Source organism: Miniopterus schreibersii (genome assembly GCF_964146895.1).
Source record: "Miniopterus schreibersii genome assembly, chromosome: 4".
Lineage (NCBI taxonomy): Eukaryota > Metazoa > Chordata > Mammalia > Chiroptera > Miniopteridae > Miniopterus > Miniopterus schreibersii.
The window spans coordinates 79,644,564-79,712,565 of NC_138105.1; the positions used below are offsets into that span (position 1 = coordinate 79,644,564).

Consider the following 68,002-nt stretch of genomic DNA (forward strand, 5'->3'; position numbering starts at 1 on the left):
CTCGGAGCTTGGGAGTGAGGAAGCTAATGCTAAGGCTAATGCTAACATACCTGGGAGGGTGGGGGGCAAAGGGGAAAGCCCCGGCGTGCTCCCAGGAGGGACAGTGCACTGGGTCCTCCATCCTAATGATTTTGAGCTTGGAGATCTTAGGGGAGGTTCCAGGGAAAGATCTTATTACAATATTCAGCAGCTTTCCAGGTGTGTCCTTTCAGAGTTGCGGTCTCTACTGATTTATTGGTTGGCTTTGGCATCGGGGTGGGGGGGGTCGTTATACAAGCAGCTGGTCCTGAGGTCAGCTGTGGCTGGTTTTGTTGCTTTTCTGGGCCTGGAGCTGAAATACAACTGAGGCCTAGAGACTATCTCTAAGGAGGAAAGGTTAGGGAGTCCAGACCACATGACCAGTGATATGCTAGGGGAGGAAAGGCCACCGTGGGGGCGAGGTCCCACCCTACAATTGTCCTTTGCTAGGCATCCAGGGTTTTCCATCCTGGTGACCTTCTGTACCTGTCCCATGGTCCTTGCTCTGCTCATGTCTGTCTAACTGCCTATCACATATGTCTACACTGTATTGCACAATGATCACCACTGTAGCATCAGCTAACACCTTCATCATCTCACATAATTACCTTTTTATTATTATTATTGATTTCAGAGATAGGAAGGGACAGGGAGAGAGAGAGAGAAATATCAATGATGAGAGAAAGTCATTGATCAGCTGCCTCCTGCACGCTCCCTACTGGGGATCAAGCCTGAAACCCAGGTACGTGCCCTGACCGGGAATCAAACCATGACTTCCTGGTTCATAGGTTGACACTCAACCACTGAGCCACGCAGGTCGGGCATCAGTTCTTTTTTGTGGTGAGAACATTTAAGATCTAGTCTCTTAGCAACTTTCAAGTACACAATACAGTATTATTAACTATAATCGCTCTGTTGTACATTAGGTCCCCAGAATTTACTCATCTCATAACTGTAAGTTTGTACCCTTTGACCAATATCTCTCTTATTGCCCCCTCCCCTAGCCCCTGGCAACCACCAATCTACTTAGATTCCACATATAAGTGAGATCACACAATATCTGTCTTTCTCTGACTTGCTGGTGGGGCAGAGTTTGAGTAAATATTCACTCAAGACACAGGAGGAATCCAAAAAAGAAACTGACCAAATGCCCTTCACTTTCCCACCTCCTGCGCTCTGCCTATGCTGTGCCCTCGGCATGAAATTTCCTTCCTCACCTCTTCAACTGCCCAACTCCTATTCATCCTTCAATGGCCTATTTAAATGTGACTTCCTCTAGGAAGCCTTTCCTGATGCCCAAACCGGGAGAGGTGAGGCTTTTTGTCAGTTTCACTTGGCCTTAGGCAGGTGTGATTCATCCCAACATTTAAAGAGGCACCAGTTCCACCGCTGGGAAAAGCATCCAACAGGTGGGCTAGAGATGGGGGCTCCAGCTTCTGGCAAAGCCCCCACTCCAGAGCCCCTAGAGGATTCCCTCCCATCCTGGGGGGGGTCTTCAGCCTCCAAGGCCACCTGCATTTCCCCTGGTAGTCAGATAACCTGTGACTTTAATCTAGGTTGTTCTTTTCTGATTCTGCCCCTCCTAGCTGAGCAACCTTGAGCAAGTGCCTCTGTTTTCTCATCTGAGAAATGGGTATGGTGCCTACTTCATAGGGCTGATGTAAATTTAAAACAGGACTCAGGCCCTGGCAGGTGTTGCTCAGTGGTTAGAGCGTTGGCCAGCACACTGAAGGGTTGCAGGTTCATTCCCTGGCCCCTGTCTGGGCACTTGCGGGCAGCAACCAATTGATATGTCTCACACTGATGCTTCTCTCTCTCTCTCTCCCTCTCCCCATCCCTCCCTTCTACTCCCTCTAAAAAAAACCAATGGAAAAAAATAGACTCGGGTGAGGATTAACCAAAGTAAATAAATAAACAAACAAACAAACAAACAAACAAACAGGACGCAAAGCAAGTGCTCCATCATCTTCATCATCATGGTTATATTCTCTTCCGTTTCTACAGTCCAAGGACAACAATGGGATTCCATTGCGCCCTCCTGTGGCAGTACCGGAGTACTGCATCCCTCTAGGCACAACTCATTACATCACTCAGGATAGAAAGGTTGCAAATTACCCAAAAAAATATATATATTTTTTAAATCAGTCCAAACTGGTTTAAGTCAAAAGAGAAACTACTGGCTACAGTAGCCTTTGAACTTGCTGTGCCCTCACCCCACCCCACCCCACCTCCTTCTTGACATTCAAATGTCAATGCCAAACAGGGAGCTTTTCCGGGTTCACTATTGATTCAATACTGTGCACAACTGTGTGCCAGACCCTGTCCTAGGCACTAGGGATAACGTTGTGGACCATACAGGTGAAGACCTCTCCCTCAGAACTGACATTCCTGTGAGGGAGACAGAGAATCTACAAACATAAGTAAGTTATTCCACAGAGAATGTCAGGTGGTGATTCATGCTAAGATTAAAGTAAACCAAGGAATGAAAGAGAAGGCTTGTGGGGTGTAATCTTGAAGTGTTGGATGGGTGGGAAGGCCTCATTGAGGGGGTGATGTTTGAGTTGAGGCTTGAAGTATGAGATGGAATAGGCCACCGGGATATCAGAGGGAAGAGCATTCCACACAGAGGGAACAGCAAGTGCAAAGGCCCTGAGGCAGAGCCAAGACCTTCAGAAGATGGGGGTGGGGGATGGAGAGTGGTGTTCTTGGTTGTGTCCCCAGTACCTAAACCAGCACCTGGCACCAAAGAGTGTTCAATAAAAATTACATGAATGAAAGCCCAGCTATGGGCTTCAAGAACAGTTTGCTCAGGGCTGAAATGATGCCCTTGGGACCATTAGCCTCCTCTACCTGGTGGCTTCATTCTTACAAGAGGTTGTCTAAGCTGAGGACTCAGCTTCAAATGCTACTCAAGATCTAAAAGTCTGTTTCCCAGGATTCCCTGCAAAAGTCCTGACATGCCCATCCCCCAATCAATGGTGAGCCCAAGACATGGAAGGTAGAAGTGGCTTATATGCCAAGTCTCATGCTCCACCCAGACCACACCCAGAGGGGAAACGGAGAGAGCCCAAGGGACCTCTGGGGCTGCGGCATGGGGCGAAGGCCCGTTTAGAAGAGGTTTACAACTAGTAAGTGACAGAGCCTGGAACTCCCAGCTCAAAAGCAGCCCTGAAATTCCCAGGGCTGCCAGTGGCTATGCCATCACCAGACTAAGGACTAGTAGCCAGAGCAGCCACTGGGCTGAAGGCGGGAGCTTCTAGCATTAGGGCAAACAACGCAAAGGCAGCCACCTCTTGGATGGAGAAAGAGGGCCATAGAAGGCAGCTCAGGGCAGGCTCCCAGTAGGCCTGCGGGTAAAGAAGGGCCCTGTGGCCCAGCCCAGAGCTGGCTTACTGAGCCTTTTCCTCTTGGGGGCTCAGGAGGCCCTGGGAATAGTGGGTAGAAAACACCCTGCCCCTCTAGCCTGGCCTGGGTTGAGGACAGGGAGGAGGTGGAGCTACAAACTAGCAGGAGCTCCAGGAGACTGGTATTTGTGTTGTGCCTGCTGCATGCAGGAGCCCTGACCTGTCATTCCAAGTTCAAGACAAACAAAACAAATGTTTGCTGTTGATTGAACCCCACCCCCAGCGGCCCTATAAAGGTCCCATCACCACCATGGACGAGGCAACAAAGACTCAGAGAAGGCCAAGGGCAAGGCCAGGCTCTGCCTAGCTTCCTGGGGGCCAGGCCTGGAAAATGCCTGGAATTGTTAAGTCTGGGAAGCACCCCCTTTCCCCCTCCAGGAGAACCAGCCCCTGGCCAGGCACCTGGAAGCCTGTGGGGCAGCTGGCCACGTGGGGTTCCCATCTCACCCCTTCTGCAGTCATCCCCACTCACGCATTAGCTCCACATCTTTTTAGCTATGACCCAGAGTTTCCCCCCACCTCGACCCTCCCCCTCAGCTTTCAACCAACAACCCCCCTCCCCAGCTTTCACTCTTCCCCACTGTCCTCAGTTTCCTCTTCTGCAAAATGGGACTACCCAGGCCCAGAGCAGATCCAACCCCCAGAGGAGAGCTCGGGAGAGCAGGGAAAATTGAGATGGATTCAGCGGCCCTGGGCACAGTGCCTGGCACACGGGAGGCGCCCAATAAGTGCTTGTTTGAGGGAGGACTAGCTCTCAATAAATAACAGCTGTTGTCGATGCTGTAGATGCTGGCCAGGCAGCGGACTCTCTCCTCCCCCAGCCCTCCTCCCATTTCTTTCGCACCCCATTCCTTACCCTGACCCTCGACCCTATCTGCCTCCTCCTCCAGGCCCCCACCTCCTCCTCCCTTTCCATTCAACCTTCCCCCTCCCCCACCCACCCGGTTCCTCTTTTCCCCCAGGTCCCCTTACCCCCACCCAATTCTCCCTCCCTCTCCATTCCTCTAATCTTTCTCCCCTCCCCCACCCTCCCACCTTCTTCTCCCTCCCACCCCCCGCCCATCATCCCCGCCCTTTTCACCCCTCCCGGCCCATCCTTTCCTCCCCCATCCCCGCCCGCCCGATTCTCCCCATCCCCGCGGCGGGGCGCCAGGCCGGGCGGGGGGCCGGAGCTCCCGGGTCCCTGGCTCGCGTCCAGCCCGCGGCCCAGGACGGGCGGCGGCGGCGGCGGCGGCGGCGGCGGCGGCGGCGGCGGCGGCGGCGGCGGCGGCGGCGGCGGCGGCGGCGGCGGCGGCGGCGGGCGGGGTTCTGGCGGCGCGCGGTTTGGGGGTTTTTTATAACCCTGGCTGGCGGCTCAGGAAGTGCCGTCCCCGCGCCCCCTCCCCCGGCCACGCCGCCGCGCTCGCTCCCTCCCTCCCTCCTCCCTGCGCCCGGCCGGCGAGACTGCGGCGGAGACGCGACTGAGGCCCCGGCGGCGGGCGGCCGGCCGCGGGTAACGGCGCAGGGGCTCGCGGGCCGGGCGGGGGGCCTGACTTCGGGGGACTTTGTGTGTCTGCGTCGGATGGGGACGGCCATGGCAATCGTCCCGCTGTGGGGGTTGTGTTGGTGCGCGGTGTCCCTAAGAGTGTGCGACACTGAGTTCTAGTGAGCGCCTGGTTGTGGTGTGTATGTGATGTGTGCGTGTGGACATCCACGTATGTGTGAGTGTGTTTCTGCATGTGTGAGTCTGCATGAAAATGTGTGTGTGATTGTGTGGGGGTGTTGTGTGTCTGCCTAAGTGTGTGTAAGCCAGCGTGTGTGCATAAATTGTATGCTGTGTGTGTCAATGTCTAGATGAGTGTGTGTTTGCAAACATCTGTGTTTTTCTCCGGGTGCATCTGAGTGTAACAGTGTGTAAATGCCTGTATGTAAGTGCCTCTGGGGTGTGTGTCAAGGTTTGTGGGACTTGGTTACTTTGTCCCTGGTCTGGTTGTGTGAATGAGTGTATACATGTCTGTGTGTGTAAGCCCAGGTGTGTGTTTGTGTGCCTGTGTTTGTCTCAAGGTTGTCTGTGTGTGTGTGTGCACGCACATAGGGCTGGGAGTGTGTAGTTGTGTCTCTGGGGTGTGTGTGTGTATTGAGTGTGGGGAGGTCCTTTGTGGGTCTGTGGCGTCCAGTTGTTGGTCCCCAGCTGCGCAGGTGGGGTCACCTACAGTGTCTGCCAGTGTGCATTTGTGTGTCTGGGTGTGAGAGTGGCGCCGCCCACTTCCCCCAAGTTGGTCAGGGAGGATACAGCCTTCTGTCTCAGGGTGTCGCCAGCCCATCCGGCTCCAGGCCTTTAATTAGTGGCTGGTTAGGGGGGACCCACTGGGCTGTGGGTAGGGTGGGGTGGGCAGCCAGCCTTTGTCTGCTGGCCTCACAGGGTCTGCCCGGCCAGATGTGCAGCGCCCGGAGGCAGCTGGCAGCCTGGGCTGGCGAGGCCTCTGCCTGGGCAGCTGAGGTCTTGGCCTCCACAGGGAGGCCCGGCAGCCCTGTCCTCCTAGCTGGCCCAGGAGGTCTGGGTGTGGAGCCACGGGTCCCTCCAGGATCCCGGGGAGGGGATGGAGCCTCTGTTTCCGGGCCTTTTCCGCCGGCATTTCCTCCTCCAGCTGCTGGCACCCTCCCCCAGGCTGGCTGCCTCCCTCCTGCCTTCTGGGAGGAGGGGCTGGGGGTTTGGCCTGGCCTGGGTATACATACACACACACACACACACACACACACAGGCACACAGGCACACACAGCCTCACATGGGCACATACACCCGCACACAGTCACATAACAGTTACACCCATACACAGTCACGCTCTTGCAGCCACACACACACACCACAGTAAATCCCCTGCTGACATCTGTTGTCCCAGGCAGGCTTGGGCCCTGGAATCCCCTACACCCCCCCCCCCCCCCCCCCCCGCACAGCTTCATATTCCCCCTTCATACCCAATGACCCTCTAGTGGCCCCACCAATGCCTAGGGCAGGTCACACTTCCCAGCCACCCCAAAGGCTGGGCCACTGCCCCAGGCCATCTCCCCTGCCTTGCCCTACAGACACCTATGTGCCCTCCCCCTCCAGACCCCTATCCGCCCATCGGCATTCCCCCCCTTCTTCCACCCACTTATGCTGGATCCTTCAGCACTGCACCCCACATCCCACCTGAACTGGAAGCACAAAGGGGGTGTGAGGTTGTTGGGAGGAGGGGCTCAGCCTCAGAACAGGGATGAGACTTGAGGTGGGAGCAGGAGAAGAGGCAAAAAGACGGGGCAGCCAAGATCAGAGCCACAGAACCACTTAGGGAGGAAGATTCTCCACCACTGGGGGAAGGAGAGGGATAGGAGTGGGGGAGGGGTTCCAGCCTCTTGCAATGAAAATGCTGCCAGCTTGGCTTGGGGGAAGGGCCTTTAAGGCAGGAGGGGGCCCAGGGGAGTCCACCCAGGAAGGGCTTTGATCCCTGAGCTAGTCAAGGTCTCTCAGGATGGTATAGGGGAGAGGAAGGAGGAAATGGGGGGGGGGCAAAAGGGGAGAGGAGGGAGCTTTGAGGGGTGGTGTGCTGGGAAAAAGGAAGGCTGAAATCCAAGAGGAAGTTCACTGGGTCCAGAGAGAAGGGCAGCATTTTCTCAGTGACCCCTGAACTCCACACCCAGCCCAGCTCCTTTTCACTTCCCTGCCCCTGTCCAGGCTCTGAAGAAGAAACAGAGGCCCAGAGAGGCTCACACACAGGGATCCCACACCGTGGCACTAACTGAAGCCCCCAGAGGTAAAAAACAAACAAAAAAACAAGGGGTAAACATCAGCCAGTTGAAGGGAGCAGCTGGGTCACAGAGTGCCAGAGAGTGAGCTCTCCATCACTGGAGGAGTCCAAGCAGAAGCGGGAAATGTTGGCTTCTAAGTCAGTATCTTACAGAAAACCTGGCTCTATCCCTCTGGAGTTGAACTGCACTGTTTGAGGATCAGCTCCCAGACTTGGCCAGGCTGCAAAGAAAACAAGACAGTGTGTGATTAAGGGGGAGGAGGGTGGAGACAGGAGGGACAGCAGGGTTTGGCACAGACTGGTGGCCCAAAGTGGTGTCTGTGTCAGGCTGGCCTGGGGCAGATACCAGAGGAATCCTGGAGCTCCCAGGAAGAATCTGAAGGGAGAGGAAGCAGGACTAGGCCTAGCTGGAAATGCAGGGTGGAACAGAGGTCACTGAGACCATGATGTAGGGGATTCCAGCTCTGCTGGCATGGTAAACAGTGTTACCTATGGCAAAGCATCCAAAGGCATAGCCCCCAAAATGGGGTGGGAAGGGAGGAGCCAAGCACTGGCCTCAGGGTTAATCTAGGCCGAAATCTTACACTGACCCGCCTTGAAGTGTATGCTGTGCCAGTTTCCCCTTGCTGGCCTCCTGCCCCCTGTATATGAGCCTTGTGGTCCAGGATCCACAGCAAGCTCCTCCCTGCCTCCAGGCCTTTGATCCTGCTGTTCTCTGCCTGGTACACCATCTCTTCTTCGTATGATTGGTGTCTTTTCATCCTTCACACCTCTGCTTCTGAGCTTCCCCATTATTTCTTTTAGAGAATGTGTCGCATCTGAACTCTTGTTTGTTCATCTCTTCATTTACTTGTCTGTCATCTCTCACTCCTAGGAGACTGAGCCCAAAAAGGGAAGGCAGGGATTGTGTCCCTATCATGTATAGTCATTACCCAGTGAATGGATCCTCCCAGGGTTATTGCAGAAATGAAGTGAAATGGTGTGAAATTGCTGAGGCCTATAGCAGGCACATAGTAGGTGCTGATGGAGCCAAGGTCCCTCTGTGTCCTAAGAGTGTAGGGAGGTTGCGGGGGATGGGATGGGGAGCTGCAGGGTAAGGAAATGTGTTTGGAATCTCCCAACCAGGGGAAATGCCTTGCGCATCCTCTAGACTAGGAGGAAGGAGCTACAGGTCACCCTGTCGGCCCGGTGAGGGACCTTGGCAGTGTGTGCTGGGCAGCAGGATCAGGCATCCCCTGACCCAGCTCCTCCCTCCTAGGAACCCAGTGATGCTGCCCAGGCTGTGAAAAGGGAAGGCGGCGCTGTGGGGGCTGCCGGCAGCCGGGGCTGGGGAGAGACATGTGGACACGTGGCCTCTATGGCTCCCGCCTGCCAGATCCTCCGCTGGGCCCTCGCCCTGGGGCTGGGCCTCACATTCGAGGTCACATACGCCTTCCGGTCTCAAGGTAGGGGTGGTCCAGGGGTAGTGGTGGGGAGGGAGCAAGGAGCTAAGGAGGGATCAGTGAGACTGGGACTGTAGTTGGGGGTGAGGAGTGCAAAGCCCTGGGGTCAGTCCAGAATCTTGGCAGCCCCATAACCTGGATTCAGGAGCCAGTGAAGCTAGCATCGTCTGCCCTGCAGCCAAGCAGCCAGGACACAGAAGTCCTTCCCAGGGCCCACCGCAGGCCTCTGATTCTCGCCTACAGATGAGTTCCTGTCCAGTCTGGAGAATTATGAGATCGCCTTCCCCACCCGAGTGGATGACAACGGGGCACTGTTGGCCTTCTCTCCCCCTGCCCCCCGGAGGCAGCGTCGGGGTACAGGGCCTGCAGCAGAGTCCCGCCTCTTCTACAAGGTGGCCGCACCCAGCACCCACTTCCTGCTGAACCTGACCCGCAGCTCACGCCTTCTGGCAGGGCACGTCTCTGTGGAGTACTGGACACGGGAGGGCCTGGCTTGGCAGAGGGCTGCCCGGCCCCACTGCCTCTATGCTGGCCACCTGCAGGGCCAGGCTGGCAGCTCTCATGTGGCCATCAGCACCTGTGGGGGCCTGGTGAGCAGAGGATTCTGGGAGGCAGGGAGGAAATGCCCATGAGTTTGGGAGTTAAGAAAAACACTTCCAAATATAAGTCAGAGAGGGAATCATAGGGGAAATATTTAAAGCATTCTGATCTAATCAAAAGGATTAGCTAATTTAGGGTGCAGCTAAAGCAGTACTTAAAGGAAAATGAATATCCTTTAGGTCAGGCTGAAATATAATCAGCTGAACGTCACTCTCAAGAGATTATAAAAGGAATAGGACCTAAACCCAGGAAGGTTGAAGGAACAAAATAAAGAAATAGGGCACCTGAGGGCCTGGAACTGATCCAAGCCCTCTGTCTCATTCCCTCCCTACCAACAGCATGGCCTGATTGTGGCAGATGAGGAAGAATACTTGATTGAGCCCCTGCAAAGTGGAACCAAGAGGGGCCGGGGCCCGGAGGAGAGTGGCCCCCATGTGGTGTACAAGCGTTCCTCCCTGCGACACCCCCATCTGGACACAGCCTGTGGAGTGAGAGGTACATCTGTCTCTCTGGGGATGGGCAAAGGGGCTACACAACATCTTTACCTTGAGGCAGAGGGGGCAGCAGTGTCTCTTATCCAGAAGGTCAGCAAGCAGCTATGTGAGGGGAGGATTGGCATCAGTCAGACAGTGGGGCAGGGAAACAGCCCATCCATCACTGGTGGTTCAGCAGTGAAACAGGCAGCTAGACAGCCATACAGGTGCTTGGGTATAAAACCATCTATCTCCAGGATTACTGTCTGATCAGACAGTTGAGCAGCAGGGTGATTGTAGCAGATATTTGAGCAGTTGCACAATTAAAATGCTAGGCAAAAGAAGGGCTCATCCACCATTCAGAAGGTCAGGTTCACAACCAGACTTGCAGGAGGACAGCTGTACGATTAGACATTTAGGAGATGGGAGAGTAAGAAAGCTAAACAATAACAAAATATTTACCAGGACAATCATACAACTAGAAAACTATAGCTGCCTGGTGGAAATGCAGAGCTCTGGGACATTCAATGAGTTGTGCAATTAGAGAGATTGGGAGTAGGATACTATGGCAGACAGACAGCCAGTCAGGTAGGTGGTCAGTGGACAGTCAGGCTAGAGTACAGTTGGGCAGTAAGACCATCAAAGGCAGTTGGTTTGTTGTACAGTCATATAGTTGTGCAGTGTGTTGATTATAAAGTTCCATATTTGGAAGGCCGAGAAGACATGCAATCGCACAGTTCCGGCAGTGAGTCCAGCTGCTACACAGACGTGCAGGTCGTGGGACTGTCAGGAAGTTGTATAGTCACACTAGTTGTCATGGTGTACTGGGCAGCTGTTCAGCTAGTTTGGCAGTAGGGTAGCCACATCGTTGTAGAACCAGATATCCAGTTAATGGGGCATTTCTAGAAACAGACATTGTACAACTGGAATGCCCAGTGGCAAAAGAACAAGATATTTGACAGCCCGTTGGGCAGGTGGACCAGCAGGCAGGGAATTGGACCAAAAGTGCAAGCAGTGTAGTGACCAGAAATTCTCCATCCAGATGAGAAACCATGGAAGGGGCGGCCGTGGTGGCTGCGCACCCTGAAGCCGCCGCCTGCCAGGCCCGTGGGCAATGAAACAGAACGCAGCCAACTGGGTCTGAAGCGCTCCGTCAGCCGAGAGCGCTATGTGGAGACCCTGGTAGTGGCGGACAAGATGATGGTGGCCTACCACGGGCGCCGAGATGTGGAACAGTACGTGCTGGCCATTATGAACATTGTAAGTGCCTCCCCCTCCCTGGGAATGAAGCCGTGAGAGTGTCACCATCCCACCCGCAATTCCTGACCTGAGGCTAGAGGAACAGAATAGAGCGGGGGCGGGGTGAGAGAGGAGGACTGCATAGCACAGTGCTTAGGAGCATCACTCTGAAGCCAGCCAGCCTGGGCTGGAATCTCAGCTCTGCCACTTTTTGGTTGTATGCCTTTGGACAAATGACCTCACCTCTGCCTTGGTTTACTCATATGTAAAGTGAGGATAATCATAGCACTCACTTCATAAGACTAAGGTGGATGCAGTGAATTGATAAAGTGCTTAGGACAGCACTTAGTGCACAGTAAGGGCTGCATAATTGTTTGCTATAGAAAAATCAGCATGGCCCGGGCCCGCTTTTCTCAGCGGTTAGAGTGTCAGCCCGTGCACCAAAGGGTCATGGGTTTGATTCCTGGTCAAGGGCACATACCTGGGTTGCAGGTTCCATCCCCAGCCTAATTGGGCACAAGAGGGAGGCAACCAATCAATGTGTCTCTCACGTTGATGTCCCCCATCTCCCCCTCCTCTCTTTCTCCCCCTCCCCCATCCCTTCCACTCTCTGAAAATCAATGGAAAAAATATCTTCAGGTGAGGATTAACAGAAAACAAAAACAAAACAAAAAAATCACACAGCCTGCAGGTACTTGTTGAGGTGACCAGTACACACATGGGCACACATCCATATGCATGCGGAGTTCTCGCTCATGCACCCACCTATGAATTCACACAGCTAACCTCACTGACCTACACTCAAGACATACTCAATACCTGTATTAGATCTCAAGACTCTGGACCTCTCTGAGCCTCAGTTTCCCCCTCTGTAAAATGGGGTTATAATAGTATCTGCTGCAGAGCATGAGAGTTGGTGGGAGGGAAACCAGATAGAGCACTTGGCACATTATAAGGGCTTGATGAGTGGTGTTCTTGTTGTACTAAAGCAAAAAAGGAAAGAAAAAGTTCAGACAGCCCAGCTGGACGTGCCTCAGTGGTTCAGCATTGACCTAGGATCCAGAAGATCGAGGTTTGATTCCCGGTCAGGGCAGGGCCGGCAGGAGGCGGCCAATCAGTGACAACTCTCTCATCATTGATGTTTCTAGCTCGCTCTCTCCCTCTCCCTTCCTCTCTCTGAAATCAATAAAGATATATTTAAAGAAAAAAAAAAAGTTCAGACAGATGCCCAATACGTGTTGACATGATATCTTGTCTGATTCCACTACTTTCTTCCCCAGCACCCCCTCCCTCCTTTGGGTTTTCAAAGTTTCCTAAAACCTGCCGGGGTTTCCGTGGGCTTCCACATTGGGGCAGTGATGTCCTAGGGCCCCAGGATCACTGCACGGTGGGGCTGCATCATTGATGCCCACTCACCCCCGGGCCGCACCCTCCTTCCCTCTGACCACTGTTTCTAGAGCTTCGTGCCCCCGTACTGTAGTGATGCTCAGATTGGTACCTTCAGATAGCTATGGAATGAGGCACATCCCTCAGGCCACCTCTGGGCAGAGACACTCGAGGCGGCCAGGGGTTGGCAGGGGAGGGTTGAAGGACAAAAATACTGACTAGCTGAGCAAGGGTGAGTCAGAAAGAAACGTACTGGCAAGCATCCAGTGCTTTGCAGGCAGGCTTACCAGACTTGAATCCCACTTTTGACACCTACCAGCTTTGTTTCCTAACCTCTCAGCATCAGTTTGCTCATCTACAAAATGGGAATGATCATAATCATTCAAAGATATATGCACAGACTTAGCCTGAGGCCAGGCATACAGTAGGTATTTGATTAAAGTGAGCTATTGTCATTATATTTCCATTTGCTACCCTGGACCCCTCTTAAGACTCCGTTTCTCTTGTTTCTTGGAGGTCAGGTTGCCAAACTTTTCCAAGACTCGAGTCTGGGAAACATCGTTAATATCCTGGTAACACGGCTCATCCTGCTCACGGAGGACCAGGTGCGGGGGCCCCACCCCTTCCCCTGCACTCCAGTGCTACCTGCCCTCTCCAGGGTGGTTGGCGCCCATGCACCTCACTCTGTCCATCCTCAGCCCACTTTGGAGATCACCCACCACGCCGGGAAGTCACTGGACAGCTTCTGTAAGTGGCAGAAATCCATCGTGAACCGCAGCGGCCATGGCAACGCCATTCCGGAGAACGGTGTGGCCAACCATGACACAGCGGTGCTCATCACGCGGTGAGGGGTGGGGAGGACTCCAAGATGTGGGCCAGGGGAAAAGTAATCCAGGGGACCATCCAGGTCCAAGCAGGGGATCAGCTGGTAGACAGAGAAGCTGGGACTGTTCAGCTGTCCCCTTGGGGACCAGAGATGGGAGGGGCAGCTGGGAGCCTAAGAATATGGGAAGGCGGGTATTGGGCCATCTGAGTGCTAATGCACTCCTTCACTCAGTCGGTCACTCACTCATGCCCCCCGTTATCCCCAAGGCCAGCTGGAGGCAGAGCGTGAGGTTTTGGGTGAGCACCTCCCAAGCAGACCTTGACCCCAGAAACAGGCATTGTGGCACCATCAGGGCTTAGGGAGGCACCCCAGCTTCCTCATTGCCCTTCTCTCCTTCCACAGCTATGACATCTGCATCTACAAGAACAAACCCTGCGGCACACTAGGTACCCATGCCCCCTAGGTTTCAGGCACCTTTGAAGGCAGTGGGCTGGGTGGCCCTGGCCCTGGTGGGGGTGGGGACTTCACAGGGTGGATGGGGCTGGCCAACATAGCCCTGAGCCCCCAGCCCCACCCCACGTGCCTATTTCCCAGGCCTGGCCCCTGTGGGAGGGATGTGTGAGCGAGAGAGAAGTTGCAGCATCAATGAGGACATTGGCCTGGCCACAGCGTTCACCATTGCCCATGAGATCGGACACACGTGAGGCCAGGGGACACAGGAAGGGGAGGACAGGAGGGTCCAGGCAGGTTCATCGGCATCCAGCAGAGTCAACACTCCTCTCCCCAGGTTTGGCATGAACCACGACGGCGTGGGGAACAGCTGTGGGGCCCGGGGCCAGGACCCAGCGAAGCTCATGGCTGCCCACATTACCATGAAGACCAACCCATTTGTGTGGTCATCCTGCAGCCGTGACTACATCACCAGCTTTCTGGAGTGAGGATGGATCCACCTATCCTGCCTAGAAGCTCACACTCATGTTGCGGGGCAGGGGTCCTCTGGATACCAGGGCTGCCTCTGAGAAGGGTTGTGTCACCTGCAGGGGCTGCTCCCCGGGACCCCCACCCAGCTGGACCCCCTGAGCTCTTGGCCTGCAGCCCCCATCATGACAGCTGCTTTCCTCTTGCCACAGCTCAGGCCTGGGGCTCTGCTTGAACAACCGGCCCCCCAGACAGGACTTCGTGTACCCAACAGTGGCGCCCGGCCAGGCCTACGATGCAGATGAGCAGTGCCGCTTCCAGCATGGAGTCAAATCGCGTCAGTGTAAATACGGGGTAGAGAGAGCCTTCCTGCTTTCCTTCCTGGGAGGGGAGGGGGCTGCAGGGGTGGGTGACTCTACATGGGCACCCCCACCCCAGACAGTGGGTTTGGGAGAGCCAGGAAGGGGAGTGAGCTCCATGTGGCCTGGGGGCACAGAGGGGCCTGGGGTTATACAAATGTCACAGTCAGACAAGATTGGAGACAAAAATGGGATCTCCTGGCTCTCCAGACCCCTGATTTGGAAACTGGGCTGGGGAGAGACTCAGGGGCCACCTTCGGTGCAGCATATCAGGCTGCAGCAGAACTAAGGTCCCAAGAGCCCTAAGTGGGCCATTTTTAACCAAACATTCAGACGTGGTGGAAATAGTTTCCCTGGGGAAGAACCATTTTCCCCACTTGGCAAAAAACTGGACAGAGTCTTCCAGGGACACCCTGTCTGCACTCCCCACATCCCCTACCAACTGGTACACAGATCTGCTGGCCCCAATCCTTAGCTGGACAAGCTCTGAACCTCATGACCACTCCCCACTCTTTCCTGAGATTTAGACTCAGCTCCCAAAGCTCTGGCTGTGCATAAAGAAGTGAGCCAGGGGTCCTGCTCCCAGCTTCCCCCAGGGGGCTGGAGGTCTGCTGGCTTCCTGCTTCAGCCACCAGGGCCACCAGTTCAGCTGGGGTCTGCCCCTCTACTACCCACCTCTTCTAATTCCCAAAACACACCCCCCACCGCCTCACAGCCTCAGCCCTAGTAGCCTGACCCAGCCCCAATACTTCACACCCTCCAGACTCAAAAAATCAGAGTTTGCAAGGCCATGTCCAAGCTAAGGCCATGTTAAAACGGGGAGTAGACAGTTGTTAAAATGCCCTCACTTCATTTCAGTGCAAGACAAGGCGATAAACCCTGGATCAATTTACATGTAATTGGCATTCCTCTCTCACCCTCACACCCTAACTCAACTGGTAACTACATCACCCTCTAATGGATTCTAAAAGAATTCTGAAACTACCTTGAGCATCTTCTGTGCCCCAGGTATCCTAACGATGATGACAATGGTTGGCATTTACTGAGCATTCACTATATGCTAAGTACATGATATGTATTGTCTCATTTAAGCTCTTGATGATCCTATTATACCCACATTACAGATGAAGAGACTGAGGCATAAGGAGGCTATCTTTCCCAGAGTTGGTATTTGAATCCAGGTCTCTCTATGACTCCAAATTTTATAAAGGGGTGGGGATGGGGAGGAAGTGCCAGAATATCAAGCATGGGCCAGTGCTAGCTGTAGGTTGAATTGATTCTCTCTTTTATTTTTCCAAGGAACATGTTCCTGGCCCTCCTGGCAAAGGGGGAATTGTTGACTACATGTAAATTGGTTAATATGTGTAAGGAGTTGGGCTTACCTAGTGTCTTGTCCAGAGTTAGCTATGGTCATTATTATTCAGTGACAGGGCATTTGTGCAAACTCTTTCATATCTACTCTGTCACATGCCTCTCACCCTTTTATGTAGGCAAGGCCCATCTTGTAGATGAGGAAACTGTGGCCCAGAGAGGGCAAATGTGTTACAAGTGAGTGGCAGGATTGAAGCATCCATACATTCCACAGTGTGTCCTTGTGGGGAGGAGGGAAAGCGGGACTGGAAGAGGCGTTCTCTTTAAGAGGTGTCAGAAGTGGGATTGGAACATGTTACATTTTTACAAATGGCCAAGAGGACAGAAGCCAAGTGAAGCCAGAACACTAGGCTGAGTTTTTAGCTGAGAAGTACACTCTGAAGGGGCAGAAGGCAGGGACTCTGGAGGATGTTTGAGGGAGCAGATCTCAGGACAACCCTCCAAACTCTTTATGTGTGTACAGGTATCTCTCAGAAGCTGACCCCGAAAAGGTCCTTTCCTATGGCCACTGAGTGGTCCAATCCCAAATCTTCAAAACTTGGAAGGATTACATTCAAAGAGGAGATTACATGTGATTATAAAAAGGAGACTGAAGGATCTCCACAGGGGGAAGACCCTGGGGGCTGGGCAGGATCTAAGCTAAAGAGTCTAAGATTTGGCCACACCTGAACCCAGTAGGGTTTGTCCAGGGACATTAACCTGGACCTAAAGGGTCAGAGTGACTTCCTGGGGCTGGTATAGGACTTGCTGCTAGGTCCTGGCCCAGCCCAAGCGGGATTCAGACAGTAAGAATGCGGACTGCTTTTTCACTGATGGAAACAGGAATGTCCCACACAGATCCAGCCTGGCCTTGTCCTCTCCTAACCCTCCATAGATTAAAACCTTTGGGAACTTCTCCAGTTCAAGTGAAGGGAACCACCCACTGGAAAGAAGTTAGAGATGGAGCCCTGACTTGAGCCTTCTTCCAGGCCTGATCTCTCAGAACCACTGCTCTTCCGTGGGCTGCTTTGCCCATCCCAAAAAGGAATCCAGAATCCTTCCTCTTCCTTCCTCAGCAATCCCATGTTTCCTTCTAGAAACTCAGGAGGTGCCAGGGGCTGAACTGAAAAGGGGCTCCATCATAGACCCTTCAAAGGCCTGGGTTTAGTAACCAGGCTGCCCTTTAGTAGCTGTGTAATCTTCAGCAAGTGACCCTACCTGTCTGAGCCTTGGTGTTCTCACAGTAAAATTGGGATAATGATGTCACGGGAATTTATGGCGCACGTAGGTGTTCAGTGAGTGCAGTGCACATGTAGGCAGAGAGGAGGTCCCAGGCCATGCCCTGCTAAGGTAGCCAAGAAGAGTCCCTGAGACCCAGGAGAGGAGCGTTGGGGCCCCGCTGCCCGGCTGGCAGTGAGCGGGTCGCCTGGGTCCCGTCCCCCCCGAGGGAGGACTGGGGGGGCGAGCTTGAGCGGGCATCTTGGCCCGCAGGAGGTCTGCAGCGAGCTGTGGTGTCTGAGCAAGAGCAACCGGTGCATCACCAACAGCATCCCGGCGGCGGAGGGCACGCTGTGCCAGACGCACACCATCGACAAGGGGGTGAGCGCGGGCCGGGCCCCCGGTCCTTGGGCCGGCCCCTCCCACCATGTCCCGCTGCTTGTTTCAAGTTGTCACTTGGGCTCTGGCCACGCCTGCTCCCTGCAGGCCCCGCCCCTAGCCTGGGTCCGACCCCGCACTGTCTCCAACCCCCGCGCGCCCTCGCCCCCCGAGTGGAGCTTCCTGCCCCTTCCTTGACAGCTGTCTGGTTCCCTGGCCACACCCCTGTGCCACCCGACTGCGCCCTGGTCCCCGGCTGAGACCTCCGGTGGGGGGAGGGGGGTGCAGGAATGGGCACCCGTCCCCCGAGGGCCTGCTGGGCTGGGCTCACCCTTCCCCGTCCCCCCCACAGTGGTGCTACAAGCGGGTGTGCGTCCCCTTCGGGTCGCGACCTGAGGGCGTGGATGGGGCGTGGGGCCCATGGGCCCCGTGGGGCGACTGCAGCCGGACTTGCGGCGGTGGCGTGTCTTCCTCCAGCCGGCACTGCGACAGCCCCAGGTCAGTCCTCAGCACCCCCTGCAAGGAGATGGAGGGGACGGCCCCCTCCTTCCCCTGCCCCATCCCCTGTTCCCTCACCCTTTCTAGGCCAACCATCGGGGGCAAGTACTGCCTGGGAGAGAGACGGCGACATCGCTCTTGCAACACTGACGTGAGTTCCCCAAGCCCCATCCCTCTGGAGCAAAAGGCATAAATGAATTTCCAACGAGCCCCCGCAGGCCGCAGGCCTTCTGTCTCTGCCCCTCTACACATGCCCCCCACCCCAGTCCCAGTTACCCCCTGGCACCTCCCCAGGGATCTGGCTCCTTCCAAATCTTCCAGTAGATGAGTCTTCCATGTAGAAATAATCGACCCCACCCCCATCCCCTCCCTTCAGAGCCCAATTTCCCCAAAGAGCCCTGCCCCAAAGCTGTTCCTGAGCTCCCTGTCACCAAACCCAGTAGCCACGTTTTTCGGTCTCTGCTTGTGCCCTCTTCTGACCAGGGACTACGCCTCCTGTCCAAAACTCCCGCCTCTCCTGCGTCACCAAAGTCCTGTGCTCCCAGCCCCTCCTAGGCTGCGCTTTCTTGTCTCCTTTTCTCAGCTTCCCTGCTGCCCCTTTTCTAATGCTGGGGTTCCCCATGGCTGCATCCGGGTATAAATGCATCATGTGTGCACACCCAGTAAGCACGAGGCTTACTGCATAGGGGGTGCAGAGCTATTGAGGGGTGGGCTCGTGTCTCTGAGGAGTCCACATGCCCCTCACACTCACAAAGAGCTGGGCACCTTCCCCAATTTGCCTCGCTCCTTCCTAGTTCCGCTCTCTCAAGAAAGGTCCCAGGGTCTGAAACGAGAAACTCAGGCATCATCCCCAGCTTGTATCTGACATCTAATGGGTCACCTAGTCCCATCTCAGCCCCACTGCCTGGACCTAGCCCAGGCTACCATCCAGTCCTTCAAGCCTCCTCCCTGGCCTCCCGGCCTCCGGCCTCCTCCAGCCCCTTTCCCCATCTCTGCTCTGAGCATTAGTTCCTCACCCAGGGCCTCTGCCCTAACTCCATCCCTGGACACCTGGCCTCCCTCCCTCTCCCATCTCATGCCCCCAGGACTGTCCCCCTGGCTCCCAGGACTTTAGGGAAATGCAGTGCTCCGAATTTGACAGTGTCCCCTTCCGTGGAAAGTTCTACACGTGGAAAACATACCGAGGAGGTGAGTTGGGCCTTGGGAAGCCATGGGAGCATCCAACAGCAGGTGGATACAGCACCATGGGGTCTGCCCTGAGCCCTCCTCTCGCCCAAGGAGCCAGAGTGCCAGACTGGACGCTGGGAACCCCCATTCCGTCTACCTAGCCTGCCCAGTCTTCATGGATCTGGGGTCTGTCCCTCTTGGCCTTACCTCCCCCAGGGAGCAAGCAGGGAGCCCCAGGGCCTCCTGGCCCTTGGTCTGATGGGACCATGCCCCCCAGGGGGCGTGAAGGCCTGCTCGCTCACCTGCCTAGCAGAAGGTTTCAACTTCTACACGGAGAGGGCAGCAGCCGTGGTGGATGGGACACCCTGCCGCCCAGACACGGTGGACATTTGTGTCAGCGGCGAGTGCAAGGTGGAGGGGACTCCCAGAGAGAGGGAGAGGGATGGGGGGATGGAGGGATAGCACCTCACTGAAACCCCCACCACTGCTGGTCTCCCCAGCACGTGGGCTGCGACCGGGTCCTGGGCTCCGACCTGCGGGAAGACAAGTGCCGAGTGTGTGGGGGTGACGGCAGTAGCTGTGAAACCATTGAGGGGGTCTTCAGTGCAGCCTTCCCTGGGGCTGGTAAGATACTCTCACTTCCCTGTCACACTCCCCCCGGGCTGGAGGCGACGCTGGCCCCACCACAGTGGTCAAGATTAGCAAGTTCTCAGATCCAGGGATCCAGTGGAGTGCTGAGACCCCAAAAAGTCTTGGGGACCCGACGATGCCTCAGATCAGGGTCAGGGACTGGCTTGGGCTCTGGAGCCTAAATGTTGACAATTAAAATGTCCAAGGGCGTGGGAACCCAAATCTCTCCCCTCCCCCATCCAGGGGGCCTCCTGCTCAAGTGTGGTTCAGGAGACAGTGTGAAGGTCCAGGCAGATAACCCAGGACTGGGGACACAGGCAGGTGGGGACAGCGGGTTCCCAGGGAACCATAAGTGGTGAAGCCCACTGCAAACCCTACTCCAACTGATAAAACCACCATGTAACCCTGTGTGGGTCGGGGCCTCCACAGTGCCCTCTCCTCTCTGCCCAGGCCTACACCTGCTGCTTATTGGGGTAGGTGGCGGAAGGTGGGGCAGATCAGGCCATTTGGTGGTTAGAGAGGCAGGAAAGTTTGGTTCAAATCCCAGCCCAGCTACTTCCTAGCTGTCAAACCTGAACAAGTAGCTATGCTTCTCTGAGCCTCAGTTTTGTCATCTGTGTAATGGGCGTGGTGACATGTACTTCCTGGGGCTGGAGCTAGGGACACAGTGTGATGTCCCCGTAAGTGCTTAGTAGAGTAATGGTTAGCCGCTATCATTCAGGGCTGAAGGAGGCAGGCAGGTGTGGGGGATGGACCGAGTGGGTGACACCTAGCTTCACCGTCCAGGGTACGAGGAAGTCGTCTGGATCCCCAAAGGCTCCATCCACATTTTCATCCAGGACCTGAACCTCTCCCTCAGTCACCTGGGTGAGATGGAGGTGAGGGGATGAGGCTTGGGGGTAAATTTGGCTGGAATTTTGACTCCTGCACTATCCCCTAGCCCTGAAGGGGGACCAGGAGTCCCTGCTGCTGGAGGGGGTGCCCGGCACCCCTCAGCCCCACCGCCTGTCCCTGGCTGGGACCACCTTTCAGCTGCGACCGGGGCCGAATCAGACGCAGAGCCTAGAAGCCCTGGGACCCATTAATGCATCTCTCATCATCATGGTAATGGTGGGAGCAAGGTGCAGGAAGACATTAGCACCCTAGTGGAGACTCCAAACTTGACTTCCTTTTGATGGACTCCCACCTCACCCCAAGGTGCTGGCCAAGACAGAGCTGCCTGCCCTCCGCTACCGATTCAACGCGCCCATCATCCGTGATGCACTGCCCCCCTACTCCTGGCACTACTCGCCTTGGACCAAGTGCTCTGCCCAGTGTGCCGGTGGTGAGGCCGGGGTGGGGCCAGGGGGTGGGCACTAGTCACCTGACCTGAACGGGGCAGGGCTGAGTGGGCCTCTCCCCTGCCCCCAGGCAGCCAGGTGCAGGCAGTGGAATGCCGCAATCAGCTGGACAGCTCAGCCGTGGCCCCCCACCATTGCAGTGCCCACAGCAAGCTTCCCAAGAGGCAGCGGGCCTGCAACACAGAGCCCTGCCCGCCTGAGTGAGTACCTGCCAGGGTGCAGGGTGGGGGTGACAGGTACTGCTGTGACAATGCTGCTGAGATCAGAGGAGCAAGTGGTCCCAGGATTGGGGTGACTGTGTTCCCCAAAGTACAGTCAGTGCTCTCCTGGAATCGGAGTCTATACTCCCTAGTCAAGTGCAGGTGGTCATTCTCCTTTAGGGTGATGTGCCTCCCTGCCCCCAATGTGGGGACAGGGAAATGATGTTCCAAGTGCGGGCTTGGGGCTGCTCCTTGCAGGAGCAGCAGTTATCCGGGTGCCAGTTTCCATATGATGCTGGCTTGCGGGGGAGGCTATGCTAGTGCCCCAGGGTCCGGGCACTGCTCTCAGACTCCCATGTCCCCCGCAGCTGGGTTGTGGGGAACTGGTCACGCTGCAGCCGCAGCTGTGATGCGGGTGTGCGTAGCCGCTCTGTTGTGTGTCTGCGCCGCATGTCGGCTGCCGAGGAAAAGACCTTGGATGACAACTCGTGCCCGCAGCCGCGCCCACCCGTCCTGGAGGCCTGCCACGGCCCCACCTGCCCCCCGGAGTGGGCCGCCCTCGACTGGTCAGAGGTCAGCACCCCTTCCCACCTTTGCCCAACTCAGTCCCTGTGCAGCACAGGGCAGGATCTGGGTACCGGGTGCCCATTGAGGTGCCCCTCCGTTGTCCCAAGCGCCTCCTGCTAGCCCTAGTGGACCACCCTTGACTGGTCCGAGGTTAGCCGGCCCCTCCTCCCCACCCACTGGACCAGCAACATCCACTCCACTCCCTGTGCTTGTGGGGAAGGGAGGGGTGACGGCCCACTGAGCATGAAACGCCCCCTCCAACTGCAGTGCACCCCCAGCTGCGGGCCGGGCCTCCGCCACCGAGTGGTCCTTTGCAAGAGCGCAGACCACCGCGCCACGCTGCCCCCCGGGCACTGCCCACCCGCAGCCAAGCCGCCAGCCACCATGCGATGCAACTTGCGCCGCTGCCCCCCTGCCCGCTGGGTGGCAGGGGAGTGGGGTGAGGTAGGTGGGCGCCCCTGGGGGATGGATGCCAGGACGGGGTGGCTGGGTGGTGGCTCATCCTAGGTGCCCCACAGTGCTCCGTGCAGTGCGGCCTCGGGCAGCAACAGCGCGCGGTGCGCTGCTCCAGCCACACCGGCCAGCCTTCACGAGAGTGCGCTGAGGCCCTGCGGCCGCCCGCCACGCAGCAGTGCGAGGCCAAGTGCGACAGCACGCCCCCTGGGGACAGCCCTGAAGGTATGTGAGCCAGGGGCCAGGGGCACCAGGAGGGCCCTGTCCAGAGGAAGCAGCGGGAGACCTTCCCCAACCACCGAAATGCCTTTTTGGCTCTTCCGGGCCAGCCTCACTGTCCCCTCACTACAGACATTTATTAACTGCCACTGTGTGCCAAGTGTTTTAGGCACCTGATCCTTTAAGGGGGCTCAAACTTGGGTCACACCCCCAGCCACCTCCATGATCTCCGACTTATTCATTTCCACCGATAGCATTATGTGCCTAATGCTCTTTCTTTAAAGCAGAGTTTCTTAACCTCAGGTACTATAGACGTGTTGGGCGACATGATTCTTTGTCGTAGGGCTGCCCTGTGAATGCAGGATATGTAGCCGCATCCCTGACCTCTACCAGCCTGATGCCAGTAGGACCCCTCCCCCTAGTGGTGAAAATAAAAAATGTCTCCAGACATCGCCAAGTGTCCCCTTGGTGGGGGGAGAGGCACATCCTCTTGAGAACCACTGCTTTAAATATACCCATTTTTTCTACCTAAGTAAAAGTTTTTGTAGCAATGGATAACTTACTCCAGGCACAGGGATCAAACTGCCTGGGTTCGCCTTCCACCTCTTGCTCTCGTTTTCTCATGTATCAGTGGGTAAAAAATACATTCACTTGAGAGGATGCCGCATTAGAAGGGTGGAATGAAATAATCCACGTGAAGCGCAGGGGCTCCCAGACCTGATTTCCAACCCCGTCCCGCCCTCTACAGAGTGCAAGGATGTGAACAAGGTCGCCTACTGCCCCCTAGTGCTCAAATTTCAGTTCTGCAGCCGAGCCTACTTCCGCCAGATGTGCTGCAAAACCTGCCACGGCCGCTAGAGGGCAAGCAGCCCCTGAGCCACAGCTGAGCGCCAGCTTGGGGGTGGAGGGGCGGCTGTCCCTGGCCAGCCTGCAGGAGCCCGGAGGGCAGGCGCTGGGAGTGAAGGGTGAGATGGCACCGGAAGTTATTTATTGGGAACCCCTGAAGGGCCCCTGGCTGGGAGATGGAGAGGGGCTGGCCACCCCCAGGGCCCCTCCTCAGCTCCTTTCCTAGTTCACAGTGAGACCCCCTCCAGGGTGGGCTGGAGAAGGGAACAACTGTTCGACTTAGCGCCCTCTTCACCCACCCCTAGGGAGCACCCCAAACTCCCCCACCTTTGATCGGAATACATACTGTGAAGAGTGGGGGTGGGGAAGGGGGGTCAGCCGGTGCCCTGACCCCCAGCACTGCCCTATCCCTCCACTCTGGGCTGGAGGGGGTCTATGTCTGCCACGGGGGAGAGGGGATTAGTGCCACCTCCCTGATGCCCTCCCCTTGACAACACCAGCTACAGGGGTGGGTTAGAAGAGGTGGTGCCCGGCCTGCTCCAGGGGGACCCCAACATCCACACCACCCCCATGATGGTGCTACAGGCCCTACCCTGGGGTCCACACACCCCTTGCCAGGAAGTGCTACATCAATAAAGTTCTGTCTTGTGTAGATTTCCGAATGTGGTGTGTGTGTGTCCCTACCCCAGACTGGAGCAGCCCCAGCATCCTGGAAGGGGGCTTTTACCAACACAGACTAGAGCCCAGTGATCTTAGGACAAATGTACAGCTTCTCTCAGAGTCTCTCACAGTCTGAGACAGTAGCACCTGTCATCCCGGCCACCACACTCCTGGTCACTCCAAAAGCTCCAGCCATACCTGCCTTTGTTGAGCTGTTTCCTCAGCCAGGTGTACCTTCCCCTTCCCTCTTTACCTGGTTAACTCCACCTCACCCTGCAGCCTCAGCATAAGGTTGCCTTCTCCCAGAAGCCTTCCTGTATGCCCCAACAAAGTGGGGGTCCTCCTGCCTGTGTATTCACTCTTAGTGCCTGGAGGCATTTGCTGAGGTTGGCAGATGCCAAACCAATCCTGGTAGCAAACGTGCACAAGACTCAGAAAAGGGGCCTCAAAATATGAAGCCACAAGGGGGCAAACACGTCTTGGCGACCTCTAGGTAGATGCTGTGCAACACTGGACTGCAGGGATATCTGGGTCCTCCCACCTCCCTGCCAGGCTTTCCCAGCCACTTGGCTGCTGCCTCTGGCACCTCCTTGCTGTGTGGTACTGGGGGGTAAAGACCTCTCAGAACTTCCATTTCCTCAATTATCAAGAGACCAGTACATGGCCTGCTGATTTCCCCAAAATCAGGCCATGGGCTCACACGTGATGGATCCAGTGTCTGCCAGATGCTGCTGGGAGGGCCTGCATCCCCGTTTTATGATGAGAAAATGGGAGGAAGCTGGAAGTAGCAGAGCTGAGGGTTAAATCCATATCTGACCTCTAAAGTTGAACCTTTCAGGTACACCCAGCTCCTGGTACCCTCCACTCCCGTTGCCCTTCTCCTGACACCCATGTGTGCGTGCGAAGACTGTTCTAAAGGAAGGACCATCTCAGGCTGCTCTGGAAGCAGGTGTTCGTTCAGGGACCCCAGAGAAGGCACATGTCTGAAGTGGTTTTATAGAGACCTGGGCAGCTCAAATGCTTCCTGGGGCCCACCCTTAACAGAGCGGTGAATCCTGTAGCCAACTGACCTGTGTGTTCCTTCCTGCAGCCCCTGTCCCCAGAGGGTTGGAGAGGGGGCCTTCTGGGGTCTGGTAGCAGCTCCCATCAATCCTTGACCTTTTCCTTCATGCTCAGAGCCTCAAACTGCCAGCTCCCTCGGCCCTGCCAGTTCTGGAGCTCTCTCCCCGCCCCTGGGCCTCGCTTCCCTCCCCTGTAGCTGCTGGCCCCTCCCGCCAAAGGAAGTGAAAGGGGGGGCGCTGTAAGAGGAACTAGGGCTGGGAGTCTGGTGAAGGAGAGGGAGCAGGGCCATGCCTGACCTACCCCCCGGAGCCCCCTGAGCCTGCACCCCTGCCACGACCCATTCAGGCACCCCCCAGAAACCCAGACACCACCTCCTACCATGGTAAGTCCTTCAAGGCGGTGGGCCCTGAAGTGCAGGGGTGGGGGTTACCAGGGGAGGTGCCCTAGAGGCCATCATCAGAAAGTGGAGCCATGGGAAGGGGCACAGCAGGCCCTTTAGGGGTCCGTCCCTCCATGCAGCTCAGGTGCCCTCAGCATCCTTCACCAGGACCAAACTCCCATGTAATGGACAGGATGCCAGGATAATGATGGGAGACCAAGAAATAAAGGACAGAAGGTGGCCCTGAAGGATCACACAGTGTCTGCAAGGAGAGGGACATACCCCTTTCTTGGGACTTAGGAAATCTGGTTTTCAGCTCAGCTTGGTCCCTTATCTCCCCATGTGGTCCTGGGCAAGTCACTTCCCCTCCCTGGGCCTCAGTTCCCACATATGTCATATTTGGAAGTCAACAGAGATGTGGAAAGTGTTTTGGGAACCTCAGTTGAAACTTCAGAGGGTCTGGGTTCAGCCACTCTGAGTCCACATCTGCGAGGGGAAGCTGTGTCAAATGGGCGGTGGGGTGCAGTGACGGTGTAGTGACAGCATGCCTGTGCAGGTGACAGGTGGTCTAGCTGTAGCGATCACAGAAGCAGATGGTGAGATACAGCACATCTACACCACCACTGGTACCCTTCCTTGTGAAGGTGGCAAGGAAGACACTGCAGCCAAAGGCATCCTTGCCTGGTGAGGTGGAGGTCTAATAATGACTGTGACGACAGGGTGGGGAGCCTGTCACGGTCATAGATTTAGACCCCACGGCATCATAACATACACATTGAGAGCCTGAGCTGGTGATAAAAGTCACCCCCACAGCTCCATGCATCTGCAACCACTTCAACTTTCATTTTTTGTCATTCTGTCAATGAGGGCGTGTGGTTGGAACAGTCACAGAGCCAGTGGTGACAACTGTGGAGCTTCTGGCAGTTGCAGCAAGCAGCTGACCAAGGTGGAGGCAGGGAGGTAGACCAAGAGGCAGGCTTTGTGTTAGTCTGAGAGAGAACATCTTACTTCACAAAGCTGATGACAAATCGGGCATCATCGGCCAAAGATCCATCTGGGTAATTCACAACTAAACCATCAGCTAGAGCTCTGGGCTTGGGACAGAAACTCTTCCAAGAAGGAGCCAAGCCAGGACGACTCAGGAGCTTAGATGGGTAGGCTTTGATCAAAAGAACACAGGAAATGATTTGCTACTTGAGAGAAAAGCAACCCCTCCCAAGGAAGCTGTGTGAAAAATGCTTAGTCAACGTTTGCTTGGCTAATGGGGCCTGGCAAGGGAGAAACTCACCCCAAAGGACCACAGCAGAAAAAAAGAGTAGAACTCATCCATGAGGCCAATGCCCCTGACATCTGCCTGCAGGGGCGATACATGCCAGGAGGAGTGTTGAAAGAGTCAGTGAAACAATGTTCATAAAGTGCTTTAGAGAGCACAGATATATAGCGCTTTATAGAGCAGGCACTCAACACCAGTAACACCGCTGAGGGCGATACTCACGGCTGGGTTAGCGATCGAGGTGGGTGCAGGTGACTCGGTCGATGAAGAGGAGCTGCTGTCAAAAGATGGCCGTTGGGTTGTTGGGGCCATTGGTGATGATGATGTTGCTGTTGGTTGTTGCATGTTGGTGGTCACAGTGGTTCTTGTGGGTGGGTTGGCAGTGGTGATGGTTGTTTTTGGTGCCAGATGGTGGTGAACACTGGCGGCTGGTTGCCTTCATCTGGAGGGTGGACCCGTGGAATAATGGCAGTTGTTAGTCACTGTTATTCAGAGTTGGGTGACTGATGTTGGTAGTGTTTGTTTGCTGCTGTTCATTTTTTACTTTGGGCGACCATCTCGGCAGTAGTGCTGATGACTGCTGGGTTCTGAAAGGGGTATTGTTGATTGTGGCTCCAATGGCAGTTGGCTATGTGCAGTTGCTATTGGCTAGTATTGTGATCATGTTTCTATTGACTGTGGTTAGTTATGGGCTGCTGGTGCTAGTGAGGACAGGTGGATGGTGGTTGTGGGTGATGGTAGGGACATTGGTAGCAGAATCAACCATCATTTCTGTTTGATGTTGGCTGATGGTGCTGCCATTGGGGTTATCAGCAGTTTGTTTGGCTTTGGTGGTGGTTGGGGGGGTGAAGGATGCAATTTGTTGTCTTTGCGTGGTGATGGCGGAAAGGTGAGGGTAATGATGGTTTTTCTAAAGTACAGACATGAAGTAGAGAGACCAGTGATGTGGCTGCTTGATCCAGGGACAGTGGCCATGGAAAGTCTGGGGGCCAAGAGAGAATTAAAAGGAAGTATTCTGGAAGGACAAGGGTCCCCACTTGTTGGAGAATGGTCTGGCTAGGATAAAAGGAAGCTGAGGTCTCCTCCCAAAGGGAGGGGGAGACCCTGGGAGCCTTTGGAGGTAAGAATGTTGTTTGCACAATATAGGAGCACAGGGTGTGGCCCCGGAACCCCACTGAGTTGGGGGAGGAGAGGACACCAAGGCACCAAGGGCACACTAGGGGACCAAGGCAGGGGCTGGGGGTGTCTCCAGCAGCCACAGCAGCTTCACAGCTCCTCTTGGTTGGCAACCACAGCTTGCAGGACCCCAGCAAGGAAGGAAGTGGCTGTTTTGTTGCTCTCTCCAGTCTGGGGCTCTGCTCATCACCACCCAAGGAGGCCAGAGCAGTTGGGGCAAATTGCAAAAGCTCCCTCATCCAGCCCTTCCTCCTGGCCCTGTGCCCTATGCGTGTGGGACTGGCCAACTTACGGCAGCTGCTGCTGTTGCTGGTGATGGTGAGGAAAGCTAACATTTCCTCTTCACACGCTTTGCCTCATTGAATCTGTACAACTGCCCTGGGAGGTCTATGGCCCTCCATGGTCCCATTTTCCAAGTGGGAAACTGAGGCAGGGAGGTTAGGCAAGCTGTTGTATAACCCAAAAGTGGAGAGGATTTCAACTCAGTGACTCCTGAGGTCACATTTTTAACAGCCACCTTAAGCTACAACCTCCTCCTACAAATGGGAGGCCACCCAGAGGGGTGTTCAGACCCCACATGCCCTGGGCTGCCCATCCCTGCCTCATTTGGACCTGGACTTTCTGTTCCAATGAGACTAGGATCATGGTGTCCTCCACACACCCAAGGCCTTCCTGGCCCATGGCTCCTGCTGCCACCACCAATTCTGCCTGGGAAGTTCATGTTGCAAGAACTGTCTCCTACAGGAAGCCCTTACTGATCACCCCATCTCTCCTTAGTATCAACTGATGTGGACCTACAGTCTCCATTGGGCAATTCATTTCACCCGCTCAGGAAACACTGAGTTCCCCTAGGCCTGGTGCCATCTACCTGCATGCACAATAGGGGCTCAGGAAGTGTTCACTATGGGGCTCCAATGCCCCAACCCTACAGGAGCCCAACACCTTGGTGGCAAATAGCCCCACCCTCCTCTGGCACCGAGGAAGCCCCGCCCCCATGCCCTCTGCCTTTGGTTGATGGGACCTCTCTGAAGAGCTGAAGTAAGAAGCTACCTTCCCCTTCCCACCCCAGCCACCTCAAGCCCCTATCTTTCACAAGAACCCCAGCAGGTTGAGTCATACTTGGTTTGTGGTCAACTGTGACCGCAACCTCTTCATTGCACCCCCACATCCCAAGGAAGGGACTTAGGAACAAACAGTTTCAATTTCACCCATGGAGACTTGAGGGCCACAGAGAGATACTCATGCCTATGGTACTTCATTCATTCATTCATCCAACGAGTATATGTTGACCAGCTCCTGTATCTGTTGTCAGAGACTGATCATTTCCACTCAGTGCTCTTGAAACACCAGCTGCCCTTCCTGAGCCGCCCCAATGCATCTGTCGTCTGTATAGGCTCATTTACTCCTCTCAGAAAATCCATGCAGGAAGTGTATTATGGAATTCATTTTACATATGGGGAAACTGAGGCTTGGAGAAGTAAAGTGACCTCCTGGGGTCACGTAATCAGTCAACTATCAAGCCAGGCCTCTCACCCAATTGACCCCATGCCAAAAGTCTTCAGTATCCTCCCACACACTACCCACTTGAGCAAAACCCTCTCTTCCTCTACTGCTAACAACCCATGGATTCTGTGATTACATGGAGCTAGGAGCAGGACATGGGGAGAGATGACAGGGGCTGAAAGAAGCAGAGGGCCACTCAGCCATGTGGGGGGAGTGGGGAAGGACAAGAAGAGGAACCAAGTCCTCAGAACCAGGAAAGCCAGTCAGACACAGCCAGCCTTGCAGACTCTGACCTCAGAGAAAGGAAGTGGCTTTGAGTGTCAGCTCTGCCTGAGGGGCCCAAGAGCATGGAGACCAGGCTGACCCCAAAGGGGAAACCCTGGACAGGACTATTCTTGTTTCTGGCCCATCCTCATCTGTCCCAAAGCACCAACCCAGCACCTCTGACCCAGACCAGGCTAGGGGGACAAACAGCCTTGTTAATGCTCATCCGGGTCCCTTCCTTCCTGCTGTATGACCTTGGGGAGGATGCCTAACCTCTCCATGCCATAGTTTTCTCTTGCACAAAGTAGACCTAATCATAGTACTGACCTCAGCATATATTGAGAGAATTAAATGAGGTAATTCACAGAAAAAGCTTAGACCAGAGTCTGGCACAGAATAAGTACCCCATAGGGTGTTAACTATTATTGCTATTGTTGCCATCAGTTACCACAGCCACCACCCAAGGCCCTACCTCTTGAGGTCTTCACAGAGAGAATCCACTTCCTGCTCCCTGAAATAGCCCCCACCCACCCACGTCCCCACCCGCTGTCACTCGTGCCCCACCAGGACCAACACACTCTGATCTCCCCATCTTGCAAACAGGAAACATGTTCCCTTGACCAGATCCCTCCCCACAATCTCTTTCCCTCCTCCCCTTCTCAGCCAGACTGTCCCAAAGCACCTTGATTCCCGTCTATGCCTCCTGACCTCCCAATCTGAGTTCTGACCCTGAGGTTGCCAACATTCTCCATGGGGTCTCTCTCAGTCTCCAGTGAGCAAGAATGCTCTTCAGTAGCCTGGGTTGCAATCAATGGCTCCCGGCTTCTCCCAACTGGCCCTTGTCACCTGCAGGCCACCCCCTTATCCTGACAGGCCCCTTGAAGCCATGAAATAAAATTCACAATGAAACACACTGACTACCATTGTGTCAAAAATAATTAATGTGATCCCCCTGGAATATGGAGGAGAAAGTCATTTATAATGAAACTCGTACATAAATATGAAAGTGCTCAGGCCAGTGGACCAACAATGCTCACTGGAGCCACCAGGTGCTCACACCTGGACACAGGCGTGTTTCAATATGCTGACAGCCCCACCACGAGCAGCATGAGCTTACAAATGCTGAACAATTCTTAGTAAAGTGTGAATAAATTCTGAGAAAAAAAAATTCACCTGCACAAAACAAAATCTGAAAAAATAAAATCTGAGCAAAATCTGAAAAAAGCATTCCTGAAAAATGCAATAGGTATCAACCGTGTAAAATTATATAGATTTTCCATTTATAGATAAAATTGAATTTGGTCCTAGGCTTCAATGATTGATTATAAGCAGGTCTGTCACTTACATGAACACCTTCAAGGTGGGGTGGGAAGCTGCAGACAGGATGATTATTTGAATGTAAATCTGCCACCTGTGGCCCCCTTAAAATGCCAGGCATGTCTCCATCCCTGTGACAACCAAAAATGCTCCCACAATTCCTAAAGTGGCTCCAGAGGCAATATGGCCCTGCTGAGAACTCTCCAAGCCATGGACATTCAAATCCAAATTCCTTTGCTTGGCATTAAAGGCCCTTCAGGACCTTGCCCCCCTCCATTCATTCACGCACTCCCTCATTCCTTCACTCACTCATTCAAAGAAGCCCTGATAACCTGTTGAGTCAGGCATGGCATGAGCGCCTTAGCTCAGGAGCTCCCACACCAGTTAGGCTAATGTGTGGGACGTCCAAAATGTGTGTGGGTGCCCTGACCAGCGTGGCCCAGTGGTTAGAGCATCAGCCAGAGCACTGAAGGGTCACAGGTTCAATTCCTGGTCAAGGGCATGTACCTGGGTTGCAGGTTCAATCTCCAGCCCCAGTTGGAACATGTGTGGCAGGCATGTGTGGGAGGCAACCAATTGATGTGTCTCTCTCTTACATCAATGTTTCTCTTTCTGTCTCCTCTCTCTTCCCCTTCCCCCCCTCCTCCCCTTCTTTCCATTGTCAGAACATCAATGGAAAAAATATCTGCGGGTGAGGATTTTTTAAAAATTGTGTATGGGGCTATGGTGAGGGAAGCCCAATGGGCTGTGGGGAGGGAGCACCTGACCTGGCCTGGGTTCAGGGAGGTCTTCTTGGAGGAGGTATCCCCTGAGCCAAGTCTTAAAGGATGAATTGGCTTTCGCCAGGCAGGAAGGGTGTTCTGAGCAGAGGACTCAACATCTGCAAAGGCTTAGAGGCAACTCCATAAAGAATTGAAAGAATTATTCCCGAAGGCCTAAATTACTAGCACATAGCAGGTACTCAAGATTGCTTTGTAGAGTAGATGAATGGGACAATGATGGGGAACCACAGACAGGAGAAAAACCACAGAGAGAAGAGATCAGATCTGCCATATGAGAAACCCACTCTGACTACTCAGGCTGGAAGCAGTTTGAGGGATTTGAGCCCTGACTCCCTCCACACTCCCTCCTCTGTGGTCTGTCTCAGCCTCAGTCACATATCTCTGTACCTCTGCCTGGGTGGTTCACTCTGCCTGGTGTACCCTCTTCCTGCTCATGATCAAAACCCTTCTCAACTTTCAAGTCCCAGCTCAAACACGCTGTGGGTCCCAGCCACTTGCAGGTGTAGACGCAAGAGCTTGGTCTTTGCTGTCTGATGGACCCAGACTCAAACCCCACACCCTTGAAAACAATTTAGCTGTGTTCCAAGTCAAGTGTCAAGCCACTCACTTCCCAAGCCTCAGTTCCCTCTCCACCTACACCCCGCTGAGTTGCTATAAACATTGTTGGTAATATTGGTGACATCCCCTGTCCAGTTTCACACACATAGTAGGTGCTTAGTGAATGTTAATTCTGTCATGTACCCCTCTGCCTGGGCCCATCCTCACAACCACTCAGGCTGGGGAAGAGCATCAGCTACCCACTCCACTTTGCTCCCCAGAGCAGTTCATCCTCACATCAACCCTGGGAAGTGAGCCATTTCTCCCATGTTATAGATGAGGCCACAGAGGCTCACAGCAGTTAGGTCACCTGGCCAGGATCAGAGCCTAGATCTGCCCACACCAAAAGTGGAACATGTTTAATGTCTGTGGGCATTCCTTGACAAATTCCCCTCCGACTGTCAGTGTGTCCAGATTCTGGCCACACACCTCCCCCTGCTCAGGAACTTTCTGTGGCTCCCCAGTACCCCCAGGAGAAGCTGGCTTCTCATTCACTTCTGCCCTACAGTTGTCTACACTCACCCTCCTGCTTGACCCCTGCCTGTTTCCATTCCCTGAAATCTGTCTGGCAAATGCTGATAATTTTTGAAGACTCAACTTTAGTTCTCAGCATCCTATGCCCTTGGGGTCTTCCTCTGAAATTGGGTTTCTTTCTTCGCCCTGTCCCTTGTACATTCGATAGGTCCTCCTTGCTGGGACTGAGAAAGGACTTAGTCCTAGTTTCAGCCCCCCGGGAGCCCTGGCCTGGGGTAAGGGCTTCCTGGAGGAGGGACATGTTATCAGAGCATGAGTGTGCCAGACAGGGGAGCTCCAGGCTATCATTGCCCTTCTGTCTCCCAGACTTTTCTACAGCAGGGGTGTACTGAACAGAGGCAGAACGGGCCTGAGAGAGCCAGTGTGTTTAAGTGTTTAAGGCACTAGATGAATCCAGTCAGGCTAAAAGCAAAAAATATTCTAGGAAGGCTTCCTGGAGGAGGAGTTCTTGAGGAAAGCCTGTATCTGAGTGTCCTCCTTAGGCCCTAAGGAAGGTGTCAACTATTGAAAACTTGAAGGAGGAAATGAGAAGGGAAAGTGGGAGCCTGGGAAAGTGCTGAAGCTGGCACAGGGCAGGGCAAAGGCTCACTGAAAATGAAGATGACAGTGGCAGGGGCAGCAGGAAGGTTGTGGGAGCTGAGGAGCAGGGTCACAGCTTGGAAGAGAGTAGAGGTCACAGCTGAGCACGTGGCTCTGAGAGGATCTGAGAGGAACGGGCTGGTCCGCATGACCACGAGAGAGGAGGAGTGGCGTGGGAGGAAGGCCATACCCAGATGGAAGGAGTGGGAGCGGGGCAAATGCCCGGGAAAAGGCAGGGACTCAGCCTGGGCTTGAGCAGGGAGAAGGGGGTTGAGGAAGCGAGGAGCAGGGAGGCTGAAAGGGAGGCGGGAAGGAGGACTTGTCATTCTGCCTGGCCTCCTCCTGGGGGCAGGGGGCCTGGACTGGACCTTGACCACCTCTCTCTTCTGGTGTGAGATGGGGAAGGAAGTGGGGCACAATCAGAAGCTGGGGACTGAGGTGACCGGGCGGGGGCACTGAGGCACCAGCGCACCTTCCCACAGGCCCCCTTGCCAGGGCTCGCACCCACCCCACTGCTTCCACCCCAGGGCAGCAAGGAGCGCTTCCACTGGCAGAGCCACAATGTGAAACAGAGCGGCGTGGATGACATGGTGTTGCTGCCTCAGATCACTGAGGATGCCATCGTGGGCAACCTCCGAAAGCGCTTCATGGATGACTACATCTTTGTACCCTGGGCCATGGGCGGGGCAGGCAAATGGACAGAGGGACAGGATGACTGGGCAAGGGATGGCGGGATGGAGGGTGGATGGGTGCAGGGAAGGGGGCAGAGGGACGTCAGGAGGGAGGAGTGGGCCGCGAGAGCATTGGGTGATAGGACACGGTACAGATGGAGTGACAGCAGGGCTCTGCTTGGGGGTGGCTGTGTCCCCAACTTCTCCCCCTGCCCTGCGGTAGCTCAGCAACAATATACCCCATTTCTCCCATTCTGGACCCAGCCCTGTTTTTTCCTAAGAGACCCAGGACACATCTGAGTATCTCTTCCTCTGAGCAGTGGGGTTCTAGGAGGCCCTGGGGGAGCAGGATGAGGGGACAGGGGCGCATGAGAGACAAAGCATGCCAGGACACTGCGTGGCCCTTAACCACCCCACAGACCTACATTGGCTCCGTGCTCATCTCTGTAAATCCCTTCAAGCAGATGCCCTACTTCACTGACCGTGAGATCGATCTCTACCAGGGCGCGGTAAGACCAAGGCTGGGTGGGAGGCACAAGTCCCCAGGACCCCTGGCTCCTAGCCCGGGCCTGAGACCTGCCCTCCCCCCGCAGGCCCAGTACGAGAACCCCCCACACATCTATGCCCTGACCGACAACATGTACCGGAACATGCTCATCGACTGTGAGAACCAGTGTGTCATCATCAGGTACAGAGAGGGGTCCCCAGGTCCTCCTGCCCAAGCCCTGCCCAAACAGCATCACCACCCCAGGGAGATTTTCTTGGAACCCTGATCCAAACAGTCTTGCCTTCCCTCTCTGTTCCCAGCCCTGCTGTACTTTCCTCGTCACCCTCTAACCCATGATATATTTTATTTATTCATCTGTTACTATCCATCTGTCTTCCCTAAATGTCAGCTCCAGCAGGGCAGGGATTTGTATCTGTCTTGTTCCTTATTGTATCCCTAGTGCCTGGAATAGTCCCTCACACACAGTAGGTACTGAATGAATGAATGAACAAATGATCAGGCATTAAACAGGGCGCTTCCCCCACCCCTTTCCCCTACCCCCGGCCACTGATCATTCCTTCCTCACCTGTCTCCAGTGGAGAAAGTGGAGCTGGGAAGACCGTGGCAGCCAAATACATCATGGGCTACATCTCCAAAGTGTCTGGCGGGGGCGAGAAGGTCCAGGTGAGGCCAAAACAGAAAGAAGGGCCAGGTTTCCTCCCACTCCGTGGATTTTACCCCTCCGCACCTGCCTCGGCCTGACCTCTTCTCACCCCGCCTGCCTCTGCCCCCAGCACGTGAAGGATATCATCCTGCAATCAAACCCACTGCTCGAGGCCTTCGGCAACGCCAAGACAGTGCGCAACAACAATTCCAGTCGTTTCGTGAGTGCACAGCCCTGCCCTCCGCACTGACAAGCACACGCACACACACGCACATACACGCCTCTCCCTGTATTCCCAGGATCACAGAAAATACCTGCCCCTGGATGGGACGCTCACTACCTGTTTATTGTCCATTGAGAAGGAGTCCCCCGTCGGCAGAACATGACATGTCCAGGTCACATTCTTAAATACTCCCCTGGCTGCAACCATGCCATGTCTGTTCCTAGTCACGTTTCAGGTCCAATTTATTCCTTCCTTCATTCCTTCTTTCAGGAAATAGTCCTTAGGCTCCTTCTTTGTGTCTGGCGCTATGCTGGGCCTAATGGAAGACAGAATAGGTGAACAGATCTGGATTTATGATCCTGGTTCTGTCACTATTTAGGTATGTGGCTTGGACAAAAAAAAACAATATAACTTCCTGAGCCTCCTCTGTTTTCTCAGCCATAATGTGGGAATGATGTTAAGATCCATCTCATAGACCTCAACAATTTCATTACAATGCCTGCACGTGGAAATGACTTAAAAAATTCCATACGCTAATAAGATTTTTATTTCCCAAAATATTATTAGTTGTATTTTTATTTTCTAATATTTATTTATAATTATATTTTAAGTATTTTCCCAATATTTTATTGTTAAAATTTCAAATACATGGGAAAATGGAAGAATAATAAAGCGAACACCTGTATGTCCAGTTCGTATATTACATCATTAACATTTTACTATACTTGCTTTATTGTATCTCCATTCATCTTTTTTTTTATGTACTACAAAGCAAGCTGCTGACTCCATACCTTTTCCCCCAAATACTTCAGCATGCAGATCATTAATTATAGTCCATTATAAATTTGCAGTTCTCTTTTATTTATTTTAAAGTAAAATTTGTAGGTAGTAAAATACATATATCTAAAGTGGACCATTCACTGAGTTTGGAAAAATGCATACACTGTACAACCCAAACCCCTATCAATATACAGAACATCACCATCTCTCCAGAAAGTTCCCTCTTGTCCCTTTCTAGTCAATTTCTACTCCCCCTTTACTCCAGAAGCAACCACTCCTCTGAGTTTTTTTTCACCATAGATTAGTCTTAGCTGTTCTAGAACTTCATATAAATGGAATCACACAGTATGTGTTTTCAAACTACTGATACACCCCAAAACATGGGTAAATCTCAAAAGGTATAATTACATTTTATTTTATATAGTCTTATTGTACAATATGTCATATACTACAGGTGTTTGTGTAGTATGATGGCATAATTTGTATTGCTATCAGATGGAGGTGGCAGAAAGGAGAAGTAATGGAGCTTGTCTGCCCTCCAACCTCTGGCCAGAGAGGAACACAGATGATGTCAGAGATCAAAGAAGGGGCTTGTGGGGTCCTTGCTCTGGGTCAAGGACATGTGGGAGACACTCAAGATCATTGGAACAGTAGCATCCCACAGAGACACAGAGGCCTCTGTATTGTGGTAGAGGAACTGGGGAACTGGTCAATAAAATGTGATACTTCTGTGTGCCAGGCACAGGGCGGATGCCCTGAGTGGTGACCTGAATCATCAGAAAGGGAGTAAAGGGCATTCCTGGCCCAGGAAAGGGCTTAAGCAAAGACTAGAGAGAAGGAGCTGGTGGAAAAGACAAGCAGTGCATAAGTGGGAGGTGGGGAGAGGAAAGCAAGCTGAAGTCACATGGGTAAGAGGAGGAAAGAGGCCAGGCTCATAAGACCCATCCCCGATTCGTCCCTCACCTGTACCCCTGGGCCCTTGGGGTTCTCTCACATTAGGGCAAGTACTTTGAGATCCAGTTCAGCCGTGGTGGGGAGCCGGATGGGGGCAAGATCTCCAACTTCCTGCTGGAGAAATCCCGCGTGGTCACGCAGAATGAAAGCGAGAGGAATTTCCACATCTACTACCAGGTGCCAGGAAAGGAGAGCCCCACCTGTGGCCTAGGGGTAACAGTGGGAGGGTCAGTGAGGACTAGGGGACCGCAAGGCCTGTGCAGGTCCAGTGCATGAGCATCGCTCACCCTCCAGCTGCTGGAAGGGGCCTCCCAGGAACAGCGGCAGAACCTGGGGCTCATGACCCCCGACTACTATTTCTACCTCAACCAATCGGACACCTACAAGGTGGATGGCACCGATGACAGGAGTGACTTCAGTGAGACTCTGGTGAGTACCAACTGCCACTCCAGCCCTGGCAACCTCTTGTGTTACAAATCAGGAAACAGAACCAGAGGTGGGTAGGGACTTGCCCAAGGTCACACAGTGAGCGGGTGAAAGAGGTAAAACAGGGAGCCAAGTGTCCTGACTCTGAGTCCATGCTGTGACCCCAGAAGCCCGGCCTCAGGGGACAGGGTGGAGGTCGGGGTTGGCAGCACAGGCTCTGTGTTTGTGATGCCCACAGAGCGCCATGCAGGTCATCGGGATCCCACCCAATGTCCAGCAGCTGGTCCTGCAGCTCGTGGCGGGGATCTTGCACTTGGGAAACATCAGCTTCTGTGAAGAAGGGAATTACGCCAGGGTGGAGAGTGTGGACCGTGAGTTTGGGTGCTGGGGAGGGCGGGGAGCAAGTGTGAGTGAGTGAGTGAGTGAGTGAGTGAGTGAGTGAGTGAGTGAACGCTTCCTCCTAGTTCAGCCCCCAGAGGGTGAGAACCCACGAGGACCATTTCAGTGTCACTGGGCAACATAGGGAGAGACAGAAGCATTGAAAGAGACAAGAGCCTGATCAGCTGCCCCCTTCCCGCCCCACCCCGCCCCCCGCGGCAGTCCTGGCCTTTCCCGCCTACCTGCTGGGCATCGACAGTGGGCGGCTACAGGAGAAGCTGACCAGCCGCAAGATGGACAGCCGCTGGGGCGGCCGCAGCGAGTCCATCGACGTGACCCTGAACGTGGAGCAGGCGGCCTACACCCGCGACGCCCTAGCCAAGGGGCTCTACTCCCGCCTCTTCGACTTCCTGGTGGAGGCAAGTGTGGCAGCATCCGGGGGCGGGAGAGGCCCTCGGGGACCAGCCAAGTGGGGGAGGCAGGCCTGACCCTCACAGCCTCACCAAGTCCTGCGTGGGACACATCAAGCAGGGGCAGCCGGTGGTCATGTGGAAGACTGAGGGGCTCCCTCTGGCTGTGGCATGGCGCTCAGGCCTGGGCTGGGCTAGGGGCTGTGGTGACGAGGACAGGTGGGTGTATCTGAGAGCCAAGAGGAGGACTGTCTGGAGGACATAGTGGTGGCTGGATGGGGGCCGACGGGGAGGGGGGTGTCAAGGTAACGAATGATGACAGCAGGAGCTAACACTGTGTGTGCCCTTTACTGTTGTATCTGTTTTACATGCATCAGTTTATTTCATTCTTAGAAAAAGCCCCATTAAATAGTTGCTATTATTCACCCATTTTAAAGATGAGAAAATAGGCAGAGTTGTTAAGGAGCAGAGCCAGCTCCCAAAGCAGGAACCCGATGCTCTCACACCTGGGTTCCTCATATGGGTGACTGATAGGGGTATGCACAGAGCTGGGGAAGGCAGGAGAAAAACTGCTGTGAGGAGACATAGTCTGCAAAGTGACTAAGAGCGTAACAAGAAAGTGGCAGGCAGGCACTCACCTCCTGTCCCTACCTGCATCACAGGCCATCAACCGTGCTATGCAGAAGCCGCATGAAGAGTACAGTATTGGCGTGCTTGACATCTACGGCTTCGAGATCTTCCAGGTATGGTCTCTGCTCCCAGGCCCACACCCTGTCCCAGTGGCCCCAGGGGCCTCCAGCGTATACCCACTGAACGAAGCACTCTTTTCCTCCCTCGGCAGAAAAATGGCTTTGAGCAATTCTGCATCAACTTTGTCAATGAGAAGCTACAGCAGATCTTTATCGAACTCACCCTGAAGGCTGAGCAGGTGAGCAGGGGCAGCCAAGTGGCCAAGAATATGGGACACTGGGTTGGGGGCAGGACCATGAAGGTCACTGAGCAACCAGAAGATATCCCAGCCCCCCCGTTCCCATCTCTCTCTGCTGACCCATCCAGGCTCCATCGTGATATTTTCTTCGGAAGAGGTTTTCCACTTCTAAAGCTTTGACAAGGGCTGGGGGATAAACTCTCTGTTCATTCATTCAACAATTATTTATTCAACACCTACAATGTCCCAGGCACTGTCTACAGTACTGGGGAAGCCACCATGAACAGGATGAACAAAAATCCCTGATGTTTTCATTCAACTCATCCTGCAGAAGCAGAGCCACAGACAAGCATTCAGGGTAAAGACCAGGAGAGGAGTGAGGCAGTGAGAGAGGGATTTTGTCTTAAATTTATTTTAGAGAGGGAGGGAGAGAGAAAGAGGGAGCTGGGAGAGAAACATTGATGTGAGAGAGATACATCGATGGGTTGCCTCCCACACACCCAGACTGAGGATCGAACCCAAAACCTAGGTATGTGCCCTGATGGGAAATTGAACCCATGACCCTCAGGTGCACAGGACAATGCTCTAACCAACTGAGCAGCACTGGCCAGGGCAAGAGAGGGATTTTTTAAAGCCCCAAAGGGATGTGTTAATTAGCAGGTTATGATAGGGCAACTGGAGCTCTGTTCTGCTGGAGCCCAGGGCAACTTTACAGAGCAGACCACAGGCTTGGCCCACTGAGACCAAGGGAGCCAGGGTGTTTCTCCACCAGCTCCTGTCTGTGGTTGCGGGCTGCCAGGGGTGACACTTCCAGCCTTCCCCACACAAGGGCAATGGACTTTGTTATGGGAGACAGTCCTAATTGATGAGATTGTGAGGGAAATTTGTGGGGAGCACCTGCCCATTTTCTTTTTTTTTTTTTGCAACAAAAGGGAAACTTTATTGAGGCCCCGTGGCCACGGGGTTCAGGTAAGATGTCGCCCTGCGGGCAAGGAGGTCGTGGAAGGGCCTTATTTGACCCTCTCCTTGGGGCGCAGGTTACTGGTGTGGCTCCACCTCTTGCGGCAGTTGACAGCGCGGGGGTGCAGGTGGGCATAACACTTGCAGCAGATCATGCTGTTGCAGCGCTAGTTCTGGGCGAGCTGGCGGAGGGAAGGCTCGTGACGCCACCCTGCAGAGGAAGCACCAAGCGCAGGGTAGACTCTGAATACTGTAGTGTGAGAGGGTGCGGCCATCCTCCAGCTGCTTGTCCACCAAAATCAGACGCTGCTGGTCAGGCGGGATGCCCTTCTTGTCTTGGATTTTAGCTTTGAAATTCAAAATGGTGTCACTGGGCTCAGAGTCAAGGGTGACAGTCTTGCCAGTCAGGGTCTTCACAAAGATCTGCATCTCTGCGTCTGCTGGGGAGGCTGCTCAACTGCCTTGGTGAAGAGAAAGAAGGTGGCAGACCACCCCACTTTCTTCACCCACCTTTGAGCATACATTCTAGAAGTACACATAGCTTTGCCCAGACACCCACCCCCATCTCTACCCCTTTGCCATCCCCAGGAGGAATATGTCCAGGAGGGCATCCGCTGGACCCCCATCCAGTACTTCAACAACAAAATCGTCTGCGACCTCATTGAAAACAAGCTGGTGAGAGCCAGGCCAGCTTTAGGGGGTCTCAGTGAGCCTCAGAGCTGAGCCTAGGAGACCTGGGAGAGATGGGAGGGGGTAATGGTCTCCATAGGCCCCTCTCTACCAAGGAGCACAACTGACACACCCCATCAACCTCACCCATTCATTCTGCCCACCTGCTTGCCCTCCACTCATTCACTCAACGAACATTCCCCTGGGCAGCATGCTCAGGGACAGAGGTCAGTGCTGCTCAGGACAGGTCCCCCATCAGACACCCCAGTCTGGGAAAGGTGCAGAGGCATGGATCTCTTCTGGGGTCCCTCACCCCATCCTGCACACCAAGGAGCTTTCACAGCAGCCCCACACACAGATTTGGGCCCCACCACCACCTTTTGCTCTTATATTTGGAAGTCCCCCCGACACACTTTCACCCCAGTGAAGGTCTCTATAAAGGAGTTCGGGCAGAGTAGGGCCAGGCTGAGTGACTGCCACCTCCCCATGACCGCAGAGCCCCCCAGGCATCATGAGTGTGCTGGACGACGTGTGCGCCACCATGCACGCTACAGGGGGTGGCGCCGACCAGACGCTGCTGCAGAAGCTGCAGGCAGCTGTGGGCACCCATGAGCACTTCAACAGCTGGAGTGCCGGCTTCGTCATCCACCACTACGCTGGCAAGGTGAGAAGAACCTGCCTCCCCCTGCCTCCCCCTACCCCACTGACCCGGGGTCTCCAGGCTGCAGCCTCCCACCTCCTAACGGAAGGAGCTCCTGGGGACCCCTCGCCAGGGCTGCAGAATTCTACCCACCCCCTTCTCCAACCCTACCAAACTGACCAGAAACAAGGACCCCATTCACTGATTCCCCAGAAATTGGCCTGAGACCCCCACCATGCCTTCAGTCAGAGCTGCAGAAACTCACTGGCCCCTTATCAAGGCCACAGCCCCCCCTACTAACAGGACAGCTCCCCCTTACAGGACAGAAACTTCCTCAAATGACCCCAGATTGGGCAGCAGACTCCCAAACCCCAATCTTAGCTGTAAACCCCACTGACCTCTGATTCAGGAGAGAGCCCACAACCTTCTGACCCTAACCTGCAGACTCTCCCTTTGACCTGGCTTGCTACAGCCCACCGGTCCCTAAAATGGGCTGGAGCTCCTGTCTGCTGAGCCAGGGAATACCCACAGGCAGCACTCCGGAGAGCCCCTGCCTTGGATGGCAGACCCAGCCTACAAGCCTTGCTGAAGTCCCCCAGAATCTCCAGCCACTTCTGTAACTTTCCCCTTGACACAGCCTCCCATCCCCTCAATTGACTACAACACAGATGCTCTGACCTTTTAACTCCAAATTAAGTAGCAGCTCTCAACCCCGGGGACCTTCTGCCCAGGCTACAGCCCCCCAAAATCTGGGCTATACCATCACCTCCCCCTGCTTCTGATCCAGGTTACCTGGACTGTAACACCAGCTCCCCTCACCTCTGACCCAGACTGCAGCTCCCACCTTCTAATTTCAACTTGAACATCAGACGCACAGGGACCCCAGGCCCCAGCTGCTGCCCCACCCCTTCTTCTGAACCATAGCTACTACCCCCCATTCTCTCACCCCAGAGCAGCACCCCCTGACCATCTGGGCTGTACGCCCCCCTACCCACCCTGGCCTCGGCCCCTCACTCCTCCCATGCCTCTCCCTTCAGGTCTCCTATGATGTCAGTGGCTTTTGCGAGAGGAACCGAGATGTTCTCTTCTCCGACCTCATAGAGCTGATGCAGACCAGTGAGCAGTGAGTGGTCCTGGGCGTGGGGACATCTGGGCAGAACCCACCCCTGGGGATGGAGGAGACCCGGGGACCATCCCATCTTTCCCAGAGCTCCCATCACATCACAGACTTTGTCAAGGTGGCTGTGTGGCCAAGACAGTATTTCTAGTGGCTGGTTCTGATTCAACAGTAACCCTTCCAGTGCTCGCTCTACAAACCCAAGCATTTGGTGCAGACAGCTTCCCCTTTCCATGCAATGAGAACACATCGCACCCTACATTTTTCTGTACTGACACATATGGATCTATCTCCCTGACCACAGCTACATGCCAGGTACCATCTTTTGACCTTTTTTAAAAATATATATGTCTTTATTGATTTCAGAGAGAGGAAGGGAGAGGGAGAGAGAGAGAAACATCAATGATGAGAGAATCATGATCGGCTGCCTCCTGCACGCTCCCTACCAGGGATCGAACCCACAACCCGGGCATGTGCCCCTACTGGGAATTGAACCGCAACCTCCTGGATCATAGGTCAATGCTCAACAGTGAGCCACACCGGCCAGGCCATCTTTTGACTTTCTATACCTCAAAATTTTGTTCAAGCTCTGCTGGGGACCAGGCACAATTTGAACTTGTGAGGATGGATGACACAGGTCAGAGAACACAGCTGCTCTCACCGAGCCGACAGGTTGAACCAGGGAAAAAAGCCAACAGAATCTAGCACAGACAGTGGTTCTGAAAGGGCTGACAGTGGTTTCTGGACCGGCGACATGGGCCTCGTCTGAGCTGGTTACAAATGCAGAATCCCAGGCTCCACCCCAAGCAGACAGAATCAAAATCTGGATTTTATTAGCAAGACCCTCACCACCACCCCCAGGACCCATGTGGAAATCAGAGTGTGAGATTCACTGGTCTAGAGCAGCCATTTTTAACCTTTTTCATCTCACAGCACATAAATTAATTACAAAAATTCTGAGGCACACCAAAAAATAATTATATTTTTTGCCAATCTGACCAAAACAGGTATAATTTTGATTCACTGACACTGGACAGTTATTGTTGTGTTGGCTGTGATTTTTTTATTTGACAATCTAAGGGAAAAGATGTCAGTGCCCCTGACTAGTCAGGCACTGCAAGTTTTAAAAATTCTTGTGGGACACTGGTTGACAATCGCTGATCTAGAGCAGTGCTGTCCAATACATTCCACACCTAACAGAATTCAAGTTACATAAGCAATTTTTTTAAATAATAGCCTTATTCAGGTATAATCGACATACCATGAAATGCACCCAATTTAAGAAGCGATTTTTACTACAGACTTGGACAGCTATCACCACAGTCCAATTTGGAACATTTGCATCACCCCATAAAGATCCCCTGTGATGAACTGCAGGCAATCCCCAACCCCACCGCCTTTGTAATTTTAAATTTTAAAGTGTGCTGTGTAAGCACACTTGAAAAGTAAAAATGTGAACAGGTGAAGTTGTAAAATGTTTTCCTTAAATCACTATACCCAAAAAATTATCATCTCAACAGGCAATCAATATTTAAAAATTAATGAAATATTTTACATTCGCTTTTTCCATACTGCATATTCTTTGAAATCCAGGGTATATTTTAACACTTACAGTACATCTCAATTCAGACAGGCCGAGTTTCAAGGTTCTCAGTAACCACATGTGACCAGTGGCCACCGTACTGGAAGGCGCACAGCTGTGGTTCTCAAAGTCGGGTCTCTGGACCAGCAGCATCAGCATCCCCTGGGAACATGTTAGAAATTACAGGGCGGCAGCCCAGGGCTGTGATTGAGAAACCCAAGGGGCAGGGCAAGGCAATCTGTGTTTAACAAACTTGCCTGGTGATTCTGGTGCCCACTGAAGTCTGAGAGCCATTGGGACCAGTGTTGTGGAAAAAAAACTAAGCTGATAAAGGGATAGCGAGTAGAGAGGGCACTATTCTTTTTTTCCCTTTAATTTTTTAATTGTGATAAAATACACATAATATAAAATTGCCCTTTCCACCATTTTAAAGTATACAAGTCAGTAGCATTAAGAACATTCTCAGTATTGTGCAACCATCACCATTATCTAGTTCCAGCACTTTTTCATCCCCCAAAATGGATGGAAAAGTGCTGGAACTAGATACATATTAAGCAGTCCATTCATTCTGTGGTCAGGGAAGATCTCCCTGAGATGAGAGAGGGAGCCTGATGTACCAGAGCGTACTTAACTGACACCCTGATGATGGACGCTTAGGCTGTGTCCATCTCTGACAATCACAGCAGGGCCACAGCAGCAAGCACCCACATCCCACATGCAAGCCCTACATGTAAGAAGGTTCCTGCAAGGGGTCCTGCCCCTGCTGCCCAAGGTGCTGCATCACTGGATATATTTTCCTACTTCATTTAACTTTTTCCTACTTTACTTGCTCCACCAAGTCATGCATGGTCATGGAAGAAGTAACAGAGCAAACAATCAAGGAACCAAAAGGACAAAACCAACCTTCCGATTGTCAACATCTCACCCTCCACATTCAGAAAGAACTATGCTTTTCAGGATGCCCTCTGCATCACAGCCCCACTTCTGGGAGAGGGCAACCCACGATCCAGCTGCACCTCCAACCCTTTCTCTCTCCTTGCCTAGTGCCTTCCTCCGGATGCTCTTCCCTGAGAAGCTGGATGTAGACAAGAAGGGGCGCCCCAGCACTGCTGGCTCCAAGATCAAGGTGAGCCTTAGAGCAGGCAAGGAGGAGCTGGGCATGTGGAAGTCGGTGTCTGTCTCTCTTGCATTCCAGGCCCTCTGCCCCTGTCTCTGGCACCCTGTCCAGAAGGGTCTTCTTCCAGCTCTGGGTTATGGGGCTTGGACCAGCTTCCTCAACAGGCCCCTAACTCCCCAAATTCAGAAGTAGACCATCACCTTAATTTTTTTTTTTTTTTTTTGGTCTTTTGATCATTTGCCACTTTTTAAAAATTGTGATAAAATATACATAATGTAAAATATAACATCTTAACCATTAAGTGTACATACAGTTCAGTGGCATTAAGTACATTCCCATTGTTGTACAACCAACCCCACCATCCATCTCCAGAACTCTTTTCACCTTGTCAAACTGAAACTATGTCCCCATTAAACACTAACTCCCCACCCCCAGCCCCCAGCCCCTGGCAACCACTATCTACTTTATGTCTCTATGGATCTGACTCCTCTAGAGACCTCCTATGAGTGGAATCATACAGTATTTATCCTTTTGTGCCTGGCTTATTTCACTTAGCATAATGAAAGTTTCATCCATGTTATAGCGTGAGAATTTCCTTCCTTTTTAAAGCATAGTATTCCATTGTGTGCATACACTGCTTTTTCTTATCTATCCCTTTGTTGATGGACACCTGGGTTGTTTCTGCCTTTTAGCTATTGTGAACAGTGCTGCTATGGACATGGGTGTACCATCCTAGTAATATTTAATAACCACGTATTGAGTACTTGTCAGTGCTGGTAGCAAATTCAGGACACTTTACACACGTGGGACTAGTCCCACCTGGCAGATGGGGGAGGCCAAGGCTCAGGGAGGTGCAGTCACTGGCCCAGATCACACAGTAGAGCCACGATCAACACCAGGGTCTCCTGCTATCTCTCCAAACACCCCCCACCTGGAACTAATTCCTTTCTAGTCTCCACAGAGGGATTAAAATGTATAGCCAGGGCTGGCCTCTCCAGCACACACACAAGATTCTCTACCTCCAAAGTCTTGGAGGACAGGTAGGGATGTTCTGAGGGACATGAATTCCCTGAGGGCTTAGTTACTCCATCAACAAACATTTGCAGTTCCCCACACGCAGTGTGTCTCTGTCTCCTGGGCTGTATCCAGGGTGGGAGGAGAAAGGGGCCAGAGGGTCCCATTTGTGCACCACCCCGCTGCTTTCTCCTCTGCCTCAGAAACAAGCCAACGACCTGGTTGCCACACTGAAGAAGTGCACACCCCACTATATCCGCTGCATCAAACCCAACGAGACCAAGAGGCCCCGTGACTGGGAGGAGAGCAGGTGATGCCTAGCCTAGCTTGACCAATCCACACTGCGTGTCCCCAGAATGGCCCTCCCTCTGGAACCCTCCTGGGGTTGTATGACATTGCAGGACTAACCCAGGCTGACCCCTAGGACTAGTGCAAAGGCCCTCAGGGCCTCGGGGTTACACCTAGAACTGACCAAGACCCCCGCAGACCCCAGGGATGGCCCCAGACTGACTGGAGGATAACCCAGAGATTAGCACAGTCCCCAGACCCCAGGACCCACTCTAGAAGTGACTGGCCACAGAACCAACACAGGCTCCTCCTCCCAGAACCCAGGCCCCACTCCACAGAACTGATTCTCTAGGACCAGGGCTAAACTCCCAGACCTCAGCCCCCATACTGCCTCCAGCAGACCCCTCCCACTCCTAGGACTGGCGAGGCCCCCAGCATGGGACTCAGGCTGCCTTCCCTCCAGGGTCAAGCACCAGGTCGAGTATCTGGGCCTGAAGGAGAACATCCGGGTCCGCCGGGCAGGCTTTGCCTACCGCCGCCAGTTCGCCAAGTTCCTACAGAGGTGAGGTGCCCTGCCACTCCTGGCCCTAACCGCCACCTGCAGAATACCCACCAGCTGAACCATCTCCTCAAACCCTCCCAAACCTTCTGCCACCAGGTATGCCATTCTGACCCCCCAGACATGGCCACACTGGCATGGGGACGAGCGTCAGGGGGTCCAGCACCTGCTGCGCGCAGTCAACATGGAACAGGACCAATACCAGATGGGGAGCACCAAGGTCTTTGTCAAGAACCCCGAATCAGTAAGTGTGTGTGTGAGACAGACAGACAAGACGCCTGAATCACTTGCACAGGCTCAGGTCCTGCTCTTTAGGCCACTGTATGACCCTGAACATGTTTCCTCACCCCTCTGAGTCTCAGTTTCTCCATTTGGAAAGTGAGGAGAGGAACAGCTTCCCTTCAGGACTGGAGTGAGGATTAGACATAACAGGAAATCCCCTGCACAGTGCCTGGCACATAGTAGGTGATCAGAAAAACCTAAATTAGCTGGACAGTCCTTGGTGGCCAGGAAGCAGGTAGAGAAACACAAGCTGCCTGAGATGACAAGCCCCTTGGAAAGCATAAGGACGCGGGGCTTGTCCAGAATGTCCTTTTGTCCAGCTCCCATTCTTTTTTCTTTCTTTTCTCCCTTCTCCATGTCCTTTCTCTCCTTTTTCCTGTCCTGTTCTATTTCCTCTTTTCTTCCTTCACTCCTTCATTCATGAACACATCGAGTCCCTGAGCCTGAGACTCATGTCAAAGTGGCAATTTCTTTTTTCTTTTTAATATGTTTTTATTGATTTCAGAGAGAGGAAGGGAGAGGGAGAGATAGAAACACCAATGATGAGAGTCACCAATCGGCTGCCTCCTGCCCGTCCCCCACTGGGGACCGAGTCCGCAACCCCAGCATGTGCCCCGACCGGGAATCGAACTGTGACCTCCTGGTTCACAGGTCGATGCTCAACCACTGAGCCACACCGGCTGAGCAAAGTGGCAGTTTTCTTATCCACGACCAGCCTCGGTTCTGATATATCAAAGACAAACCTCACTGCCCATGCTCCAGCATAGGAACAGTCCCCCTCCAAAGAGCTATCATCAGCTTTCAGCCCTTTATCAAAAGGCCGGAAGCACTACCCACTCTATGCTGCCTCTGCTTTCAGGGAGAAAGCAAACAAAGCACTGATGAGGAATATGTCCTTTGGGCCTCGTGTACACAGCGACAATAGTGAATGCTGTATTATATACTTGACAGTTGCTAAGACTTCAGTGTTCTTACCACACAAAAGAAATGGTAACTATGTTGAGGTGATGGAGGTGTTGGCTGACCTACAGTGGTCATCATTTTGCAACATATAGGTATATCAAATCAACTCACATACACTTTTAAACTTCCACAGTGTTATATGTCCATTATATCTCAATAAAGCCGAAGGAAGTTCTTAAAAAAACGACGAGATCAACAAAAACCAGGGCAAGGAATCCCCTAAGTGCTTGCCTAGCACCCTGCTTCTATGTGAGGTTGGGAAGCAAACAGGGAGATGACCACCTCAGTGAGCTTAACTAGTTCACCGGGCTCCCAGGCGGATGCTGAGTTCCCCAGTCCGGGGTAAGCTGGAACAGCAGGGAACAGTGTGCTGGGGGGGCAGGGCAGGGCCAGCCAGGTGCCTCGGCGCCTGCACGATCATAGCACCCGTTCTGCTGGCACCTTTGGGACTTGAAGCAGACAGCCAGGAGACTGCTGAGATGATTGCCTTGACCTTACTGTACTTACAAGTAACTTCTCTCACCAAACCAAAAGCAACACAGGGGTGGACACTCTCCAGATTTCACAGCTACAGAAACAGCCTGTCTTGGGAGGCTGGGATCTTTGTCCCCAAATCTGTCCACATCTACCTCCTAGAGCTTTTTCCTATGGATGTACTTTGCTCCAAAATATAAAAAGTCTGGAGTCACATTCAAAGTAGATATTGTTACTAACAGAAACTTATCACAAACCAAAATTGTCCATGGCTAAAATTACACCTGAAACAATTCAATTTGTAACAGATAAGAAAGAAGAAGAAAAAATGGAGAGAGGGAGGGGAAGAAAATAGGATGGGCAGGAGAGAGAATCTATCTTGCTGGTTACTGCCAGACTGTACGATCTGACTCTGAAACATAATATTGACACTGGAAAAAAATAGACAAAATAAAGCTAGTTCTGGCTAAAACTACAGAAGGGAAAATCAAATTTTTACAAAAATTGTGCTCTGCACATTTTGAGACTGCAATTTGAATAATAAAATTCACAAAAGTAAGGTTGATAGGAAATTTTTATAACAACAAAAAAAAATCCTGCAAATTTGCACAGGAAATAAAAATGATCCTGGTAAGAATAATTTTAGTGAAATGAAAACAGAAAAACAAACAAACAGCTTAACTGTGCTATATCAAAAACTGATCAAGGAATTAAGTGAACCTAATGGAGTTGGAGCCTCTCTCAACCACAAATGCACTTATGTGAGATGATTCTGAATTGGATTGTTTCTTGTAAACATGGACACAAAATATTCTTGGATGTGTTATACACCTGTTGGCCTTCACTGCCCATCATCTCAGGTATATTAGTTTCCTGTGGCTGCTGTAACCAAGTATCACAAACTGGATGGCTTAACCCAACAGAAACCACCCTAACCTTTGGTGGTTGACAGTGATCTATGGCATTCCTAGGTTTATAGATGCATCACTGCAATATCTGCCCGCCATCACATTGCCTTCTCCTCTGTGTCTGGGTCCAAATTTTCCTCCTCTAAGGACACCAGTCACATTGGATTTAGGGCCCACCCTACCCCAGTATGACCTCATTTGAACATGATTACATCTGCAAAGACCCCTGTAAGGTCACATTCACAGGTTCTGGGTGGACATGAATTTTGGGGGAGAACCTATTCAACCCAGTCCTCCAGGATAACCTCCGATTTGGGTCCTGTCTCAGTCCCCTTAAGCACACCTACCCTTGCCCTCTGCAGCATAAAGGAGATGCATTTTTAACTCTATAGACAGGAAGATCTATTTCCCAAATTGAAAACAAATCCTCTTTACTGGGCAGAAATCACAAGGTTAGGAACACTTGTCGCATTTTCCTGAACAGCTAAAGGGAAGAAGGTTCCTGTTTGACTGACTCACTCTCAGTTCTGCAGGCTGGTGTCCCCTTATTCATACCTGTCCCCCTCAGCAAACCATAGAATGCACTTACCTGCCCTCCAGACAACCTATATAAGGCATTACCCGGACACATTTTGCATACAGACCCACCAACCATAGAATACTAGAGAAACAAAAGAACACATACATATAAAACTGCAATGTTGACTTTGTTTTTTAATTCCTGGTGAGAAGACTCCCAACCTTTTACAGTCAGTTATAAACGCCCAGTTATAAAAATCCTCCAAGATATATTTTTAAAGTGCATTTGAACCAAGTATCTGTAGAATTCTTTTAGTCCTTGCAGGAAATCTTGGGGTTTCTGGAAGACATCAACCACCTTGGTCAGCAAGGTGGGTAGCCAGGCTTTGAGCAGTGATGGATATTTGTGTATTTGAGAAACCCCTTGAGTGGTTAATTATTTTTCTAAATAAAGCCCAATTTCATTTTCAATATTTCCCATCTTCACTGATTGACAATGCTGTCCCTTTTACCACTATATGTATGTTTGAATTAGGATATTTCCCAGCCTTCTGTCCCATTTCAATTGATTGTTCCAGTCCTTGACCAGCACCCCACTGATTTTATCACTGTAGATTTATAACCTTTCATATCCAGTGGGTTCCTCTCCTTGATATGTTCACCTGTTATTATTCCAAATAAACAAATATCTTTAATGGAATTTCCACTCTGATTTGGTCAAATACAGTTTATTCCCTAAGCAACTTCTGGATCAAGACCCTTAAAACTCAAAAGTCTGGCCCCAGCCAGGTGGCTCAATTGTTTGGAGCATCTTCCTGTACACCAAAAAGGTTGCAGGTTCTATGCCCAGTTGGGGTGCTTACAGGAGGCAGCCGATCAGTATGTCTCTCTCACATCGGTGTTTCTCTCTCTCTCTAAAAATCCATAAACATATTCTCAGGTGAAGATTAAAAAAAAAAAAAGGCCTTCAAAAGTCTGCTTTCTGCAAAGATTCCTTTCCCAGGCCACCATGTATGGCTGTGCAGGTTGTACACGGCACAACCACATAGTTGCCAGTCACATCACAAGCCTATATGTCAGATGTTCATGTTTACAGTATCTTGTTTTTCTAAAATGCACATTGATTCACATTTCTAACATCTCTGAAGTTGGGGTGCACCTCACATGAAAGGCATAACAGCTTAATAAGCAGTGTGAGAAACCATGATGTTATACCATTTCTGGCAACACCACATAGCTATAATAGGCAGAGCTGGGATTTGAACCCAACCAGACAAGCCAGTTATAATTTAATGCAGGGGCTTGTGCCACATATTGAGAGGGAATCTTGGGTCATGTCATTTGGAGGAAGGAATTTTTTTTTTTTTAATATATCTTTATTGATTTCAGAGAGGAAGGCAGAGGGAGAGAGAGATAGAAACATCAATGATGAGAGAGTCATTGATCGGCTGCCTCCTGCACACACCCCACTGAGGATCTAGCCCACAACCTGGGCATGTGCCCTGACCAGGAATTGAACCGCAATCTCCTGGACCCTAGGTCGATGCTCAACTGCTGAGCCACGCCCGGCAGGGCGGAGGAAGGAAATTTTGACCACAGTGTGGTAGCATGTGTGCAGGTGCCCCTGAACAAGAGCATGTAGGTGAAGTGGGCTGGAGAGAAACTGGAGACAGTGGCCCTGGGGAGACACCAGGACCCACCACCCCTCCATCTCGCCCAGCTCTTCCTTCTAGAGGAGATGCGAGAACGAAAGTTTGATGGCTTTGCCCGCACCATCCAGAAGGCCTGGCGGCGCCACGTGGCAATCCGGAAGTATGAGGAGATGCGGGAGGAAGGTGAGAGGCTGCAGGTGGGAGGCTAAGGGTGCAGACAGATGTACCTGGAAGAGCCAAGCCACAACCTCTGCCCCCCACTCTGTGTGCCCACAGCTTCCAACATCCTGCTGAACAAGAAGGAGCGGAGACGAAATAGCATCAATCGGAACTTTGTTGGGGACTACCTGGGACTGGAGGAGCGGCCAGAGCTGCGTCAGTTCCTGGGCAAGCGGGAGAGAGTGGATTTCGCTGACTCGGTCACCAAGTACGACCGCCGTTTCAAGGTGAGGCACTAGCAAGTGGGTATGTCCAAAGCCCTGGCTCCAGCCTGGCACCCCCATCAGAGGTACACCCTTACCTGGCCCAGACACACCTTTCCACGGGTATATATTCACCTAGTCTAGATACACCTATCCCATCATAGATATGTTCTCATCTGGCCAGGACACACCTGCCCACAGGTATATGTGTGACTAACATAGATACATCTGTCCATCAAATATGCCCTTATGTGGCCCAAACACACCTGTCCATTAGATGCATCTTCACCTGGCGGACACATCTGTCCACAATTACACACTTACCTCACCCAGAAGCCCTGACCACAGGGTCACCCTCACTTATCCTGGACACATTTATTCATTAGGTACACACACCCTCACCCAGTCTAAATTGATCTGTCAACTAGACATACCTTCACCTGGCCCAGACAGATACACCTATGCACAGGTACTCTCACCTGGCCTGGGTGCCCATGTCCAGCAGGTGTACCTTCACCCATCCTGTACCGGCTCAAACACCCCCTTCTAGCCATTATACCCTTACTTAGCCTCCTATTTATTATAATATAACCACTCATATACCTTTACACGGAGGGACACCCTCACCTGAACTGCCAGCACCACCCCTCTGCCTGGAATTGATCCCCATGCCCAGGGGTCCTGCCATCAGCCCCTCTGGTACTGCATCCTCACAGCCCATCAAGAGGGACCTGATCCTGACGCCCAGATGTGTTTATGTGATCGGGCGGGAGAAGGTGAAGAAGGGACCAGAGAAGGGCCAGGTGCGTGAGGTCCTGAAGAAGAAGCTGGAGATCCAGGCCCTGCGGGGAGTTTCCCTCAGGTGAGGCCAGGCACCCACCTGCTCCCCAGTCACCCTCGCCTGCCCCTTCAGCTGTCCTCATACTTGTCATCCCATCTGTAACCCTGACCATCTTACCTGCTGCTATACATATAACCCTCTCTTGGCCCTGTCACCTTCCCCTGCCCCCACACTCATGATCCTTATCTGCCAACGGCACCTGTCCCCTCAGCTGACTCCTTACCTGGCCCTTCTGCGCCTTCCCACGTCTCCGTTTCCCCTACCTGTGTAACTCCTCACCTGCCCCTTACCTGACCCTCCCCGGCTGCATCTCACATGTCGGTCCTTCTGCCGCCCTCACCTGTGACTACCACATGCCTTTCCTCCTGCCCTCCCCCAGCACGCGGCAGGACGACTTCTTCATCCTGCAAGAAGAGGCGGCCGACAGCTTCCTGGAAAGCATCTTCAAGACCGAGTTCGTCAGCCTGCTGTGCAAGCGCTTCGAGGAGGCAGCACGGAGACCCCTGCCCCTCACCTTCAGCGACACGTACGGCCCTCCCCCGCCGCCACCATCACCCTCCAGCCAGCCTAGGCACACCTCCCCGTCTCCCACCCCGCGGACCGGCCCAACTGCTCAGCCACCCCCGGCCCGGCCCGGCCCGGCAAGGATGGGGGGGCCTCCTACTTGGGAGGCGGCGCCCACACGGCTTCCTCCTCTCCCCACAGACTACAGTTCCGGGTGAAGAAAGAGGGCTGGGGCGGAGGTGGCACCCGCAGCGTCACTTTCTCGCGGGGCTCCGGGGACGTGGCGGTGCTCAAGGCTAGCAGCCGAGCCCTCGCAGTCAGCGTGGGCGACGGGCTGCCCAAAAGTTCCAGTGAGTCTGCGCAAAACTGGGGGTGGCGGCCCGAGTGGCGGAGCCAGCAAGGGACCCGCCGAGGCTGAAAGGGAGGAGCCCGTGAGGCCGGCCCAGAGCGGGGGAGGGCCATGGGGCGGGTCTAGAAGGACTTGGAGGAGGCGACCAATGGCTGGGCGAGAAATGCGAAGGGGGCGTGGCCCAAGAGGCAGCCTGTGAGGGGGCTAAAGGATGGGGGCAAGCCCTGGAGTGGGCGAGCCCAAAGAGCCAGTGAGGGGTGGTCCTGGAGAAGAGCGGCCCATCGCTGGGCGGAGCCAGGGAGCCTGAAGGGGCGGGCACTGGGCCGGAGCCAGAAAAGACAGGTTTGTGGGCGGGGCCAAGGGTCTGGTCTGGTCTGGCCACCACCTTCGAATCCTTTTTAGAGCCTACACGTAAAGGAATGGCTCAGGGAAAACCTCGAAGAGCGGCCCAGACCCCTTCCCGGGCAGCCCCTGGACCTCCCAGAGGTGAGGAGATGCCCCCCACTGTCTTCCCTTGCCTCTTGTGTGCTCCATGACCTAAGCCAAACTTGCTGTCAGCGAGATCTAACAAGCAGAGATGACCACTCTCTTCTTCTCTGTCCAGAACTCTCCATAGCTCCCCGTCTTCCACATAATAAAGGCTAAGGTTAGTTTGGTATTCAAAAGCGCTTCAAAATCCAACCCCTGCTATAACCACTCACCCCCTCTCTCCTCTCATCTTACACTCCTGTCATACAAGCTACATCTTACTTTGCCAACTTACCAAATTTGTTCTTACCACCCGGCCTTTGCTGGGGCTGTTTACTCTGCCTGTCTCCCAAATTCTCACTATACTTGAGTTCCCATTCATCCTCCAAGACCCACCCAAAAAAGCCCTCCTACAGAAGGGGGTGGGGAGAAATCTTACCCCTGCAGAACCTCTCTCTTGTCCCTCCTGGCTTCTGGGTCCTGCCCTCTGGCCCAGTCACCATACTGGATTGAGAGTGTCGCTGGCTCCTCTCTCAGACTGGGAATTTGGAGTCAAATCTTCCCCAAATACTCCTAGCAGCACCCTAATAAATGTCTCCATCCTTGCTCCTGCCACAGGTCTGGACCGCAATGGGGTGCCCCCCTCTGCCAGAGGGGGCCCCCTGCCCCTGGAGATCACATCTGGAAGGGGCTCTCAGCGACCTCCCCGAGGCCCTCCATCCTCAGCCCTAAGGGCCAGCAGACGCCCCCGGGCACGGCCCCCCTCTGAGCATAACACCGAATTCCTGAACGTGCCTGATCAGGGAGTGGCTGGGTACGTGGGGTGGGAGGGCAGCCCCAGGAGGTGAGCAAGCAGTGGGAGTATCTAGGGCTTTGATGAACACCCCCTGTGCCCACAGCATGCAGAGGAAGCGCAGCGTGGGGCAGCGGCCCGTGCCTGGTGTGGGCCGACCCAAGCCCCAGCCACGGATACATGGTCCAAGGTGCCGGGCACTGTACCAGTATGTAGGTCAAGACGTGGATGAGCTGAGCTTCAATGTCAATGAGGTCATTGAGATCCTCATGGAAGGTGTGTGTGCTGGGACAGAGGTGGGAGGGGCCAAAGCCCTGACACAGCCAGGCAGCCCCCTTTACCGCATGCCCATCCAACAGGAGAAAAGAGATGGGCAGCAGGCTCCCACGCCCAGCCAGGATACCGTCTTCTGAGCCAATGGCTACATAAGCTAGAGGCCTTCGGTGGAGGTCACTTCCTAAGCCACCTGGGAGCCTGGCCTCACTGCATCACACTAGTACCCCAGACTCATTTTTGTTACCTGTGAAACATAGGGCTAACAGCAGAACCTCAGAGACCCCTTGTGAGTAGGAAATGGGCCATGTCTGGATGGCCCAGGCCACTTCCTAACTTAGTCCCCTGGGCTACCCCCAGAGGGACCTGGGACTCAACAGCAGCCTCTGCAAGTGAGTGAGGAAGCCCCACTGGGGTCATTCCTGGGTCCACCATAGGGATTGAGGGGAGGGGCCTGTGGGAGATGAGGGAAGAGTCCAAGTGAATGGTCTGAAATAAGACTGTGAGCCAGTGACAAGGAAAGATCACGTGTGCATCCCTCCCTCCCTTCCTTCAATCTGTCACTCTCTTCAGCCTCTGCCTTGTGCCAGGTCAGTGGAAATGAGTAAGACAGACACTGAGCCAGCATGAAGGTTTCCCCTGGGGTGGGCTGGGTGGTGCCTCACACTCTCTTTTCTCCCACAGATTCATCAGGCTGGTGGAAAGGCCGGCTGCATGGCCAGGAGGGCCTCTTCCCCGGAAACTATGTGGAGAAGATCTGAATGGGGGGCCCAGATTCTGTCTGTCCTGCCAGGGAGCCAGGCCCTGCTGGCAGGGGTCTCATTTCCCTTGGTTGCATTAACCAGAAGGTCCAGCCTGGTCCAGTCCAGGCTCTGGGTGGGTCTGAGGGTCACCACTGCAGCTACTTCTGGGCCCTGGCCTCCCGTGTCACACCCATTTCCACCTGTGGCACACAGGGCTAACAGCAGAACCTACCTCCCAGCTACCTTGTGAGTATAAAATGAGTCGTGTCCTATCAGCAAAGCACGGCTCAAAGTAGGGAGGCCTTGACGAGTGTGACCTCCCTCCTTCTCCACTGAGGCAATAAATGTTTGCCGGGTAGAAGTATGAACTGACTGAGCGCCAAACTTCTCAGAACCCTGTGATGTAGGAGCAACAAACGCACCATTTTACAGGCGGAAAAAATGAAGGCTTGGAGGTTGAGTCACTTGCCCAAGATTCCACAGAGCCAAGCCTTAAAAAGCTTGTCTGTCCACTTGCCAGCTTCCAGAAACTGCATCCCAGCTTCCCTTTAGAAAATGGTCCAGTTGGTCCCGTCAGATCTGAATCTGCAGCCCCAAACCCATTTAGGACCTAACTGGACCCTGAGGAAGGAGAGAGGTCCCACATGGCCCCCCACAATTCACCCTAGCCACCCCTGTTCCCTACCCCCACCCCATGTCTGTGCCGCCTTGGCCCTCATTCACCTGGGGTCAAGATAGGTTCTGACATTCCAGGGCCCTGGCTTTCTGTATTTATGGTCACCGCTGAAGGGGACATCTGGAAACTGGTTTCCCCAGCTGTCTCCAAACCCATGCTGAAGTCTGAGCCTTTGAGAACTCCTTAAAATTGCAGCTGGAACCAGCTAGGCGTCCTGCCATTGTCTCAGCCTAAGGATCCTGGCTTTCCAGATGGACACCTCCTCTGTGCTCAGCCCCTCAAAGAGCAGCCAGTCTTGGAGACTGGTGGGGTCAGGACTGAGCCAGAGAAGGGACGGGGCCTGAATGGCCAGCTGGGCCTTTTGCAGGATCTGCACCCTCTCTCTTCTTCACCTACCTAGGGAAGCTAAGTATGGCTGGAAAAAAAAATCCCAAGGTTGCAACTGGGTCTCAACAGCCCTTTTATTAGTCAATCGTTATATAAAAGCTTTTAGCCAGTCCCTTGAGTGTCCCTGGTTCCTTCCATCTCTGATTTTCTCACTCTGCCCAACCACCATTGTGTGCATCTCTTGCTGCAAGACTTAAATGTGAGAACAGCGGAGGGGAGGATAACCCACGTGAGGCACCGAATTTATCAGCTGGGCATTTACTGGTGTTGAAGAGGAAATCAGGGCTTTGTTTCCCTTCTCTGCCCTCAAACTCATCCTGCAGCCTGCCTCCCCTCCCAGCACTTTGGAGTACAGCCCCATGGCCCCACTACCACTGTGACAGGCACCACATAAGCAGGAAGTAGGACCTTCTGGATAGGATGGGTGAATAACGTTTGAGTGGGGAGCTGAGTACGGAGAAGGGAGTTACGTTTAACAAAGTCTAATAGACAGTCTTTCACATCTAGGTTACAGCATCTGCAAATCTGTCAGCTTGGCCCCACCCACACAGCCCACATCCTGTTGACTCTTTTACAAAATTTCTTAAATCCAGCCCCTCTGTTCCCATCCTTGGGTGCCTGTCCTTTCTGAGGCCATACCCCACCATTCCCCAGATTGCACCAATCTCCCCTGCGTGGGTGCGTGCACACACACACACACACACACACACACACACCTCTTCACCCTGCATCAAAATGATCTGCTTTTTAAGTTTTTAACTGTATTAAAGATAATCAAAAGAAAGAAAAGTTTTTAAATTCAAACTGCAGGCCTGGCTGGTGTTGCTCAGTGCACCAAGAGGTCACAGGTTCAATTCCAGGTAAGGGCACATGCCCAGATTGTGGGTTCAAACCCCAGTGGGGCCCATGCAGGAGGCAGCCAATCGACCTTTCTCTCTTATAGATGTTTCTATCTCTCCCTGTCCCTTCCTCTCTCTTTAAAAAAAAAATCAATAAAAACATTTTAAATAAATAAATTCAAACTGAACAAAGGTGTGAAAAATCTATCTCTCCCACAAAAATCCCTGTTCCCCTCCCCAATTTTTAATGTCTCCTTGTAATAGTATTTTCTGTACATAAAAGCACACAGGTTCCCCAAGCCGGTGTGACTCAGTTGGTTGGAGAGTCGTCCAGTACACCAAAAGGTCAAGGGTTTGATTCCTGGTCGGGGCACATACCTAGGTTTCAGGTTGAATCCTATGTATACATAATTACAATGGACATAGTCTATACTTGCCTAGAACTCAGGCACCTGTTGAATGGTTAAATAATGTATTATAGAGCTCTGATATCAAAGACCCACTTCACTCTCCCCCAATTGCCCATTTTCCAAAGGACAGTCAGGGATCAGATGGTGTACATCCCCCTGCTGAAAATTCATCAGTGTCTGGAATAGAAACCACACTCTGGTCTCCACTTCACAAGGCCCTGTATGACCCTCTCTGCACCATGTTCACTTTCTGACCTCCACATCCTGCCTCCACTCTGCTCCAGCAGCACACTAATGTCACTGTTCCATGAAAAAGATGCTTATCCCGCCCCACCTCAGGACATTTACACTAGCTACCTACTCACTCTTTCCAGAGTGCTCTGGCCCCATGACCTTCCATTGGCTCACTCCTTCCTATCAGGCAACAGCTCAGAAGTCCCCTCACAGAGGGGTTCCCTGACCCATCACTGTCACATCCTTCTGTATGGGTTTGTTTGTTTTTTTTCTTTGTAGCATTTGATATAACCTAAGATCATTTTCTGCATCTGTTGTTGTTTATATCCCCTTTTTCAAATGTGAGCAGCCTCTGAGGGCAGGGGTGTTTGTCAGTACTGTTCATCTCGGAGTCCCTAGAACCTAGTACACAGTAGATTGAATAGGTGGCTCATTCCACCCTGGTACACCCAGTACCATCCTCCTGGAAACACACCTCTCCTGACAGTTTGCTTCCCACCCTTAGCAACCACAATGGGACCCACTCTAACTTCAGAACTAAGTGCACTGGAAATTTTGACTACTGCCCTGGCCAGGTAGCTCAGTTGTTTGGAGGATGGACCCTATACTGCAAGGTTGAGTGATGGAACACTCAACCTGGTAGGGGCACCTGCAAGGGTCAACCAATGAATGCAAGGATGGGTGGAACAACCGATAGCTGTCTCCCTCTCTCAAGTCAATCAATAAATTTTTCTTTAAAAATATTTTTTCCTGGCGAGAGTGCTCAGTGGTTGAGTATCAATCCATGAGAGAGGAGAAAGAAGGGGAGAGAGAAACACTGATTGGTTGCCGACCCTATGTAGCCCCAGCCCCATGGGGGATCAAACCCAAAACCTGGATATGTGTCCTGACCGGGAATCAAACCAGTGACCTTTCCGTGCATGGGATGACACTCAACCAACTGAGCCACACTGGCCAGGGCAATAAATAAAATTTTTAAATTTTTTTCTTTTTAAATATATATATTTTTAAAATATATCTTTATTGATTTCAGAGAGAGTAAGGGGGAAGGAGCGAGAGAAACATCAATGATGGGTCATTGATCAGCTGCTTCCTGCTCGCCCCCGACTAGAGACTGAGCCGGCAACCCGCGCATGTGCCCTCACCGGGAATCGAACCGCGAGTTCCTGGATCCTAGGTCCACGCTCAACCGCTGAGCCACGCCCCGCCAGGCTTAAAAACAATTTTGACGACCATTGCCTGTTTCTTTCCAAAGAGGGTGCCCACTCAACACGACCTCTTCAAAAAGAAGCGTTGTTTACCGCCTTTCGAGGGCTGGTGACGGGACGGAATGGGATGAAGATACCCATTTTGCAGACGAATACACAGGCCAGGGAAGATTTTAACCCCGGATCTTAACGCACAGACTGCTAAAACTGCCCTCAGTTTGCAATTCCGCCACCAGGTCTATTCTGCTGTCCAAGACCGCCACAGATCGCAGGCCCCGCCCCCTCACTGAGCGCCGGGCGAGGTCCCGCCCGCGCTCTCGCGAGAGCTCGGAGGCGGAAAATGGCGCCGACGTGAGCGCGAGACTGCGGCCGCCCAGGGAATCGCCGCAGCCTCAGCTGGAGCCGCGGGAGCTGCGAGAACAAGAGGCCTAGCCAGGCCGAGGATGGTGAGCGCGGCGCTGGGGTCGCGGGTGCGGCGAGCCAGCGGGGACTGGCGGGGAGCGGTCCTGTCGCGCACACACCCTCCGGCCGACCCCGCCCCCACATCCGGGCACTGGCCCCGCCACTAGTTGTCATTCCGCGAGCGCCCTACCCCCTACTTCCGGGCCTGGATTCGACTGGGCCACCCCCACTGGGCTCGGGCTCCGCCCCTGGGCTTTATACTGCTGGGCCCCCAGCACTTCCAACTTCGCCTGCGTTGCTCCAGCGCGGAGTGTAGATACACATCTACGTCCTCAAACAATCCACTTTGCCACTTCCGGCCCCACCAGCATCTTTCTAGCCCGGCTTTGTTCAGAGCCCCGCCTTCATACCCTTTGCCCCGCCCACTCCCTCTAGGCCACGCCCCTGCAGCATAGGGGGCCTCCAACCTTCCCAAGTTGGAGAGGAGGGAATGCAGTTTTGATATGAGCAATTCCTGTCAGAAGTCCACTGCTGCTCTGGAACACTTTTCTGCTAGCTCCCTTCCTGGGCATGGAGACAAGAGGCAGGAGCTCAATCCACCCTCATCCCTTGCCCTCCCTCGATGGTAACTCCTTAGGAGGGGGCTGACTGGATATTGTCTCGGGCCATTAACTGTTTCAGGAATGCAAAACGGTCTTTGGTGGGGAGGGTTACCCTGGTTGACCCCAGCGGACCGTGGGCCCAGAGGGGTTTTTCCCACTTCTTTTTTCCACCAGGAGGAGGAACCCTCTGGGCTCAGCCCAGACATGCTGGTCACTGCAGAGCCCGGCTCCAGTGAGACCCACCAGGAAGTGTTGTCCCCAGGTGTGGCTGCTGCAGCCACGTCTTTCTCCATGGGGGAGGAGTCAGGTCCTGACCAGACAGCCACACCCCCAGTGTGGGAATGTGGAGGTCCTGGAGGGGCCCAGCAGGGTGTTTCCTCAGCCCCAGACAGTGGCCAACCTGGCCCTGGACCCAGCCTTGGCTCAACCAGCACAGTATCCGGGACCAGTGAGGACCTTCGGCCACCCAGGCGACGCCCACCACCAGGTGACCTGTGATGGGGCCTTCTGTGGGGTCACAGGCCCTGGAACAATAGGAGTGAGGAGTGCAGAGTATCTCCATACTTGGGGGTTACCTAGAGAGAATCACCATTTACTGAGCACCACGCCTGTGCCAGGCTGTGGCTGCAATGATGAGCCAGACCAACTCAGCCCCTGCTCTCTGGCAGCTCAGTTGATGAAGGAGGCAGATGGTAAAGGCCCCAGTAGGAAACCATAGGGTAATTCCAGCCTCGGATATGCCTTCCTGGGGCAGAGCCCTGGTCCTCATGGTGGGAGAGAGAGATAGGTGACCCCGCTGTGTACATCCTACAGGAAAGCAGATACTCTGCTCCAGCCCTGGCTGCTGCCTCAGTTTCCCAAGCGTTCGTGACTTGGCACAGCATCTGCGTACCCATTGCCCACCCACACAGTCCCTGGAAGGTAGGGCCAGGGTAGGTGGTGGGAGGCAGGCAGAGTTCCCAAGTTGACCCTTGGCCACCCTACTCTACTCCTCTGTCCTCCACCCCTGCCCTGCCAGGCAAGCTCTTCCACTGTTCCGCCCTGAACTGCACGGAGACCTTCCCCAGCATGCAGGAACTGGTGGCACACGGCAAGCTGCACTACAAACCCAATCGCTACTTCAAGTGAGACCCTGACGACCCCAGTCTCCTTTGGTCCTCGGTGACCAGTCCCCAGGCTGCTCCTCCTGCTCCTGGTGTGGTAGCCAGAACCTGGGGTTCAGGCCTTTCCACTTCTTAGTCAGGGGTCGGGTGGGGGAGGGGGTTGGGTCTGGAAGTGGGTGTGGCTTCGGGCAAGCGCTACCCTAGAGAGACTAGTACCTGGAGCTAGTCCCAGGGACCCGAAGGGGTGGGGCTCACATGGGTATGGCCCCGCCCAGCCTCATTACCTCCCAAGAGGAAAGCTGATCAAGATTGCGACCCCTTACTCGTTTTCCCAGGGCTCCGACCTGGAGGGGTCTGGAAGGGTCACGGTCACAGTAGGGGGCTCTTAGGGCAAGCTTCTACCCCGAAGGTGGGATCTGTGATTTGGGTCTGGGCTCCCTTACCATGCTACCGATAGGCCCCACCCTGGTCCCCCAGGAAACCGAGCCAGCCCTGTGCCTGCCCCCAGGTGTGAGAACTGCCTCCTGCGCTTCCGCACGCACCGCTCGCTCTTCAAGCATCTGCATGTTTGCGCCGAGCATGCGCAGAGCCCAGCCCCGCCGCCACCCCCTGCCCTCGACAAGGAGCCGTCCGCGCCCGAGCGCCCCACGGAGTCTGACCCGGAGTCAGCGCCGAGCTTGCAGTTCCCGCTACTCGAGCCCTTTACGACCCCCGCCCCTGCCCCCACCGGGCCCTTCCTGCCCTACTTGAACCCCGCATCCTTTGGCCTAAGCCCCCCGCGCCTGCGCCCCTTCCTGGCCGCCGCGCCTGGACTGTCAGCCTCCAGCACCGCCATCTGGAAAAAGAGTCAAGGTGAGTGTAGGGGCAGGGCCGCCATAAGGGTGGGCTGGGCAACTCGGATTTCTGACCTTGACCTGCCCATTTACCGCAGGTGCCGGTGGCAGCCCTCGAAGACCCCAGGGCGGCTCCGATGCGCCCTCAGGTGCGTGCAGGTGACCACCAGGGCGGGATGGAGGGGGTTTCTGTCCTGCGCCCTGCCAAGCCCAGGAGATTCTAGGAGGCAGCAGTGCCAGCCCCGAAATACAGGATTTTTGCCTTAAAAATTACCGGCCCCCGCGCCTTCATCTACACCGGCGTTTCCGTGTAAAGCTCGCGCTCTGCGGGGGTTCTGGGGATGGGGAACACAGAAGTTAAGTTCAATGCCCCCAATTTCAGCGGGGTACACACCTGGGGCAAATGGATCAGCCAGGCCAGACCCTCGGCACCCGCGAGCTGATGGGGAGTGGAGAAAGGTCCGAAACGCCCTGTCCCTTGACCACCGTCCTCCGGGGTAGACCGGCTGGGGCCCGGACTGACAGGGTCCCGCCTGCCCGCAGGGCACGCGGCTCCAGGCCGCATCGTGTGGGAGCACACGCGTGGCCGCTACTCGTGCATGCAGTGCGCCTTCTCCACGGCCTCTCGGCCCGCCATGACCTTACACCTGGAGGACCACCGCCCCATCGCCCCCGAGGCCCGGGGGCCCGGGCCACGCCCCGATGCCCCGGCGGGTAAGGCCCAGATGCTCGGGGGTGGGGAGGATCCCCACCCTCCTTTCCCTTCAGGCGAGGGGAGGGGCAGGGCGTAGGCTCAGCCACCTCCTCCTCTGCCCCACCTAGACCTGGCCCCGCTTGCACCCAAGGTGTCGCTGCTGCTGTCAGAGGGAGAGTGTCCAGTTTTCTCGCCGCTCTGAACCCTGCATAGAGGATGGGTCATGAGGTGTGGGTAATTTTAGGGGGCAATGGATGGGGGGGCAATAAAAGAGGCGCGATGAACTGGCCTATGCTGTGTTTGGGTCCCTTACCCTCTGATGCACAGCGGCCTGTCTAGCAGTCTTGGGGGTCCCCCATTTGGGGAGGGGCAGGCCTCCCTTCACCACCCACTTGTATCCCACATTCCCTGTCACCTCAACACTGGGACCCAGTCTCCAGCTCAGTATTGCCACTGCCCACGGTCCTGTTCTATCACTTCCAGAAACCGGATGGGATGGGAGTTTCCAGTTTTATTTACTTATTAAAAAATTTTAAATATTTTTATTGATTTCAGAGAGAGGGAGAGAGAAACATCAGTGAGAATCATCCATCACCTGCCTCCTGCAGTGCCCCCTACTGGGGATTGGTCCAAAACCCTAGGCATGTGCCCAGACTGGGAATGAAGTGTGAGCTCCTGGTTCATGGGTCACTGCTCAACCACTGAGCCACACCAGTGGGGCAATTTACTTACTTAAGTCTTGCGAGTCAGTGAGAAGGACAGGGAGGCTGGTCCTGAGAAAGTGCTGAGACTGGCCCAGCTGGAACCCTCCAGGTCCTTAGGCCAGTGATAACTCACAGGGAGGTGACAGGATGGAGGGCAGTGCCAGGTCCCCCAGAGCTGGGTGCTTTTTGGCAGGCTGGGACTTGGGCCTCATCCTTGTCCTCCTGGATTCTCCCTCTGCCCCAGCTCTGACGGGGAGAGTAGGTCAAGGTCAGCCCTGGAGAGCCTGAGCTCCCTTCCCTCATCCCAATGCCATCCTGGTCCTCCTCTTCCCTTTCTTCATGGGAAGTCAGGTCTGGGCCAGGGTTCAAACTGGTTCCACACTGCTGTCTCAGCCCTGCTGTCACCAAAACCTTGTGGGCCAAGCCTCCTGGTACAGAAGTCCATGTGTTATTGACAGCCACCCCTCAGGCTGATTTTACCTCCTGCATCTTGCTCCCTTCCAGCCCCATGGTACTCCTGGCCCAGGCTTCAACCCTCTACTCTTCCTGGGACACCCAAAGCAATTCTTCCCACCCTTCCCCCAGCCCGAACATCCCTGAAAAAGGATCTCTTCTGATTGTGACCCTCCCTTTCTTATACCCTTCAGTGGCTCCCCACAGTTCTCTAGATGAAGATCCTGTTCTCCTAGTAGCCCACAAGGTGCTATTTTGAACCTCCCATTCCCTCCCAGGGCCACTCAAACCATCTCCTCCCTTCTCCTCCTCCTCTTCCTCTATGGGGACACACATCCCCTGAGGGAGCACCTGAGAACACCTCCAGGCCCCTGCTCAGGTGGTTGTTACTCAGCACCCGCTGTGGGGTTAGATGGGCCATCAGGGGATGGGGCTCCAGGGCCCCCTGAGCTTCCCCCTTCTCAGCTAGAAGCCTTGTAGCCATGGCTGTGTAGCCTTGGAGAAGACTCAGCTTCCCTACATCTCACTTGTGTAGTCCTTAAAATGAGTGTCTTTATGCTCATCCCTGGAGTCCTTAGGATTCAAAGAGGGAATGAGGAGGGAGAGGTGGAGGGAACTTGTGAAATGTTTGCAAGTAATTCGCATCCCTTCAGCCACCAAGCCCATGGCTACCTGGACCTTTTCAAGAACCTGGGGAGGAGGTAGGGCAGGGTCAAGGGGCCCATTTTACAGATAGAGAAGATGAGGCTAGGGGGGTAAGCTGACTGATCCCTGACTCTAGTGAAGCCCAGCTGCAGGTCACTGATTCTGCACCATTCTGGGAGCTGGGCACAGTTACTACCCAGGCATTCTCCCCTTTTCCCACGTTCCCAAGGCCCATAGATACCCTGAGAAATCTGGCCCTAGTCCCAGGTTTTCCTGCATCTCCAGGGAACAGGACTTAGTGGTTCCTGTTTCCCAGGCTCCCAACTCATCCCCAGTGTATCAGTTTTCCCCAGCCCCCAGTGGTTTTCCTTCCTCATCAAGTCACTCATCCACCCCCCAAGTCCAGGTTATACCACTCCCCAGTCTGTCAGGACTTTTCCAGAGAGACCCAGAGCAAATATCTTGGTCCACATACACCCCCACACCCATCCCTCCCTTGAGTACAAAGGGCCCACAGATCCTGCCACCCTCTGGAGGCAGTGGGAACTCTGCCCTGAGGTCTAGGCAGCTGAGTCACCACCTGGCCTGGGCACCCTGGTCCCTCCAAACCTCCTCCCTCACCCTCTCCCAACTCATATACAACCTTTTGTCTGCTTGCATGAGAAGCATTACTGCTCCCAGTGTCCCTTCTAGGCTCCAGAAGCCCCTGCCCTCCCTCTGGCTAACCTTTGACCCCACAGAGAGTCCCCCTACCCCACCTCAACTCCAGAATGCCAGAAAGGTGAGTCCTCTTAGGGCCTGGGCAAGCCCAGCAGAGGGCGCCCAGGAGTGTCTGAAGGAGAATGCCTGGAACCTGCAAATCCAGGCCAGCACCCGCACCCTGCTTTTGCAGCTGCCCCAACACTGGCAGGTGGGCCAGACACTGCAGGTTCATGTTGAACAGGCTGAGCCACTCCAGACGGCTTAAGCCCCCATGAGGCCAGCCAAGTGCCTGTCCACCACCTGGCAGTTGTCCAGTACCAGCTCAGTCGCTGGTGGGTTCCTGCTCGGTTACTCTCACCCAAGACTGGACAAGGCTTGGAAGTGAAGGATCCTGACCCAGGTACAAACGCCCATCCTGGCCTCCTCATTCCTCCACTGCCCACGTGCTCAGTCCTTCCTCTTCTGTGTGGCTGCACCAGCTGCTGTGCCCCCATCCTCCCCACCTGCATTAGGGAAGCTAGGTACACTGCTCCTGGCTCTTGCAAAGGAATCAAGCACACCAGCTTCAGTTCCCTGTGTATGCTCAGAACCTTGGCAGTTCCCCTCCCTAGCCCGCAGAGTTCCACACACTTGTCCCGATGAACCCTTACTAACACCTTCAACTCCCCAAGGCAGATGCTGGACCATGCTCACTTCTCCTGGCTTCTTGTTCCACAGCTCCAAGTGCAGCCACAGGTCCACATTCACAGCTTCGGCTTCGTGCCTCCAGAAAGGTGCCAAACACACAAAGAGTGGGGGTCTGTTCCTGGAATGCGCTCTTCCCGCAGGGGCTTAGCCAGGGAGGGACCCTCCAAACTCCAGAGTTCTGAGCTGGAGGTGTCCACACCCAGTAGCCTTCCCAGAGCCTGGGGAGTCACTGGCTGTCATTCATTAAGACCTTCAGCTTACCTTGTATGCTCTCAGCCAATCACTCCTTGTTCTTTCATTCATCATTCTTTCCCTTACCAAACACTTGTGAGGGTCAGGCAGTCTGTGATCAGCCTGTATTGGCTGGTCTTGGAGACCCAGAGAGGACTCAAACCTCAACACCCCTGGCTTTCTGAGACCCCTGTTGAGAGGGGAACCCATATCTGGAAATGTGACTGAGGGTGCATGTCCATGTGCAGGGACCGGAATGCACAGGTCCAGAGATTCCAGAATCCTCAGGCTGTGCTCTTAAAGCAGACATACAAACAGGTAGTCATGTCCAACAGTGCTTCCTGTGGCCTTCATGGCAGGGCAGGCAAAAAAAGAGCTCCTACTGGTAATTCAAGTCCTCAAGACAGAAAGAGCCGCCTTCCCTGTCTCAACTGGCTCTTTCTGGATCATTTCAAAACTTGTATGTCCTTGCTACGCCTGGTGTGATCCTAAACCAGCAGCATGGGCATCACCTGGGATGTTGCAGAATCTGAGACTCCATCACTGACTGAAGACAGACCCTGCATTTTAGCAATGGGGACTGCGGGTGACTGATGGGCACCGGTACTTCTCAATTAGCTGCACATTAGAACCACGCAGCAAGTGTCTAGGAGTAGCCACACCCAGACCAATTAAGTCAGTCTCTGGGAGCTTCTATCTCTTTGTAAATTCCT

At 53.8% G+C, this 68,002-nt stretch overlaps 3 protein-coding genes and 1 pseudogene across 13 annotated transcripts; 3 read left to right on the forward strand and 1 right to left on the reverse strand.

The window, feature by feature from the left end:
• The first annotated feature begins 4,806 nt into the window (after positions 1–4,806).
• On the forward strand, positions 4,807–23,949 carry ADAMTS10 (ADAM metallopeptidase with thrombospondin type 1 motif 10). 8 transcript variants are annotated; one of them, XR_013998794.1, is made up of 26 exons: positions 4,807–4,914; positions 7,114–7,192; positions 8,445–8,631; positions 8,872–9,218; positions 9,567–9,723; positions 10,744–10,961; positions 12,848–12,931; positions 13,025–13,170; positions 13,555–13,598; positions 13,747–13,852; positions 13,940–14,086; positions 14,283–14,424; positions 17,271–17,378; positions 17,728–17,873; positions 17,961–18,024; positions 18,959–19,061; positions 19,318–19,451; positions 19,541–19,664; positions 20,457–20,537; positions 20,611–20,774; positions 20,868–20,994; positions 21,081–21,210; positions 21,579–21,783; positions 22,056–22,221; positions 22,296–22,455; positions 23,198–23,949. XR_013998794.1 is itself a non-coding variant. In XM_081137146.1 (26 exons), the coding sequence occupies exons 3-26, from the start codon at positions 8,544–8,546 to the stop codon at positions 23,305–23,307; spliced, it is 3,312 nt and encodes a 1,103-aa protein (XP_080993272.1). In that variant the 5' UTR covers positions 4,807–4,914; positions 7,114–7,192; positions 8,445–8,543; the 3' UTR covers positions 23,308–23,949. The 8 variants fall into 8 exon arrangements, 7 of the variants coding, with proteins under 7 accessions (XP_080993272.1, XP_080993276.1, XP_080993274.1 ...); XM_081137146.1 differs by having other exon boundaries at positions 22,045–22,221; XM_081137150.1 differs by having other exon boundaries at positions 21,085–21,210; positions 22,045–22,221.
• Positions 23,950–25,267: 1,318 nt separating this feature from the next.
• Positions 25,268–56,843, forward strand: MYO1F (myosin IF). Its single transcript, XM_081136281.1, has 28 exons — positions 25,268–25,399; positions 33,949–34,086; positions 34,512–34,601; positions 34,686–34,780; positions 35,176–35,263; positions 35,374–35,463; positions 37,246–37,377; positions 37,495–37,629; positions 37,865–37,997; positions 38,227–38,423; positions 39,077–39,157; positions 39,256–39,342; positions 40,891–40,977; positions 41,468–41,635; positions 42,649–42,734; positions 45,355–45,436; positions 46,645–46,751; positions 47,193–47,291; positions 47,388–47,532; positions 52,155–52,269; positions 52,363–52,532; positions 53,225–53,370; positions 53,729–53,875; positions 54,055–54,203; positions 54,605–54,688; positions 55,289–55,484; positions 55,570–55,739; positions 56,421–56,843. The coding sequence occupies exons 1-28, from the start codon at positions 25,397–25,399 to the stop codon at positions 56,495–56,497; spliced, it is 3,297 nt and encodes a 1,098-aa protein (XP_080992407.1). The 5' UTR covers positions 25,268–25,396; the 3' UTR covers positions 56,498–56,843.
• On the reverse strand, positions 40,353–40,736 carry LOC308556745 (ubiquitin-ribosomal protein eL40 fusion protein pseudogene; annotated as a pseudogene). The gene has a single exon. The product of its transcript is annotated as a ubiquitin-ribosomal protein eL40 fusion protein pseudogene (transcript).
• Positions 56,844–60,554: 3,711 nt separating the features above from the next.
• Positions 60,555–64,407, forward strand: ZNF414 (zinc finger protein 414; the record flags this gene model as incomplete). 3 transcript variants are annotated; one of them, XM_081137156.1, is made up of 9 exons in its annotated part: positions 60,555–60,679; positions 61,071–61,260; positions 61,412–61,724; positions 62,051–62,158; positions 62,256–62,361; positions 62,849–63,192; positions 63,272–63,322; positions 63,717–63,887; positions 63,996–64,407. In XM_081137156.1, the coding sequence occupies exons 2-9, from the start codon at positions 61,258–61,260 to the stop codon at positions 64,067–64,069; spliced, it is 1,170 nt and encodes a 389-aa protein (XP_080993282.1). In that variant the 5' UTR covers positions 60,555–60,679; positions 61,071–61,257. The 3 variants fall into 3 exon arrangements, with proteins under 3 accessions (XP_080993282.1, XP_080993281.1, XP_080993280.1); XM_081137155.1 differs by lacking the exon at positions 61,071–61,260 and having other exon boundaries at positions 60,561–60,679; XM_081137154.1 differs by lacking the exons at positions 61,071–61,260; positions 63,996–64,407 and having other exon boundaries at positions 60,561–60,679; positions 63,717–63,964.
• Positions 64,408–68,002: the final 3,595 nt, after the last annotated feature.

Bases quoted from the DNA above. Each gene is read 5' to 3' on its own strand.
- ADAMTS10 (XM_081137146.1), top strand. From the start codon at position 8,544: ATGGCTCCCGCCTGCCAGATCCTCCGCTGGGCCCTCGCCCTGGGGCTG. The intron at 9,219-9,566 runs GTGAGCAGAGGA...CCCTACCAACAG, and splicing joins TCAGCACCTGTGGGGGCCTG to CATGGCCTGATTGTGGCAGA. The intron at 12,932-13,024 runs GTGCGGGGGCCC...GTCCATCCTCAG, and splicing joins TCCTGCTCACGGAGGACCAG to CCCACTTTGGAGATCACCCA.
- MYO1F (XM_081136281.1), top strand. The intron at 40,978-41,467 runs GTGAGAGCCAGG...CCATGACCGCAG, and splicing joins ACCTCATTGAAAACAAGCTG to AGCCCCCCAGGCATCATGAG. The intron at 46,752-47,192 runs GTGATGCCTAGC...CCTTCCCTCCAG, and splicing joins CGTGACTGGGAGGAGAGCAG to GGTCAAGCACCAGGTCGAGT.